General features: G+C 46.8%; 2 protein-coding genes across 5 annotated transcripts; one reads left to right on the top strand and one right to left on the bottom strand.

The window, feature by feature from the left end:
• The first annotated feature begins 12,413 nt into the window (after window positions 1-12,413).
• On the top strand, window positions 12,414-17,569 carry klf5b (Kruppel like factor 5b). 2 transcript variants are annotated; one of them, XM_056430452.1, is made up of 4 exons: window positions 12,414-12,992; window positions 14,708-15,554; window positions 15,634-15,693; window positions 16,025-17,569. In XM_056430452.1, exons 2-4 carry the CDS (start codon window positions 14,720-14,722, stop codon window positions 16,201-16,203), a joined length of 1,074 nt encoding a protein of 357 aa, XP_056286427.1. In that variant the 5' UTR covers window positions 12,414-12,992; window positions 14,708-14,719; the 3' UTR covers window positions 16,204-17,569. The 2 variants fall into 2 exon arrangements, with proteins under 2 accessions (XP_056286427.1, XP_056286420.1); XM_056430445.1 differs by lacking the exon at window positions 12,414-12,992 and adding an exon at window positions 13,921-14,121.
• A 5,757-nt stretch (window positions 17,570-23,326) lies between these two features.
• On the bottom strand, window positions 23,327-69,806 carry klf12b (Kruppel like factor 12b). Of its 3 annotated transcripts, none has more exons than XM_056435132.1 (6): window positions 69,667-69,806; window positions 54,604-54,685; window positions 43,735-44,299; window positions 40,828-40,960; window positions 25,513-25,670; window positions 23,327-23,946 (listed from the first exon to the last, which is right to left on the bottom strand). In XM_056435132.1, exons 2-6 carry the CDS (start codon window positions 54,667-54,669, stop codon window positions 23,765-23,767), a joined length of 1,104 nt encoding a protein of 367 aa, XP_056291107.1. In that variant the 5' UTR covers window positions 54,670-54,685; window positions 69,667-69,806; the 3' UTR covers window positions 23,327-23,764. The 3 variants fall into 3 exon arrangements, with proteins under 3 accessions (XP_056291107.1, XP_056291098.1, XP_056291089.1); XM_056435123.1 differs by lacking the exon at window positions 69,667-69,806 and adding an exon at window positions 69,378-69,520; XM_056435114.1 differs by lacking the exon at window positions 69,667-69,806 and adding an exon at window positions 63,320-63,575.
• Window positions 69,807-72,089: the final 2,283 nt, after the last annotated feature.

Raw genomic sequence — 72,089 nt, 5'->3', positions numbered from 1 at the left:
TTTGCTTGTCATTGTTGTGAAACTATTAATAGATCTGTAATTATGGTGGGCAAATTGTTGATTTTTTCTTTCTTTTCCTCTGCGGTATTTGATACGCTCAGCACAACGAGGAGATGAATTAGGACTAATAAACAGGTCTCGTGATTCTGTCTCTAATTGGAGGATCATTATATCTCTTCCAGAGAGATGCCCACAGCTAAAGCCTTTAACAGCACAATTTCAAACAGGACACAAAAGGCCTTAATGAATACTCCTGTGACTTCGCACCGTCTCTCACAAAAGCGAAGCGCGCATTCCCCCCGCTTTTCATCTCGCACATAAGTTTCCTGTAATTGTTGGATTGAGGTGCGAGATCGACGCCGCTTCCCCCGCGGAAACCGCAATAATTACACCGAGGTCGTATTTGGGTCAAGAGCCAACGGATCATTTGAAGGTGCGTTTTTCAACTCGAGACGGCGGTGGCCTCACACCGGCTTCACTTTGGAGTGAACTCGCTGTGCGGGTGGGGGGGGGGGGGGGATATTACTGGGTATGTACTTTCAAAATGTTTTACAATTCCCGTACATATGCACAATAAGGGAACAGAAGGAGAACAAATGTAACGCGTGCTCAGTGATCGTGTTGAAGTCTCCCGGTGCCATTTGGCCCCATCAGTGCGGTTGATGGAGTCATTAGAGAGCCGCGGCGGGCTCGGCTCCGGGGGGGCCTCTCTACTGTAAATGCCCCCCCCCCCACCCCCCGTCTGACGGGTGAGCGACCTCGCTCCTCGGCCTCGGAGCACTTCACTAAAGCTAATCGGTCATAGCTGCGGAGATGGGCGACTAAAGCGCGAGTGTTAACAACGGATAATGTGAGAACGGGTTGCAGTTATCCGGCGCGGCGGCCCTCCGCCGCTCGATTCGGAGCGTTTGACATTGCCTCGAGTGAATTTCAAGTGCAAATCACGTTGTTTTTCCCTCCTCCCGCCGACTGCAGCGACAGCAAAGGTTCGGGAGTTTCTCCCACATTGCGCCGCGTGACCTCCATGCTAATGGAGGAGCCCCTTCTTTATCTATTAGCGGCTAACGTGATCACCCTCGGACGGCTGCAAAAACCAAAAGTGCTGAAATCGTGTAAACGGCGAGCCGAAGGATCCGCCTGGTTTTTGCATATCACTCCCTCCTTCCTGGCTTTAAGAAAAAGGGTGAAAGAGGTCAGCGCAATATGCATATCATTTGTGGTTACATTGGAAGTTTGGGTTTTAAGCCTCTTGATGAAAGACGGCTATGAATAAATGTAATCTTTTCTCTCACATTTGGTCATTTGCTGAGGGCGAGGAAAAAAAGTCTTTGTGTGCCTTTTCACTCTTAATATTCCTGATTACTGTTCCTTGAGGTCTATTGTCCGTCTGAAACACCTTTAATATTACAATAATGTCACTGATTTCAAATATTTATTTACAGACGTAGCTTCACCCAACGCGCCATGTTGATACTCGCGCCCTCGGTTCGTCACAGATGTGCGAACGGGGGGAATGAAAGAAGAAGTTGAGGCCGCACGTGGAGAGGAACTTATTTGCAGAGCAAGGGGGGAAAAAAACGCAGCGAGACGAGGGCAGACTGTCAAAGGACCGAAACGCCATTCATCTGCTAACCTGTTCACGGTGTGCCCGGTTGATGTCCTCCTCCTTTGGTGGGGAACATATGTCCACAGCAGCTGTGCCACCGTGAATAGGCCGTGATTGTGCGCTAGCTAACTGCATTCCTGGGAGCCAGGCCAAGTCTGAGTGGAGTGAGCTGTCCCATTTTTTTCTTCTTTTTCGAGCGTCTCCTGCATTCCACCTGATTTACATGTCTCTCTCTCTCTCTCTCTCTCTCCCTCTCCCCACAGCTTTACTCCGGCAACAACACACACCCCACTTTTTGTTTTTGGATGTTTTTTTATTGTCACAGACGCTGAAGACGTTCTCCCGAGGTACAGTTCAGATAAATGTGCGTGTTACTTGACCAGGGCTGTGACTTTGTATCTCCCCCCCCCCCCCCCCCCCACACACACACACACACTGTGATGCACACTAGATTGTGCGTAAGTCGGCGGAGGCTTTTTCTGTTTGGCACCAGTAAAAGCAGAAGACAGGATGTGGATCGCTCTGTTTTATTTATTTCAGAGCATTTCTGCAGATAATAAGTGGTAAATAGCGCACTGTAGCTTTAAGACTTAAACGATCGCATGGACAATAATCACAGGAGCTATAGGCCTGTGTTATGAGTACGACTCATAATATTAAAAATATGGCGTTCATGCTCCCGACGATAAACTCAGACACCTGTGATTGTTATCAGACACTTGCACAGGAAACCCGGAAGAGTGGGGGGGGGGGGCGGGACAGACATGAAAGAGAAAAAAAGGGGTCAGTTGCGAATTGGAAATCTCATTTCACGTTGCCGTCGCTAACAAACAATGGACGTGTTTACGATATTTTGGATATGTCCTGTCCTGTCGCCCCACCCCCTACCCGCCCACGCAAAGAACGAGGTCGACGGACAAGCTCTGAATAGGACACAGATCCCAAAATAACAACCCCCCCCCTCCCCTCCTCCACCCCATTCCCCTTCTCTCTTAAACAACACAATCACGCAATCAAATCCCGTCTCTGCCTCTCCCTCATTGTTTAATTTCTGCCGGCTATCTTAGATATCTCTGCGGCTGTTCTTATCTTTGACCTTCAGCTTGTTGCTTTGTCGTCGCCCCTCCTCTACACCCCCCCACCCCACCCTACCTGCTTCCCCCAAACCCCACCCCACCCCACGGCGGTGTACTGCGACCTTCAGAGGGGTGTCATTACTCCCTGACCCATTTGACGATCCCCTCATGTGGAATGTGCATATGCCGAATCGCCGCGGATCGGCACAGTATGGGGTTTGAGGTGAAGTACTTACAGAAATATGACTTGACACGCTTTATCAAATGGGGAAAGATGAAGACGAAACAGCTGCTGGTGCTGTCGTAAGCAATCTGGCCGTGATTGAATAAAAGTGTCAGGAAAAGGGCCGCTTGATGGTCTTTTGTTCTCCCCCATCCAGCTTGATGTTAGTTTGAGCTGTCAGGAGGGAATCACAGCTGGGTGATTTATCAATACTCGGAGTGACCTTGCAGCCACACTGCTGCGTGCACCTATGTGTGTGTGTGTGTGTGTGTGTGTGTGTGTGTGTGATGGAGAGTGAGAGTGTGTGTGTGTGTGTGTTTGTGTGTGTGGCTCTGGCAGATTAAAAAGACACAAAGTGGAATATTTTCAAAATAGTTGGCACACACAGACAAAGACTTGGCTGGACTTGGATCAGAACCCTCTCGTCTCTCAGGCGCAGTAAGTGGATTGCTCTGCCAACACGATGAGGGTATTTTTCTCAACATCAGAGCACTCAAAGTACCACCAGCTTAAAAAAAAAGAAAATGTTTGGGAGACGTGTGTGTCTGCTTTTTACCTCACGCTGCTTTTGAACAGCTTTTTTTTCCTTCTCACTGCCTAATTCTCTTTAGTAATGTATTTTATCCCCCCCCCCCCCTTACCTGTCCACGCCGACTCTTCACCCCGCCACTTTCTTTGAGATGTACTTGGACAGCCTGTTTTTCACAGCAGCCATTGACTGTCTGTGTTGTGATTAAGCAGATGTTTTATTGCGGACTGGAACAGTCATTACTGCCATAAACCCATCTGTGGAATTGCTTTTTATGCAAATTTACAAAGCATCTGCATAAATAAAGTTCTAATTAATACCTCTCTGCAAACCGGCGCGCTCTTTGATTCCTAAGTGTTGGTAATTGTGTACAAAGCAGGTAGGAATCAGCGCTCGCAGCAGGAGAGGGTTTGGGTTCCCCGTGTACAGACGTCTGCGCTGTTAGTTTTAAAACTCTTGGAGGAGAACGAGGGAATGTAAAACAACCCAACGGTGTTCGGCAATATTTTACACGTGTATAGATTTTTTTATTCAAAACCCCACCGCTCAGCCTTTATTTACAGGTGTACAAGTATATTTACACACAATTAGATTGTGACAACCCAACATGGTTAAAAATCGACGGTTCTTTGATTGGGAATGAGCGTACAGCCGTTTCAATCAGGGACAACATTTTTGAAAAGTTGCAGTGAGCGGCGTTTTTTGTTATTGTTGTTGTTGTTTCTTTTCTTTAGCTCCCGTTGTTGGTTACAAGGGAAATAAACCCCCAAAATCTGCTGCTACCGGTTGATTGGGAACTACTGAAGAGTAAAGTTTCACCCGAGAACATTAAGGCTGCTTTATAGATCCCTTTGTTGTGAGGGTGCCAATGGAAGCTCATTAATTTCCCCAGGTTTTTAATGGGGAGTGTTGAACATGTGGCAGGAGTTGTCTTGGCGGGACCCTCAGGAGTTATCCCCCCCCCCCCCCTCGCTGCTGAAGAGACGCCGTGCCTTTCTGATCGCGAAGACGTCCCTCCTGCTAAGTAATGCAGCGCATTTTATTTCATTTCATTCCAACAGTTGATTGACTGTTTCTTTTTTATAAACTCTTAATGCGCCAGTCAGGTCTTTTTTTGGCGCGTCCTCTTTTGAAACAATAATATTGTATTTCCTGCTTTCTTTCTACTTTTCAATTTCACTGAACGAAAAAGAACGCGACAAAACATTGTGAATGACGAAAAGAAAAACTTTAATATATAGAAAAGAAGAGTAAAACAATGTTATGTAATACTGATAAATAAAAAAAAGACAGACATAAGTAAAAGATCATCAATTGCTTTTTACAGTTTTTGATCAATTATTTTCCGGTCAGCTAACATTACTCTTTCCTTGTATCCAGTCGATGTTCCCCAGTGTTGTTCATGGCTCCCTGCTTTGGAAAGAGTACATTCATCCATAGAGTACATTCATCCATAGAGTACATTCATCCATAGAGTATGTTCCCTCTTCATGTCCAGCCTCTGGGGTTGGAGGGCCACTTCTCAACCAGCTCCTTGTGATGGCCTTCTTAATCTTCGATAATGAGGATTTTAAAGAGGTAGATGTCCTTCTTTTGGATTACGTCGCCAGGTATCAGTATTTCCGGCGTAACGAACAAACGCAACTCGCCGCAGCTTTGGAGCGTACAGTAGATGTAAATGCAACCCCGCATTTAGAGTGTACTTGAACTTCCATTACCTCTGGAATCAGGAGAAGAAAAGACATTTTGTGGATAAAGAGAGACTTTGTTTTCGTGATTAAAAGGAGCCATCTGAGCCACGGGTGAGGGGGGAGGGGCTGCAGTCGGGGAGGTTAAGGGGGGGAGGGGGGGGGGTTAGAGAATGGCTTTGAAAAGGTGAGTTGTTTTTTGCGTTCAACTTTTTATTTTGTAGGCCGATTTTGGGAACGCCCGATGGGAATGGGTGGATGGCGGCTAGCAGTTCTCACATAATTTGCGCCTCAAGTCGCACCGTGTGGTCAACGTGCGTACTGCGCTTACACGCGGAGAGACATCTGACATTTGAAACGACCCGTCACATTGGAGGTCTTTCTTTTCTCTTTTTTCTCTTCTTCTTTTTTTAACTCGATGAAAGCTCTCACGGTAACAAGTGCAACCCGCTCCGCGAGAGAAGAGCCTGCTGTCATCGGTCCATCTCCCCCCCCCCCCCCTCGCAAACAAACACGGGGCCCCGACTCTCTCTCGTCGGCTCTCCAGATCTCGCAACTTTTAGCATAATGAATTTAGCGGGGATGCCTCCTCTGCACAGCCCATCAGGCCCGCCATCTCGGAGATTAAATTATGTCCATAGGCATTAAAGCTTTGATGTCGTATTTGAGCTGCGCGCATGCATCCATTTGCAAAATTCTATATAACAAAATTAAAAAACACGGACACCTATGGAAAATGGCTTGGCACTGAAAACCTTGAGCACTCCAAAACAGTCTGCTGACTAATGCATTTCTAATCATTTCTGTGATCAATGCTGCTGTGCAATAAGATTAATCAGCCATATGCAAAGCTAGGATCACCTTGAACAAGAGAAAGAAGAAGGAGGGGGGGGGAGATGAAAGGACTGAGAGAAAGTGTCTCAGCCATCATGTGTGTTGAGCACACTGCACAGAAATAAAGCACACCTGCATTATTCGCCCTCTTTTTTTTCTTCTTCTTCACGCCGTCGGTTCTGTGTGTGTGTGTGTGTGTGTGTGTGTGTGTGTGTGAGCGGCATTACACCGTTGTGCTCCCCTCAGCTGTGCTTTGGCATCTGCGCGCGGCCATCTCGCCGCTGAATAGCTGCCTGATTATTCCAAATCTGAGGGAATATTCAAACAAGGCCGATAATGCATTCTTCCATATGATTCTCCGGAGCTGGGACAGCTGTTCGGCAGCTTTCGACGCCATGTTTTTCGGGGACGAGGACATATTTCTCCGCTCAATTAATAGGCCCCATTAAAAATCCCGGGGAATAGAAGTTTGAGGAATGAAGCAGAGATCCAGTTTGTCTCCGACAGAAGGCTTCGGAATAACTGACATTGTAGCGACAGTGTAACAATAAAATGGATGTTTAATTTCCAAATCAATGGCTACGCGGGATTTACATGCATTAAGTCTTGCAGTGTGGGAATAACAAAACAATATTCCCACGAAGCTGTTTACGCGGCTAATGAAAATGAATATTCCACTAATCGTCTCGGGCGTATTCCGATCAACGTTGAACTCATTAAGCTAAACAGGAGGCTCGGGGGGGTAGAGCGGGTCCTCGTCCAATCAGAGGACGGGCGGTTCGATCCCCAGCTCCTCCCTTGTCGAGGTGTCCTTGGGCGAGACACTTGACCCCGAGTTGCTCACGAAAGTGAACGCGTGGCGTGACCCGACGGTCGCCCCTTGCCATCGGAGCATGAATGGGAGTAAACGGGTGAAGGACGCGCCGTGATGACGCACTTCGAGGCAGCTAGGAAGTCGCCACACGAGCAGAAGTCCATCCCGTCCGTCGGAGGAGCTCGCCGCGTCCTCCCACGTCCGCGCCGTTCTCACGAAATGTGGAACAAGAGGAACGGCAGCAACCCCTACTGAGACCTCGATTCCAGAACTGTACACTGAGGGAATGATCCTGAATCCCAGAATAATATCGACATGTCACACACGCCTCATTCAGAAAAACGCACCGTTCGGAAGTCGGTGGGTTCAGAATATGATCACATGACATTTAGCGAACGCTTTTATCCAACGCGACTTACAACCACGTGACGTCCATACGCCGTCGACACAGCGACGGGAAGCATCTCAGGGTTAAGAGTCTTGCTCAGGGACACGGATTGAACCGCCAACCTCCTGATTGAAAGACGGACCTGCTACCCACTGACCCCGATGAAGGATAACACTGGTGGTCTACGGTTACGTGCACACTAAGACGACAGCTGCTGGTGTGGATGCCTGCGCAAAAAGAAAAACCTAAATACCTTGTCGAAAGGAGAAACAACAACTTTTTAAACATTATGAAGCAGAGATAAAGAAGGTGGTTGGAGGAGGGAGGGTTTGGCCCTCCGATGAGGAGCAGCAAGGGGTCGCTTTACGAGAATTCGAGAAAAAGAACTGAATATTTGCTGCGTGTAAACATGGTGACCGGTTTATATATCGCAATCTGCTTCTGTCTGCACCTCTAGAGGACTCTGGTGTGGTGTTTCTGTTCGGGGGGGGGGGGATCTGAACGATAACTGTCGGTTAACGTCGTCGCGTACGCAGGTTTGTCCAAATCAAACAGATTACAACCAGGTCAATTTCACGAAAACCTGCCCAGCAAGATGATAAATCTCTGGAGATCAGTGTTGCCTTTGTTCGCTCCGCTTTCGGGCCACACGGCGAGACTTTTTTTTTTCTTCCTCCGAGAATGCAGAGCGGCCCGCTGCCATGTGAAGTTCTTCAACTGGCAGATGGATTCCTCCGGTACCCACCCCTCCTCCTCCTCCCTCTCCCTCTCCCTCTCTCCAGAACAACGAGGAGGTTGTCCGTCCAAGGGCACACCTGTAAGGTGCAGGCCCCTCGACAGGCTTACCTCAGTGGCCTCTCTCCTGCTGTACTCAAAAAAGGCAATTATTCCTCCCAGAAGATAGAGCACTGTCAACTTCAAACAGAGGACATTCCTCCGGCAGATTAGACTGGAAATTATGTTTTATTATTACTCCCCCGACGAATGAATCGGACTCTTATTTGGTCGCCCTTTGTGGTGAAATCCAAGACAGTTTAAATGGCGGAGGTATGTTGTTGGAGTCGGGGGCCAATACTCTGGTGTCTTTATGAAAGGGCAGCGGAGAGGATCAGATTAGGAAGGCGAACAGCGAGAGTCTTTCAGCGCCGCTATCGGCCCCGGCCTTCTTGTCCGTGCCTGTAGAGAGGTTAAATTAAATGGCTGTAATAAATGTTTTTGGTTCTCGCTGATGCGCTACGGGCCGGCCATCAAACGAAAAGCGGCGCGGACAAGAAGAAGAAGAAGAAGAAGAAGGAGGAGGAGGAAGAAAAAGAAACAGCGGGCACGGTGGAAGATCAGAGAGGAGGAACAAATGGAGGGGTGGGAGAACTATGTCAGCACATTACCAACATTACAAACTGACTTGTTTTCACTTAAACCTCAATTATAACGGTGGCTCCAGAAACGATTATATTGATGAATGCTTTTGGAAAGTTACTGTAATTAAATTATTCCATTTAATTAAGGAATTATATTGAATTTCTCCCCAGAGGGACGGTATTCGCCTCATCGGCTGTTTTACAAAACAGGAGCGCTCTAATGTTGTGTGCTATGGAAATGATTGCTAATGCCTAATGAAACCGCGTCAGATCAGATAAATGCTGCACGCCGTCAACAAGCCGCGCTCGCGACACACGGACAAACTTCGAGACGACGGGATTCCGTCCGAAGAAGAAGTTATTGATCGTAGTTTCTTTTTTGTCTTTCTTTCAAGGGCAGGCTTTGTAAAGCTGACATCAAATGAATTATAATTCCGAGAGCCCACTCCGAGGTCTAATGGGGAATATGTGAGTCAAACAAGATGTGCACCCAGCGCGGCGTCTTCAAACCACCTTCCTCCAGAGGAAACAACACGGCTTGTTTTTTTCAAGTGAACGTGTTTGTGTCATCGCGAGGGAAAGAAACACACATTCAGACGTTTAGATTAATGTTAATCGCACTAAATGAAAGTGTGAAAGTGTCAATTGATTGCGTGGTGAAAAAGAAGGAGGAGGAGAAGAAGAAGAAAGAGGGAAAAAAAGCATCCCATTGCTGTTCCCACTCACTGGAGGTAATTATAGCCGATATATAAGAGCCGTGCATTAGCAGTGTTAATTTGATGGTTCAGCAACAAAGAGACACGACGTCAACCACAATGGATGTTCCACTGCAGCTGACCATTGCCCTCTGGTGGGAGTGCCAAGCACCTGCTGGAAGGTGGATCTCTCTCTCTCTCTCTCTCTCTCTCTCTCTCTCTCTCTCTCTCTCTCTCTCTCTCTCTCTCTCTCTCTCTCTCTCTCTCTCTCTCTCTCTCTCTCTCTCTCTCTCTCTCTCTCTCTCTCTCTCTCTCTCTCTCTCTCTCTCTCTCTCTCTCTATTTTTTTTCAATTCAATAGGCTTTATTGGCATGAATGTTGCAACAACAATATTGTATCAAGACATAGCAACACAAGAAATATAGAATTCATATGGATAATAGTAAGACAGAAATAACTACATTGAAAAATCTCTCTCTCTATAAATATATATATATATACATATATATGTATATACATATATATACATGAATGAATATATATATAGGTATACATATATATGTATATTCATATATATATATACTGTATATGTATATATGTATATATTCATTCATATATATATGTATACATATATATATGAATGAATATATATACACTACCATTCAAAAGTTTGGGGTCACTTAGAAATTTCTATATTTTTCAAAGAAAAGCACTGTTTTTTCAATAAAGATAACATTAATCAAAAATACACGCTATACATTGTTAATGTGGTAAATGACTATTCTAGGTGGAAACGTCTGGTTTCTAATGAAATATCTCCAGAGGTGTATAGAGGCCCATTTCCATCAACGATCACTCCAGTGTTCTCATGGTACATTGTGTTTGCTAATCACCTTAGAAGACTAATGTCTGATTAGAAAACCATTGTGCAATTATGTTAGCACAGCTGAAAACAGTTATGCTGGTGATATAAGCTATACAACTGGCCTTCCTTTGAGCTTGAAGTTTGAAGAACAAAATTAATACTTCAAATATTAATCATTATTTCTAACCTTGTCAATGTCTTGACTATATTTTCTATTCAATTTTCAATTCATTTGATAAATAAAAGTGAGTTTTCATGGAAGACACGAAATTGTCTGGATGACCCCAAACTTTTGAACGGTAGTGTATATATGTATACATATATATTTATATATATGAATATATATATATATATAAATAAATATACATATATATATACATATACATAGAGAGAGCATGATATTATTATTATATTGGTTATTTGCAGACAACGGAGCTGTACACTATTAGTCATTAATCATCCTCACAAACAAAACACTCCAATGATCCACACACTGAAAGGTACCCCCCCCCCCCCTATCAAAATTAAAAGGATGAAAGATAATACTAAAACTACTACTACTACTACTAATAATAATAATAATAATAATAATAATAAACCCCTCGCTGTGCTCACAGTTTATTGTCCTGTACCCCCTCTTGGCCCGGCCATATTAGTCCACGGTGAGAGGAGCTGTGATGCTGTAAGCACATACCCGGCATTCCCTCTCCTCCGCTGTGCAGTTGTTGGCCATATTGTGAGGTTTTTTTATGCGTGGGGGTGGGGGTGGGGGGGGGGTGGTTATGGAGGAGGGCTCGCAGGGCTCACATTCGCCCCAGTGCGGCCAAGAATGACAATTGGATGATCAGCAGCGGTTTGAATGTGTTTCCAATTCGTCCTTTAACTGCCTCATAAAGAGAATATGAATATGAGAGCACTTTTTTTTCGTTTTCACTATGTGACGTCATCACATGGTCAAAATAAATGAAACAAAGCCGTGTGCGATAACTAGTGAGAGTATTAGCGTTGTGTATCACGTTTCATAGAACAACATCATAGTTAATTTATTGTCATTGCAAAAGATGGTTGCGCAACAATCCAGTTTGCAGTCCAGTTTTACTTTATAAGAAAACACACACGTTAAACAAAAGAAAAAGTATATTTAATGACTCACAGCCAGTGGAAAGAAACTGCTCGGAAGTCTGGCAACGCTAGAATAACACAGCAAGAGAAAGGGAAAAGAAAAGAAAAGTCAGATTACAGTGAAAGGAAGTGGGATTAATGTGCAACACATGACGCTGAGTTACATGCAGCAGAAGGTCAACACATAAAAATGTTGTTATGAGGAGGGATAAGATCCTCTTCACAGCTGAGAGGCCTGGACAGGCCTGTCCCTCAGAGCAGTGTGTGTGTGTGTGTGTGTGTGTGTGTGTGTGTGTGTGTGTGTGTGTGTGTGTGTGTGTGTGTGTGTGTGTGGCTCGGGAGGAGAGAACACATAAACATATGCATCGTTTAATAAAATACACGTTTAATGTTGAGTGGCTGAGTCAATCTGCATTCTGATGTTGAACAAGATGTATTCAGGGACCCGACGTTACACCCAGACCACAACGAGCCACTGAGATGGTGAATGGCTGTGTGTGTGTGTGTGCACGTGTGTGCTTTCACACAATTCTGTTCACACACACGGTCGAATATCGCTGTAAAACACGAGTTTGGCTCTTGCCGCACGATAAAGTTAAGTTGGCTTATAATTACCTTTGCATTGAAAATGCGGAAGGTTATGTTTTGATCGCCGTGTATTTATTACCTTCGCATTGAAAATGCTGGAAGGTTATGTTTTGATCGCCGTGTATTTATTTATTTATTTATTTGTATGCGTGTTATTCGCAAAACTCAAAAAGTATTGAACCGAATCGCATGAAATTTGGTGGGATGATTGTTTATTATCCGGGGACCAGTTGATTCGATTTTGGGATCGATCGGGTCAAAGGTCAAGGTCAAAGGTCATGAACAGGTCAAAATGTTCTTGAATCGCATGAAATTTGGTGGGATGATTGGTTATTATCCGGGGACCATTTGATTAGATTTTGGGATCGATCGGGTCAAAGGTCAAGGTCAAGCTCATGAAAAGGTAAACATCTTCTTGAATCGCATGAAATTTGGTGGAATGATTGGTTATTATCCAGGGGCCATTTGATTAGATTTTGGGATCAATCGGGTCAAAGGTCAAGGTCATGGATAGGTCAAAATCTTCTTTTTACCATAGCATGGTCAATTTTTATCCAATTGGCATGCAACTAATGCCAACATTTTCATAATTCAATGCCCAATCTTGTGATATGCGAAGGTATGCGCTCTACCGAGTGCCCGTTCTAGTTGCAAATGTATTAATTGTTGTACACGTAAATAAATACAAATATTCGTCTTGAATAATCCGGTGCAAGCGGAGCTCTCTCGGGTGTTTTAGGCCCAGCGTTTAGCACAACGTGTTCAGTCAGGCCTGCAGTGGGTGCAGCAGCCACAACCTTTTTTAATAAGAGGACAGAAAGTGCCTGGAGAAAAAATAATAACATGGATGGGAGTGGCAGTAAATGTCACAATAAAAAAAAAGAAGAAGAAGATATCTTCTCATAATGAATGCTGCACAGCCTCGTCGCGGCTGCATACTTGTTTCCTGTCCGAGCACGTTGCCCTGGCACTGTCACCGGCGTGGGCTCATACTTTGACTTCATACACCTGCGCGAAAAAGAAGAAAGAAGAAAACCGACTCCAACAAGTCAGTTCTGTTCTGCTAAGCCGAGGTACAAAGCGGCTGTCGGGAGCTCGGATTACTCATTCTTTTTCATCGCCGAGCCACATATCCACAGCAAATATCCCAGGATGTAAAGAGCAGAAAGCTTTACTTCAAAGCTCCCACAAGGTCACCACGGAAAGGTATGTCAAGAGCACCTGAATGCAGCATTCGGGTTTTATTATAGGCTTTATTATAATGGTGGGTGGGGAGGGGGGGGGGGGTGAATGCAGGTCATGACAGTGTGCTTAGTGTGTGTGACACACACACACACACAGAGTGTATTTGAGTGAAATGCTGAGCTATTTTGATGGAAACATCCACTGGGCGTGCGTGTGTGTGCGCGCGCGTGCGCGTGTGCAGGCTTCGCTGTCGGCTCGGGAATGCTGGGCATCAAGTATGCGCAGTCCTGACAGACAGCTGCAACATGCCAGACCAGGACTGGGGAGGGGGGGGGAGAGAGAGAGAGAGAAGGGGGGGGCGGTAAAAGTGCTGATCAAAAACTTGATTCAGTTGGACAGAATTAAAATGGATCCACATTGTAGTTGTGAATCAACAAGGCAACAACAACAACAACAACAACAACAGCAGCAGCACAATCAGAGCGGTTGAACCCGTTGGTGACGTCACGCCGCGGAGCGCCGCTCGCGCTGCCCCTCGGCCACGTGAGTCACACGCGGCGGTTGAAGAAGCCGCTCGGCCTGTTCGACGTGCTCCGCGAGGACGGCAGCCAATCACGGCCCGACTCAGCCGCTCTCTGCCAGGCGGCTGGTCTTCTCGAGGCGCTTCCTCAAATGCACCTTCACACCCCCCCCTCCCCCTCCTCTCTCCCTTTCATCCATTACTACCACCGGTCCTGTTGATGTCGGACCCATTCGGCCCCGCCCCTGCAGACGCGGCCAACATCACGCAGATGCGTAATGTGACGAAGCCACGGGGAGAATCAGCGTTTGACAGTCGGCTCTGTTCTTGTTTGCTCCCGCCGATCGGGGTCGAAACAAAAAGAACAAGGGGTGGGGCGGGGGAGAAAGAAAAAAGAAAAGAACAAATGCTTGATTTATTTACGTGAGAGATCCGGGACAGCCGCTCCGCGTCCTAATGGCCGCCGCCGCCGCCGTGAGGAATCCCGTGTGGGTCGCTCCGGGGCAGGACGCGCAGTTCCTCCACCGGAGCGCCGCCGCCGCACCGCCTCCAGCCGACGAGCCCGGACAAGTGCTCTGTCGCACCGGGGATGCCGTCCCGGGAACTTCCTCCTTCCACGACTATAACCTGGTAGGGCTCGTGTCTGCTCTGTGAACGTGTACTCCTGCTCCCGCCACGTTGCTGTTGCTCCGCGCTCTGCTTTTTGACGCAGAAACACTGTTTTCACTCAATTATGCGCGATCGGCTGTGACATCGGAGACAGCCCCCCCCCCCCCGCGCTTGAGCGTTTATTAGAACGCGTTGTAATATCCACATCTGAGCGTCCCAGCACGTGACTGCAATTTATTTTGTAACATTTTTCATTGTATTTCTGCACCGAGTGGGTCGCGAACACACGCGGGACACGCGCACGGTGCGCCCCGCGCCCGGGACGAGATGCTCGCGGGATGCTGCGCTCGTCTGCCGCGTACTTCTTCTTCTTGAAAACAGCGTTTTCAAAAGGGCGTCTGCCCCGCTGCTTATTAAAAAATAAGTTTTTGATGTGTGTGTGTGTACTCAAGGGCCCTGAATGCATCCCCACATAGATTCACACCAGTTATGTTTTGTTGTTCTGTCATCCACCAGCAGGTTTTTCTGGTTACGGTTCTGTTGTTGTTGTTGTTGATTTCTTTGCATGTGTTTTTACACAGCTTTACAAATGTCTCTTGTTTCCCAGTTTAAATCGGAGATGGACAGCTACCTGTCTCCTCACCAGCAGTACGCAGCCAACTCCAAAATGCTGTGCAGGGACCCCGGGGCCCTGGTGCCGGAGCCGGCGCTCACCGAGGGCTTTGGCCCCCCGTACAGCGTCAACATGAGCCTGCTGCTCCCGCCCGACGTCCCGTACCCGCACCCGGGTCTCAACCGGGCCGCCGCGAGACAGATAAAAACGGAGCCGTCGCACACTCTGATGCCGCCCAGCTGTCAGGGCCACAGAGCGCCAGCGCCGCCGCCGCTCCACGAGTACCCGGGTGGCTTCGGTGCAGCCGGCAGCAGGTTTTTCATCAAACAGGAAGTGCCAGATTACCAGGATGTGCCCCTGTATCAGCTTCTGAACTCCGACTTGGAGCAGCTTGTTCACGGGTCCCAGCTGAGCTCCGCCCCCACGGCCCCTTCAGGCCTTCCAAGCGGTCGCCCGGGACCCGCACAGAGTTCCGCCAAACCCACCGGCGGCCCCCGGTGTGACAGTTTGCCCTTTAACCCGCACCGGGGCCCTCAGCGGAGGCCGACCTATCTGCCGCCCTCCCCGCCGAACTCCGACCCCCCGAGTCCGAGCGGGAGGAAGGAGCTCCTTCACAATCTGTCCCCGCCTCCCTCCTACAAAACCAGCGTCGCCTCCAAGTCGACTTTTCAGGTCCGCCGAAATCCCGCCGACCCGGGACGCGCGCCCGGCACGGCACCGGTCCAAAACCCGGACCAGAACTCCAGCATCAGATCAGTCCAAAGCCCGGGTTCCGCTAAGTACAACAGAAGGAATAATCCGGATCTGGAGAGACGGCGGATTCACCACTGCGACGTTCCAGGTGAGGCCTTCAGGGCCCGTTGACAACGCCGAGACTCAAAGACTCAGTCCAGTGATCTTTTGTTCTTCCTGTATTTTAGGATGCAGGAAAGTGTACACCAAGTCCTCTCATCTGAAAGCCCATCTGCGGACCCACACAGGTAAAATGTTCAGAGTTGCACTCTTTATTTTGAAGGTGTGTGTGTGTGTGTGTGTGTGTGTGTTGCCGGGCAGAAAGCGCTGCCCTTGGCATGCAGACACGCATCCCGGCCCACGTCCCACTGCTGGCACGCCGTGATTCATGACTCACAGTTTGACGCACACGGAGGAGGGGGGAAAAAAAGTCTCTGCCCCTTTTACGTCACAGAGAAACTCATTTCGGCGAATGTTCCGTGTTTTTATTTCTTTCTTTCTTCCCCAAGTGCTTTTCATTTCTTGACGCGTATGTGAATCCGACGTCGCTTCATGCTGCTTCTCGTCTCCGTCCCGCAGGAGAGAAACCGTACCAGTGCTCCTGGGAGGGATGCGAGTGGCGCTTCGCCCGCTCCGACGAGCTGACTCGCCACTTCAGGAAGCACACCGGGGTGAAGCCCTTCCAGTGCGCCGCCTGCAGCCGCTGCTTCTCCCGCTCCGATCACCTGGCCCTGCACATGAAGAGACACCAGAGCTGAAGAGAAACAAACAACAACAACAACAAAAACAAAAACCTTTTCCTGCCAAAAGCACTACCGAGATTTTTTTTTTGTCTTCTTCTTTTTTCTCAAGAACAGGCACTTCAATATCAACAATTACAAACTGTGGATTCATTTTTTTTCTCTCTCTCTCTCTCTCTTTCTTCCAGCGGAGCGACACATTGGTAGCGGTGCCGGCCCACACCGAATATGTTTTCCTTTTATTGTGAAAAGATCAAAAACATGTCACCGTCGCCTTATTTTGGTTTCCACGTGTGTGTGACCCCGATACCGGGTCAGGTCCCATCACTGGTCAGGTGTCACGGTGGATTCATGTTCATGCGCCGCGGAGCACGCCGACAAGTTCAAGTTTGACTATACAGATCATATCAACGCGGTGTCAATTATTTAATTAACGGGAAAAAAAGAATATATGGCAAAGTGGATGTGGGGTCACTGGAAGGTCAGAGAATGTGTGGTTTTAGCCAGCTTGGTCAAAGGTGGGTGTGTGTGTGTGTTATCGGAAGAACAGCAGCTACGTGTGGATTTATTTAAAGACCCCGTAGGAGAGATAAATAGTGGGAGGAGCCGCGTGGCACTGCCAGGTTTATGGGTTCACTTTTGCCACCGAGGACAACGATCCACATTTTCTCAAAAGCAGTCAAATGACAGTGTGATGACGGGTTTGATGTTTTTGTGTTTTGGCGGTGTGAATGTCCCGTAGCTACGGCGATGCGTCTTCACACAACCTGTTGAATCTCCTCCAGGCACAGGCGCACAAGTGAATCTTAAATGGTGCATTTTGGGGATTTCAGGATTTTTTTTTCTTCTTCTTCTTCAACTTATTCACTTTTGTCTAAGAGGTTTTTTTTGTAACTTATTTGGACGGGGCTTGTTTGTTGACTGCACGCTGAAAGGTGGAGGAGGAGCAGCTCCAAGTGCAGCCTGACATGCCGGCAGCAGCTGCCATGACAGACTTCAAACTTTTATAACAGGATCCTCATATGACTGATATGTCTTCATGAATGCTTCCACAGGGATGTCTTTTCTCTTTCCTTTTTTAGAGACGCAGACTGAGCACCTGCCAGCCTGAACATCTGTGTGTAGCTTTTGGTTTCTTTGACTGCTCCACGTATCCAAAACAGCCTTTTAAGTGCCTTTAACAGTTTGTTTTCTGGTTTTTTTTAATTAAGGGTGGGGGGATATAATACCCAGCGGCCCCATTGGGACGACGTGCTTTTATCAGGTACTCTGCTTAAATTAATTGTGTGTGTTGACTGCCCCCCTTCCCCCTCTCATTACCCACATATAGCAATCTCTATTTATGACCAACTTTCTTTAAAATCTGATTCAGGTCGAACAAAATATACATATATATATACATATATGTATGTTTATATATACACATATGTATATGTGTATATACATATGTGTATGTACATATATATATATATACACGTACATTTTTACATATGTGTATTTATAGACATATCTTTATATATATATATATGTGTGTGTATATATATATATGTATGTGTATATACACATATATATATATATGCATCTAATCTATATGTATACATGTGTGTGTGTGTATATATATATATATATGTATTAATAGCAGGGACTGTTTAATGTTATAATTATTAATATTTTTTCAAATGCTAAGAAGGATCAAATGTTAGAATATTGTTACACTCCAGCGCAGCAGGAGTGTGTGACGGAGAATTGTTGCAATACTTTTAAAACATATATATATATATATGTATATGGACACACAAACATTTTGGCATGACAATAACGTTTAGTCATTGCTTCATAAAAAATGTAGCGTAAATTGATCAAAATGTGCTATGACGCCAATGCGACCCTCAAAGTACAAATAAAAGTTTTGTGTTGAATATTGCTTTTTGAATGTCTGTTTTTTAAAATATATGTATATATATATTTATGTACATATAAATATGTAAATAATGTAAAAAAAAGTTGTTGGTCCATATTATCACTGAGTTACCGTATTGAATCTGCTCTTTTAGATTGTAGATTCTCTTCTGTTTGTATTGTTTGCAGCATTGTGTTATTGTCAAAGCTCAACCTTTAGCTATCAGTATACGGAGAATAGATTTGGCAATGTTCTTCTTGGATGAATGCATTATGCTCTTAGTTTTTTGAAGGTCCAGGTTAAAGTGACATGTAAATAGACTTATTAAATACTTTACTGAAGGCTGACTGCTAGAAAACTCGATGGGAATGCGCGAATGATCTCTGAATGAAGTGAATAAGACGGGGATTGGACTCGTCGGCTCCCGTCCACCCACTGGGGGCCAAACGTCTGCTCTTTGTAAATGTACGGAAGCTCATTGTTCTGTTATTGTTTGCGACTTGTAACAAAATGTCCCACTAAAGTTATTCTCCTGCTTCCCATTGGCCAGAGTCGGCTCGAGTTCTTCTTCTGGGTCTTTGTGGAACACGTGACCCCTTCTATTAGAACACGGCTCGCGAGCACGCGTCTTCCTCGTCATCGAACACTTCCGCGCAATCCACAACAAAACGCCGCGACTTTCTTCTTCTTCTGTGGCGGAGGAAAGTAGTCCCGTGCAGACGGGTCCAGTAGCACCGTGGCCCACTAGCGCACGGCGCGAAGCTCCCGCGGCAGCACAGCACGACGCGGCGCTCCGCTCCCGCGGCAGCACGGCACGACGCGGCGCTCACCGAAGCGCGCTGAGCGGGGTGTGAACTGAAACCTGGTTCTTGTAATCGTCCGAACTCTTTTCTTGCCGGCTGCCAGAGACATTGGTCCGGATCCAGTTGTTGTCACGGCACGCTGAGGACACCCCGGCTCCTAAAATACCGCTCTGCGCAGACGACAACAACGCAACGCGATACCGCTCACATTGTTCATATGTGGATGGTGTGATGTGAGCCAGGGAGGATTTTCATCCTCAGCATACAACCGTAGAATTAAAAAAGGAGCAGTGACGGGATGTACTGTACTATGTCGCCTATAACTCTCCCCTAATACCAAGATTAGGTTCCCGGATGCCGGGCGAACTGAGCGCAGGACTCGGATGTCATCCGCGACACGGAACCCGCATGCCATCCATCCCAGTCACAGACAGCAGCCAGCTCCCACGCCAGTGTGTTACATACAAAATGCAACTTTATTAACCTTCATGCCTCCATTCATATTAATATACATGTATATGTTTTGAACTTATTTTAATTTCACAGCTCCATCCATATGAAAAAATACAAAGAGAGAAAAAGGCAAAACACTGACTGATACTTCAACAACTCCTGGAGAGAAAATAAAAATAAGAAAGAAAAAAAAAATAAGGACACCTGTTTTTTTTAAGTTTTGGAAAATATCAGGATTACAAATTTATTTTACAGATGTGGAAAATCCTTTTTGACGCGACGCTGACCATTTATCACATTTGGGGTTTTTTTATTGAATTTTTTTTATTTATTTTTCCGGTAAGAATGAAAAGATCTGAATATATTTACACTACACTCAACTTTACATAAATACAGGAACAACGATTACTGTACGTAATTATCAGCAAACTTGGAAAGAAAACAGGCTCCACTACTTTAAAAAAAAACTGCAAATCAGAAGCAGATGTAACAACAGAAAGTCAAAAACTAGATATTGAACCCATAGATAAGTGTGTGTGTGTGTGTGTGTGCCGCTCTGCCATCCTTCATGTTGAATTCATGGGATGGAGGCCTTCGCCACTCGTCCCCTAAGAGGAAGTGACTTATTGCGAGCAAAGCAATAACGGGAGGATGCTGCTGAAGGAGAAAGTCCAACATTAAAGGTCCCACTTGCATAATGTCGTCTGTGCTTTTAGTTTCTTTCGTCCTTTTTTTTTTTTTTTTTACCTTCCCCCATTGGATGTTTATTAATTTAAGCACGCGCGTTGAAAAAAATAAAAATAAAGAACAAAATAAAAAAAACTCTCGGCCAGAGCAGCTGATATTACAAGTGTTGCAATATGAGGCACTATTCATTATTATTGCATAACTTTGACCCTGGTTACCGTTACAAAATTATGCTTTGAAATGAGGAGAGAGAGAGAGAGATGGCTGGAGGGAAATATATATATGTCACACACACACCCTGTCCAATCAAATCGGGCGAAAGAAAGCGGCGCGTGTCTTTAAGGCATGCAACGTCGCTGAATGCCAGCGAGTCGTTGATATGTGCTTCATCAACATCGTCTCCTGTCCGGGGATTTACAGCAAAATGTCAACCACGGGGGGGGAATAGAGTACCTTAAAATACGGTCAATGTGTATATAAATAATGTGTTATTGATTATAGCAAACACTGGTTCAGCCTTCTGGGAGTACAAATGATTTGATCGTGAACTTATTGAACCACAAGCCAAAAGCTAAAGCAAACTGCTCTGTGACGTCACGCGTGATCCTCTTACCAGACACCCTTAGCCCCATTTCACTGGGCTTCAAATTAGATTAAATTACCGTCTCTGGAAAAGAAAAGAAGAAGAAAAGAACAAAGACTTTACACGTATAAATGTATTTCCTGCGTCTACTAATCAAAAGCCCTATTTTTCCAACGTATATATATATACAGGCTGCAGAACTTTGTAATAAGTTTCATCTTCACCGTCACATATATTACAACATTTCAAAAAGATCCTTTTTACAGAAGAGAAAAACCCAAAAAAAGAAGAGTTATATGCAAAAAGATGAAGTGCCCCTCTAATAAAATGTCCTTATACATCATATGGAGGATACAATACGACGAAGATTATTTTCGTTTATAAATTGAACATCTGAAATAAAATAATAATAATTTTAAAATCAAACTAAAGAGACAAACAAGGTGCTGATATGCTTTTGCCAAAATGATAATACAACCGGGCATAATGACATGCGCAAACAATGTGCATAAATTATGATACCACACATTACCATTCTGTTACATCGAAGAGTGGGTGTCCCATACGCTGGGCGAGACATCCTGACTTTGGCTACTTCACTGAGAAGTGAGGATGTGTGTGTGTGTGTGTGTGTGTGTGTGTGTGTGTGTGTGTGTGTGTGTGTGTGTGGTTTTCAGGGTTGCCGTTTGTTTTTACTGGCTTCGGTCCAATAAATGCATTTAGCAGCACTATCGAATATTATGGTACGGCCTGATGCTCTGCGTTTATGTTGCAGGTCTCACGGCCGCGCAGAGTATCGGAAATACCGTCAAAAATATCTGTTACTACGACGATAAAAATGCACTTTTTAATTACATTTCCTGATTAAGGTCAAGAGGTGTTCTCTCAGAGCGATGGTGCCAGTGACAGCATCTAAAATGTCATGTATTCCCGTGGGTGCATTTTATATCTATATATTTGTACGTATGTATATATATATATATATATATATATATATATATATATGTACTATGCATGTATTATTTGATGATACTATTTCAGCATTTTCCGTAGGCAAATCTCAGGTCACCCAGATGACACACATCTGGTCTGAGGTGAGAAAATTTTTCAAGTGACTTTCTGTGTTTGAGACAAAACAAAATAAAAAAGAGAAAATCAAAACATGGTGATGAGATCAGAAATGGAGCCTCGTGCCGGAGCGGCGAAACCAGCCGGGGAGAGAGAGAGGCGGTCGAGTTGGAAAACATCCCTCGCCATATTGACATCGGCAAGCGTAGCCGAGTCCCTTTGCCCAGGTGTGTATTGCTCTTTGTATCGTACAGCAGGCAGAGGGCGCCGTGACGCCGCCGCCGATTAGCGGTTCTGGATTTCTTTTTCCCGCATTTCCGCTGTGCAAAAAAATACCAAACGCCAAGTTCCTCTCGCTGTGGAAGCTGAATAATCAAATAGATGTAGCCATTTTAAAAAAAAGGAAAAAAAAGAAAAAAAGTGGGGACAGAATGACGATGTGATGTGCCTCGTTTGTCTTTTTTCACATCCTGTGAATCTCCTCTGATTGTTTTCTTCACTGTACATGAGGGGTTGTGTTTTCCTTCAGAGGCCAAAATACAAGCAACAAGCAGGCATACAAATGGTTAAAAAAGCAAGATTCAATAAACAGAACGTTGTCATACTGAAAGTATATTCATCTTTTAAGATTGCACTTAACTGATTGCTAATCACAGCACAAATTCAACAAACGATTCTTTTTTGGGGGGGGGGGGGGGGGATTATTTTTGTTTGTCGAAGGCTCAACGTAAAAACACTGATGAGATTTTGGGGGGTTGCCCGGCAACCTGTCGGTGGAGATCATTGCTGGTGTGACGATACGAGTCTCAGGGGTTTCCATCGTTTTGGAAATACAGCAACGAATGTCTGTAAAAGTGGTGGATGACGTCGTCCATTCAGATTGATGACGTCATCCATTCAGATTGATGACGTCGTCCATTCAGATTGATGACGTCATCCATTCAGATTGCGTAACGGTCCTGTTGGCTGGCGATGAGACGGATGACAGTCCGGTCCTCATTGAGCTTCCATACTTTAAGGGGATGGGGGTGGGTGGGTTGGTTGGGTGGGGGGGGTGACAGCAGACTCCGGCAGGCAAAAGGAAACCATCTGTGGTGAAATGGCGCCCTCTGCTGGTCACGACAATACAGCCTGTAACTCCAACTGGGCCTAAACTTCTTCTTTGTGCTCACACAGGAAATCCATTCCGCAGCCCGGGGTCGGGGGTCGTTCACATTACGAGTGCTGGAATAAGCAGCAATAAAGAAAAGAAGGATACCAACAACAACAAAAATAAGAAAAAAAGGAGACTGTTGCCCTTGTATGTATATATATATATATATCAACTGAAATATTGCAAGCCTTTTATTCTTTTAATATTGCTGATTTCCTATCTCATAAAATTTTAATATTTCCTCAGACCAAGTAAAAAAAGATTTATAACAGCTGAGTGTTTGTTAATTAGACAATTCAAGTGATTTGTTTAATACCCTACTAGTATACTTTTCATGATATTCTAATATTTAGAGATAGGATATTTGAGTTTAAACCATAATCAGCAATAAATCAGAATAAAAGGCTTGCAATATTTCAGTTGATTTGTAATGAATCCAGAATGATGATTTTTTTTTTTTTAATTTTATTTACAGAAAATAAAGAACGTATATAGATATATATATATATTTTGCTTTTTTGTCCGAATAAAGAGTGCGAGTTCTTCTTTAAAAGTCAAAGTGAAACATGTACACGCAGTGCTGTGAAGACAGTTCCCTGTTGTTCTCCAAAGAATAACAACAACAGATCCTGCCGCCGTCCGTTCCTTCCAACCCAAAGGGGTTCCAGAAGTGACCCTGTTTAGTGCTCCACCCGTGCACCCTGCCGCCTCCTTTCCTGGTGACGGATGATAGTGCGTGTGTGTGCGTGCATGCGTGTGTGTGTGCATGTGTGTGTGTGTGTGTGCGTCCAGGCCAGCTGAAAAGCATTCGTAGGGAGATCCCGCTCCCACGACTGCCTCTGTCTGCGTGTGTGTGAGTGAGAGTGTGTGTGTGTGTGTATTCATGTGTGTCTGTTCCATTGATCTCTCTCTCTCTCTCTCCGTGTACCGAGTCACACCAGCATGTGTCTCCGCCGGTGCAGGGCCAGGTGGTCGGACCTGGAGAAGCTGCGGTCGCAGTCTGCGCACTTGAAGGGCTTCACCCCCGTGTGCTTCCTGTAGTGCCGCGTCAGCTCGTCGGAGCGGGCGAACTTCCACGTGCAGCCGTCCCAGGTGCATTTGTATGGCTTCTCCCCTGCAGAGGGAGGAAGGAGAAGGACTCAGGACGCTGGCTAATCACACGCTCATCGGAAAAAGAAAAAAAATTGTAGCTTATATATGCTTTAATACACTTAATTATTACCTTGTATGTACTTTTATTCTGTCTGTATATTTAATATTGCTATTGGATTTTTCTTACTCTTTTTTAAAACTTTTTATTTGTATAACTGCTCACTACTGTGCACCTGCTGCTATGATCCTGCAATTTCCCCACTGAGGGACTAATGAAGGAATATCTTTTTTTTTTTAAACAATCAGAAGGCATCGCAATAAATCATAAATAATTACAATTGCTTGCACATGAAATCTTTTGATGGGTGAATATTTTGGGGCTTTATTGCTGACTAACCACGGTCGTTAAGCTCAAACGCCTTAAAGTCTTATTAAAGTATACGCAACTGCCCCCCCCCCCCCCCCCCGCGAAATTTCTTTAATGCATGCCACAGATAATTAAAAAATAATAATGTTTAATGCCATTTTCAAACGTTTTTTGTTTTTGTTTTTGACCATGACTGTCCAGCTCATTATAGGATAGAATAGGCCAGAGGTTCTCAAATGGGGGTCAACATGTGTCCCTAGGGGTACGTGTATTACATTACATTACATTATACGTGTATAGGCACTCCAGGGGGTAGGTGAGATTTTTCCAAAATATATTTACAATTATTATCCATTAAAAAAAATCCTCTAAAAACATTTATTTAATACATATTTATTTAATACATATTTAATGCTCATTAAATATAAATGTAAGTTCATAAACTTAATTTTATATATTTTATTCTAAATATTGCTCTGGTTAGGGTGTATTACATATTTCACATGGGGGGTACATCACTGGACATTCTTTGAGAACCACTGGAATAAGCAATCCTCTAAGGTTGTGAATGTGGGCGTGAGCGTGTTCTGTTCCGTGTTGTGTGTTTGGCGACATCTAGCGGTGAGTATGCACACTGCAGCCGACAGACATTAAAAAGGAAGCCTAGTGTGTATGTCAGTGGTATTCAATTCAAATTCAACGAGGTCCAGTTAGAGAGAATTTCCTCATGTAAAGGTCTGGAATAACCCAATAATAATGTAAAGAGTTGTAATAACGTCTGTATGAAGTCAACTATGTCATTTAAAATATAGAAAGTTTAATTGAATAATAGCTGAATATGTATTGTCAGTTGAACTAGATCAATTATAAATAATATATACAGTCTTATACTAAATCAATGCTATTTACTTATTTAAAATAAAATAAGTGCTGCAATAAAAAGATTTAATATAGAGTAGAAATCTTTATTTAAAAAAAAAAAGTATTTATCTGAACTATACATACCCTACAGATTTATATTCATTTAATTCAAGTGTGATGTCAATTTTAAAAAAAGCCAAGATATCCATATTATTCTCATATTGATTTGCGTGCAGGGACTTTATCTGAGGAGGCTATATAAACCACTGCTTTAAGCTCTATTCTCTTAATTTCCCTTGATTTGTCACGCCCCCTTTGACATGATCCGCCAAGGCTCCGGCGCCGTGTTGACCTACTGACCTGTATGTGTCCTCCGGTGGGCTTTTAAATGGGAGCTTTTTGTGTACACCTTATTGCAGCCCTCGAAGTCACATCTGTGAATTCTCCTCTTTTTGGAATCGGGTGACTCTGACCTCCGGGGGCGCCGGATGCTATCGATATTGAACGGAGACATGGAGCTGCAATGGGAGACAAGGAGACAAGGAGACAAGGAGAAGTGAGACAGAGAGGGGATGGAAGCCCCATAGGGTTCATACACATAACGACCTTTTCAGGACTTTAAACCACATTTCCATGACCAAACATTGTGTAATCTCTGTGTATATACGAGTATAAACCTTAAATGAATTAGACACAAGTTTGATTTAAATAATAAATATTTATATAAATGTTTATTCTTTTAATCAAACTGTGTAAATGAACATGTATTTATGACACATATCCATGACTTTTTCCCAAAACTTTTGGGATAATATTTTTTTCAAGGACTTTTCCAGGCCTGGAAACAACCATTTTTAAAATTCCATGACTTTTCCAGGTTTTCCATGACCGTATGAACCCTGTATACCCAAAGCATGACGTGAATGTGCTGATGGCGGACACTGCTCTCTTACACGCTGCAGGAACAACAACAGTGAGGGTGAGATGGAGCAGCTCAGACAGGAAGTGACTGTTAATATGTGTTTAGTCAAAACAATTATTAAAAAGCCCGGTTGACGTAAGTTTAGGACAACAAAGCTGACGGAAACACGTGTGTGTCACAAACTGCATCACAATGCAGAAATATGCAAACTATACTTCAAATGGTGCGCTCACACCTAGATCCCTCACGCAAAGTCAACAGACAGACGTGAGTGGTTGACATAGACGCGAATCTTCGCCGGGGCGCGTTTGAGGCAAATTGGGAAAACATTCGCCTCAACTTGAAGTATTTCAACTTTGCCGAATATTCGCAACTCGAAAACCAATCAGAGTTGAGCTGCTCCGCCGTTGGTGAATCTAACTGCTGCTGCTCTAGTGGAGCTGGAAGAGGAAGTCATTCAGACGTAGAGGTGAAAGTCACCGAGTTGTTTGAGCCTACGGGGGATGTTATGTATAAAAAATAAAAAATATATTATTCTTATATATATATATATTATTATTATTATTATATATTATATATATATATATTATTATAATTATTATTATATATATCTTTTTTTATTTAAAAAAATGTATACACAACATCACCCGTAGGCACACACAACTATATATATATATATATATATCTCGTGTTTGGGTTCATAACATTAATATATATTAGGGCTGTCAGCGTTAACGCGTTAATCTATGCGATTAATTTGGCCGCGTTAACGCACTAAAATATTTTAACGCAATTAACGCAACTTTGTTTACTTCCGGTGTGCCTTGAAGTTTTTACACTCCTCTGAGTGTCAAACCGCGGCAGTACGGTTTAACACTGTTTCCGTTTTTAAAACAATTATTTCTCCGCGAAAATAAGGAGCAGAAATCAGTTTAACTCGTGGATGAATCAGTCGGGTTTCCTCCTGCTCCTCCTTCCTCCCGTCTCCCCCTCTGATACACAGAGGAACGGAGGGGCGACGTGTCGGGTGACGCGGCGCGGAAAGAACTCGACACACGAAACCTTCAACGTGATTTGTCAATCCGTTTGTCTGTCAACATTTTGCGAAAAAAACAACCAATGAACACTCAGTAAATCACAAAGGACCTCCCACCTCACAGGGGAGGCTCTATAGCAGCCTGTCAGTCAGAGGACAGAGAACACGGCGCGAGGACAATGTGCCTCATATAGAGAGCTGAGATTGTTCTGGAATGTTTGATGGATAACACGTGGGGGTGTGTCACATGCAAACGCCTTTAAAAGGTGAATTTACATTTTTTTGTAGAATGGAGAACATGAGCCCAGCCTCCAGAGGGTGAACAGGACATATGTGAATGTCAGTCAGTTTATCAAGGCCACTGGTTCTGGTGCTGTCCAATGTTAAAGATGACAGGACCAATGGGGTCTCAAATGTACTTCTTTTTTTTTACTAATCTGGATGTTTCACTGAAGAAACAATTTATCATCCACAATATTAAATACCTCGCTGGCACTTTATAGGTAGGAGCCTCTTTGAAACACAGCTCTGTGTGAAGTTTTGTCTTTAAAAAGAAGAAGAAAAAAACTTTTAATCACGATTAATCGCGATTAATGAATTTCAAAATGTGCGATTAATTAGTGAATTTTTTTAAATCGATTGACAGCCCTAATATATATATATATATTAATGTTATGAACCCAAACACGAGGGCGTTAGATGTTCAGACGTTTGTAAGTATAAAGTGTATAAAGTGGTTTGTCCTTCCGTGGTGGATGAAGGAAATGATAGTTTTTTACGGAGACAAGCCACGGAGATAAGCCCCGCCCCTCTAAGCCCCGCCCCTCGCGAAGATTCGCAACGCTTTTGGTGTGAACGCAGCAAACGGTCAAGCGAGTAAACTTTCACGCGAGTAAAGTTGTTGGTGTGAACGCGGCTGAGGACAATAGTGATACTGCATTTATTGTAAACATAATAATGAATAAGTTCAGAACTATAAGAACAAAAAAGGGGTTCTTTTTTTGGGTCGGAAGACAAGCGCGTTCGTCGTTCCCTGTGGTACATACACTCCGCCACGAGGTGGCAGTGCAGCACCGCCTGACCCGCAGGGAGCCGACGGGGTAAGGAGGCTAGCGTCCTGCGTCTTCATCAACCATGACCGGAAGAGGTGAAGAGGTGTTTTTATGATCTCAACGCGGGTAATGACGGAGTTATTCCTGTCATCGATACGTCTCCTCTCCATTAACCGGTCGATATCTCCGTGGGTTGTGCAAACGAGTCGCTTCCAACTGTGAACACCCCTCTCGTAGAAAAGTGTGCGCGCGCGTGCACTTTTTTTTTGCACGCCAGACTTGCACTTTATGAGTCCATATTTGCAGTGTAGCGCACGTGTGTGTGCGTCATATCTGAGGCGCATCTTAAATGTGTCGCCTCACTCCTCTGAATATAACGTTGAACACGCGCGCGCGCACCCACACACACACACAAGCGGAAGGAAGCAACAACAAAAAAGAAGACGGTATAGATAGGGTTGTGGTAGATGGTGTTGTCCTTTCACACGCCGATAAACGCGCACGCACCAAAGGAGAAAGAGCAGCGGCGCAGAGACTTCCGGGAGGAGTGACGTGGTGTCACAGTCTGGCGTTGGGCTTGAGAGAAGAAGTAGGAGGCTGCAGGGGGGCGGGGCTACGGCTCCGGTTTGAAAGAGGGGGGGGGCAGACAGGCCTTCAGTGAACCGTCCGTCCCCACACATACACACACACACGCACACAACCCACTTCTTCTCCCACCGAAACGATTCGTCAAAATGCCGACTCAGAATGTGCACGCACGCGATCGAGATGCGCGCTCATGCACGCGCGGGCCTCCACAAATACACAGAATTAGAGAAAAGAAAACTCTCACACACACACACACATACAGATCACCTGTTGCTCTTGGCGTACTGCCAATCTGTACTGCGTACTGCCAGTCTAGCATATGGGAAAATGTCTTCGGTATGTATATATCAGATGTGAGTCATCATGACAGAGAAATATATGTATGAAATATATAGCAGATTCCATTCATATGGATACAACAACAATAACGTTTGCCGGTTGAAATATTTTTTTTTTTTATTACAAATTTACAAAATTTTATATTAAATGCCAACAAAAGTCTCAAGACAGACAAAGGTCTCAAGACCATAGGCCGGTTTGGTTAGGAGGAGTTAAAAAAAGGTAAAAAACAAAAAAAAAACAAAAAAAAAAAAAAAAAAATTGAAAAGGATTAAAGCTAAATATCAAACGTATAAAGGTTAAAAAAAACGTAGAAAAAAATTAAGTGGGTTAAAAATGTAGTGTGAGGATAGTGAGGATAGTCCAAGGATAGTAGTTTATTATTGGTCTGTTCTTTGTGTCACCCCATTGGTGTTCATTCATTTCATACTTATCTATATCTTAACAACATATCATCAATCAACAATCTGATTCAATGAACGATGGATAATTGTGATAATGAGCAGTTGTGTATGATTTATGAGAAAGTAAAAAAAGTTAAACAAAAAAAAAAAAAAATTAAAAAAAAAAATTCAAGGCGGAGAAGGGGGCTGGAGAGGCTTTTTGTAGAGCAGGTTTTTTAGAGCAGGTCAATTCTGACCTGTGGACAATCAATCATCGGACTATCGGAAAGAAAAAAAAAAAAAAAAAAAAAGTTTTATTGGGGCATTTTTTGACACATTTTTTTTACACACAAAACTCAATAATAAAAAAAAAAAATTTCACCATGTGCATGTGGAAATTTCAATCTGCTGGCGCTGGGTGCGGGCGGGCAGACGACTTTGAACACACACAAAAAAAAAATAATAATAATCCTTACAATAACAATAGGTTCCTCTACGACTGCGTACTGCCAATCTGTACTGCCAATCTGAAGCTCTATAATATGTTTTATTATCTGATGAATGTGATGGTGTGTGTTGGTTTTGTTGTTTTCGTTGTTTTTTTTGTTTTTTTTTTGTTTCTCTGCTTCATTCTGGATTTCAGAGGAAGAAGAAGAAGAAGAGCTCAGGAATTTCAGGGAAACGATTTTAATTTTTTTCTTTTTTTTTTAACTTCTGTATACATGTTTTGGTGTGTTCACACCAAAGGTGAACTCACGTGACGGGAAGGGTGGACGGGGGCGGTTCGGGAGCGCTGAAACACGATCTCGTCTGCGGCCCCAAGGCTCGTCATCTCCAACAAACTGGTTTCACTGTGCAACAACTCACTGAAACTGCTGCTGGTGGGGAGACAGAGACTTCTCCTCATCCTCCTTCTCCTCATTCGAATTCTGGCTTAGTGGCTCGAGTGGCTCTCTGCCAGCTTACCGCTGCTCGCTGGCTTCCAGTTGTTCGCGCCGGGCTGCTCTCCGTAAAAAAAGAAAAAAAAGGTGGGAGGAATCGCTTTTACCTCAACAACTGGTGCAAACTACAGTGCTGTGATGATGACCAGCACTGGATGCCGATCTGGAAATCTTAATCCCTTCCCAAACCCTTCCGTTCTTCGTTTCACGTTTTCATCGGAGTTTACATGCGAGTTTACATGCCGCGAACAGGCACAACAGACAAACGCAGAACAGACACGGTGGAAGCGAGCGCTCCGGAGCGGTCCTCCGGTTATTTTTAGTTTTTTTTAAAAATTTTAACCAGCCACTCTACGAACTCCTAAATATTAAGTAAATATTAAACCAGAGACCAGAGAGAAGATCCTGACTGCTACACAACAATCAACAGGGGCCTATCACGCGTCCGTCCCTCGCACTGCACTGGACTGACCTGACGACCATGGTTCATTCTGATCCTCATACAGGCAGAGACTAAAGCTGCAAACCTGTGGTGTGGAAGAAGTTCAAGTGGATCAGTGCTCTGGAGGAGGAGGATCGGGCTTTGCTTTTTGTACTGGACTGGGATGTCTTCAGGACTGCAACCAACAGCCTGGATGAGTACACAGAGGCTGTACTTTCCATCATCAGCTGTGAGGACAGCTGTGTTCATCCAGCTCCCAGGGTGAGTTATAATAACACAAACCCCTGGTCACAGCGGAGCTCAGGAAGCTAAGACTGCAGGAGGGCCAGGGACAGGAAGGGGACAGGACCCTGTACACAGAGTCCAAATACAGGAAACTGCACAAGGAGAGAGATGCAAAGAGACTGGTACTCAGAGAAACAGCAAGCACAGCTCTCAGCAACTGGACTCTGAGGGGCTGCCAGAGTCACAGAGCACCAACATCAAGCCCATGATGAATGTGCTTTCCCCAGCAGAGTTCCATGAGTTGACTGGCAGACCATGAACAACAATGAGACCAGGAAATGAGCCCCAGACAAATGCCACCCCCTCCCCCCCCCCAGCTCCCCACCATCCCCCCACCATCCCCCAGCCCCTCCAACAAGCACCTCACCACTCCCCCATCTCATCACATCCATCAGACTCAGCACCGGAGAGCAGCAGCGCAGAGCAGTCAACAGGCCAGCCCCCCCTCCCCCTCCAACACCAGGGCCACTAACCGCGACAGCTCTTCCCAGCACCCCACCTGACCAGACATCCCCCTGAGCCAGACTGCACATTCAGCCTCCCTGTGTTCGCCCACCCCTTCATCCCCTCCCAGGCCTCCCCCATCCCAATCAGCCAACCCCCCTGACTCCACAAGATCTCTGGTGACCTCTGACCCCAGGACTGTGGTCATGGAGTCTCACCCACTCCTGTCCACCCCATCTGACCTGACCCCTGCAGCCCGCCCCCTCCCCCAAGTCGCCTACAGTGCAGCAGTCCCCCACAGAGCCAGTCCAGCATCTCCAGCATGCATCTCAACATCTGGAGATCTCCTGTTTGTGGACCCACCCTGCCTTCAATTCCATCATCCTGCCCATCATTCCATCATCTTTCCTCTGCCAGTTGCAGGACAAGCCAGCTGCACTCCTCCAGACGACCTGAAGCAGCACAGACTTCCTGACCGACTGGGGAAACACGTCTCAGGCTCCCGGCCACGGGACAGACAGCCCCACCCCCCCGGTTCTCCCCCCCTCCTTGTTCTCCCCCCTCCTCTCTCCTCTCCCCAAACAGCTCCACACCTCCACCAAGCACCAAGCCTCCAAGTTCATGATGACACATCTCCACTCCCTCATCTCTTCATGACACCCACCAGGACTGAGAGACTCATGGGAGTGGAGACCACCTGGTGGGTGAGCTCTCAACCACCAGACCACAGACAGGACAGTGAGAAGACAGTGGAGATCAGGCCCCACCCGCCCTCCCAGCCTGTGTGACTCTCCTGTGTGCTGGGTGGAGTCCTCCCTCATCCGGCTGTGCCATCCCCTCCCATCTCCTCAAGTCTCATTGGGAGCTCTCCATCTCTCCAGCCCAGCAGAAGATCTCCATCAGCAGAGAGGCGAAAGAGGAAATTAACTGGCCAGGGAAGAGGGAAGATGATGGTACAGTTCTACATCCATCATCTACAGTCCATGCACTCCATCATCCGCTGCTCCCTCCAGCCAACTGCCCTGCAGCCAAGACAAGCGCAAGCGCAGGAGGCTGCAGAGCATCCGGCCGCTGATGCGCCTCGCCTCTCCAGGTCCTTCCAGGTCCTGTTCTGTTCAGGTCAGAAAGATCGGCAGACCCCCACCCACCCCACCCACCCTGACACCCTCCCTCCTGACCGAGGAGGAGGAGGAGGAGGACCTCCCACCATCCGACCACGACCAACACCATTTCCCGGCTTTTTTTCCGCCCGGGACTGGGTCACGATCGACCCCCCTGTCACCCCAGGACTACTCACCCTTTACTCTTCCTCTCTCTTCCTCCTTCCTCCTCTCTTCCTTCCTCCTCCTTCTCCTCCTCCTCCCTCCCTCCCTCCCCTCCTCCTTTTTGCTGTTGTTTGTTTTGTGTCTTCACCAAAAAAATCACCTTCCAAAAAAAAATTTGTTGCTGACATTCATTCTTCTAATAAACCTGTTTCTGATTCTGATTCTGATTCTGATTCTGATACAGGAAATGAGCACACGGGTCAGATATGAAGTGGACTCTCTCTCTCTCTCTCTCTCTCTGAATCTCTCTCTAAATATCTGTTAAGCGGAAGCTAAACTGCAAGTAAAAAAATATATATATAAATATTTGACGAGTTTATCCCGATGTCCTGATCCGAACACGCAGGACGGGCATCGAACGCCAACACGTTCTCGGACTAACGCTGACTAGGGACGCACCGATCGGACTTCCCGGTCCCCATGGAGATACATTTGCTTTGGGTACGGGTTGATAGCGAGGATGGGTTTGGGTTTGGATGGGTTCCCAGTGTTTCATGAAGAACCTGTTTGTCTCACCGTGTGGCGGTGACTCTTCTAGACGTGTGGACACAAACATCCGGCATGTCAAACTACATGCAACACATTGAGACGCAGAGAGACGTGCACAGAAATCATGGTACCCGATACCAAATGAGAGGATAGTCAGCGGGGCCCGATTCCAGTTATTTTGGGCCCGTGTGGACGAAATGTTGGTATCAGAGCGTCTTCTAAACAGAACGAAACACCGGCCTCCTGAGTGAAAGTCCTGCGTTTGTTTGACACACGAGCCAAGAGGTTGGTTTTTTTTCCAGTCTTAATACGACACATCATTACACTCTAGAAGCATTTCTTCTGAAGCTGCATTCACGCCAACAATGTGCCTCTTTCGCCTCAAGTAGAAATATTTAAACTTTGCTGAAAAATTCGCCCGACGCCGAGGTGCGAAAGCCAATCAGCGTTGAGCTGCTCCGCCATTGGTGAATCTAACTGCTGCTCTAATGGAGCTGGATGAGGAAGTCATTCAGACGTATAGGTGAAAGTCACCGAGCTGCGTGAGCCTACGGGTGATGTCATGTATAAATAAATATATATATACACGACCGTTCAAAAGTTTGGGGTCACCCAGACAATTTTGTGTCTTCAATGAAAAATCACACTTTTATTTATCAAATGAATTTAAAATGTAGTCAAGACATTGACAAGGTTAGAAATAATGATTAATATTTGAAGTATTAATTTTGTTCTTCAAACTTCAAGCTCAAAGGAAGGCCAGTTGTATAGCTTATATCGCCAGCATAACTGTTTTCAGCTGTGCTAACATAATTGCACGGGTTTTCTAATCAGATATTAGTCTTCTAAGGCGATTATCAAACACAATGTACCATTAGAACACTGGAGTGATAGTTGATGGAAATGGGCCTCTATACACCTATGGAGATATTTCATTAGAAACCAGACGTTTCCACCTAGAATAGTCATTTACCACATTAACAATGTATAGAGTGTATTTTTGATTAATTAGTTATCTTTATTGAAAAAACAGTGCTTTTCTTTGAAAAATAAAGACATTTCTAAGTGACCCCAAACTTTTGAACGGTAGTGTATGTGTATATATTAGGGCTGTGAAACGATTACAATTTTTAATCAAATTAATCACAGGTTGCTGTGGATTAATCATGATTAATCACATGTTACCGATATTCTCGGTATATTTTTGTGAGAACTTAAAGATTTATGACAAAAGACGGATATATACATTTATACATTCTTTTTTTATTCATAAAAAAAACAATGGTGCTGCAATTCAGCAGTTATTTAGCAGTTCTCTTCCATATGGAACATTAATATATCTTCATCCTAAACAGAATGTTTAAACAGAACATGTTTCTCTTTTTTGTCAACCATTAACTCCACCATGATACTGGGGCCATGATTAAAGGGACGGCCGGGGACATTCGGATTGTTAACGCATTATTTTTCACAGCACAAATATATATACACAAAAAGTTTGGGGACAATTTTCCAACAACACAATTTGGTTTAACATGAATTCTTTCATTTTTTAAATTGTCAGGAAATAGAAAAACAATATTAAAAAATATTAGAAATATAATAATAATTTTTTTTTTAATTTGAAATATTTCTTCAATTTTCAAGCTCAAAAAAAGGCAGCAAAGGAAGGCTAGTTTTATAGCTTCTGTTTTTTTAAACTGTTTTCTACTTTTCTAATTTCTAAAAGTTTTCTCCGTTCTTTTAGTTAGTCTTCTATAACAACACACAATACAATAAGAACACACAACCAACACACACCACCACACTCCATATTTCTATAAAACCAGACATTTCCACCAGAATAGTCATTTACCATTAACACACATACACAAGTGTTTTGTATTAATTTTAATTTATCTATATCTTCATTGGATAAAAATACTACTTTACTTTGACAAATAAGAAAATTTCGAGAAAACTTTTTTTTGGTAGTGTATATACATATATATATATTAATGTTATGAACCTAAACACGAGGGCGTTAGATGTTCAGACGTTTGCAAGTATAAAGCAGAACTAGTGGTTAGTCCTTCCGTGGTGGATGAAGGAAATGATAATGTTTTTTACGGAGACAAGCCATGGAGATAAGCCCCGCCCCCTATAAGCCCCGCCCCTCACGAAGATTCGCAAATATATATATGATATTAATTTTATGAACCCAAACACGAGGGCGTTACATGTTCCGATGTTTTTGGGATGTCCTCAACAAGTTCCTCCGTGATGAATGGAGGAAATGATAACTGTTTCAACGGAGTAAAGCCACTGAGATAAGCCCCGCCCCATCTAAGCCCCGCCCCCTATAAGGCACGAATGAAGCGAATCACGCAAAAAAGCCACAAATAGTCAAGCGAGTAAACTCACGCAAGTAAAGCGTTGATAATATCCGGAGCACGAGCGACTGATAACGACGCGGGTGGGTTTACATTGTAGTTTCCTAGAGGCCCGGTTCGACTCATACAGATGCAACGGGCTGGAATTTTTGGTAGTGTGTGTGTGTGTGTGTGTGGAGACAGGATGCACAGTGGAAGCACTCTGCACTCAGACATCGAGCAGATGAGGCAGATGTTTACATTCTGACTTCATCCATGAAGTGACCGCTGGATTCTGATATCATTTTGGGAAGTCCAACAGGTTCCAGAACAAAAGAAACAAAGCGATGACTCATCGGTAATTAATCTGACGCGCAAAAACAACTATTCCTCCGCCGCCGGTGATCATTCCCGTCGCCATCGCCGCTCCATCCTCTGAGCTCGGTGACAGATTTCTGGTCCAATCCATTTTGGGCGCTTGTAGAAAGTCCCCACTGCGACACATGCAACTGATCAACGGTCCTCATTACTCACGGGAACACGCCGGTACCAGCGCTCGCCAACAAAACCGAAAGGTAATCAAAGTGCAGAATCCGCTTCAGCGTGAGAGGAAATCAATCCGGTCACGGCAGAGAAGTACCGGAATCCAGTGAGAGAAAATATAACAGAATCAAATGGGAGATTTATTCAAGTGTATCCGGGTAAACTGGAATTCTGTGATTTCACAGACTGGATATAAGAAGGCGGCGTCCATTGATTTGTGGACCGCCGCTCTCAGTTGTTGCCATCTTGGTTTTTTGCAGTCAGAAGTGACAGGAGAGGGTGGACCTAAGTACCTGTGAATAGAATTTTTTGGCGACCCAAAACTAACACGAGGGCAGTGACCTGTCAATCAAAAGGTAGCCACGCCCCTTTATGGTCTGTTTTACTCTAAATGACCATAATGTACTAAATGATGACATCATGCTGTATAGAAGAAGACTTGAAACTAGAGACTGAGACATAAACTCATGTTTACAATGTTTACTGAGGGAATACATCAAGAGAGAAGAAGAGTCACTAACTAGACTTCTATACAACCAGAGGAGTCGCCCCCTGGTGGTCAGGAGATAGAATGCAGGTTTAAGGGACTTTCACTGGCTTCCCTTTTCAGTTCAATCGTTGTTCAGATAAAATTAGAAATTTGAAGACATTGTTTTGTGATTCTGGGAAACTGTTTTTTCAACCAAACTATCACTATTTCTTCGCCAATAGAAATAATGTTTTGTTGCAGCCTTGAATGCAAGCGTCAATTCCTAATGTCACGTGTTGCTCTGCAGTTGAAGGTTTTTCATGCTTCTCTGTGTGTTGAGAAGTTGCACCTCGATGCTATCCTGCTTCTGAACAATGCTGCTGTGCTGTTGACTTGCTATGTTTTTCCCAGCAGGCTGACTGTGTGTGTAAGGATATAGCAGAAATCAATGTGCTCACGCTGGTTCAACTGCGGCGTTTAAAAGCGGCGGCGAGGGGTTTTGTTCTCAACGTGGAGGAGAAGTTATGCTAAGAGGTCGTCTTTTAATCTGTTTGGGCTGAATGACTTAACGAGAAGAAACGTAGAGAACTAGAAGCACCAGAGCAGCGAGCGGGGTGCGTTTATTTTACGGAACGAGACGTCTTTATGTCTTCGGCAGCACATTTTTCTGGCTAAAGGCGTCACCGTGGTGCTTTGTGAAAGAAATCGATTGGTTGCATCTTCTCATGTGAGCGCGTGGAGGGGGGAGGGGGGGGGGGAGTTCACCGCCCTGAACTCTGTGTGGCATCACGGCCACGTGAGTGCGTCACCTTGTGTCTCCCCGAGCGAAACAGGAAGTACAGCTGAGAACGATCTGGAACAGAGCCGACTTGTGTCTTCAACCCCCCCCCCCCCCCCTTGTCTTTATCCGCTGTGTGTGTCCCCTGTAACGGGGTTTCCCACAAAAAGCAAACACAATACACAGGTTTTCTTCTTATTCTTTTTTTTCCAAACTTCTCACAGGAAACAAGGTCACGACAACGGTTCTACAGGCCAGAGAGAGTGAGAGTGAGTGTGTGTGTGTGTGTGTGTGTGTGTGTGCTCACTGGAAGACTGCCCACTGGGCATTCCTGTACCTGTCCGAGGATACAACCCCTCTGCCTCCACCCCTCCCCCTCTCCTCCCTCCACCTGCTGTGCTCCGTGGCCCCCAGGTCCTCAGGGACCAGCAGAGACAACCCCTTCCTACACAAGCCCCTAAACCACAACACACACACACACACACACATACACACACACCCCGTCTCTCCCTCTCCTCTCTAACTGTCTTTGTCTCTTTCACTCTCGCTCTCCCACAATAGCCTATCTGCCCGTCCCCAGGGAGACGCATGAATATGGAGGAGGCTGCCCAAGAAGCACATGACACACACACACACACACGCACACACACACACACTCCATATCTCACTCTCCCCTTTCACTCATTTATTTATACATGGATACCTGGATCGGAGGCTGCAGGCACTCCCATCCTCATGCCCCCCCCCCTTCTCCACGTCTCTCCTCCGGTGACTGCTTGTGCAAATGTGGACACCAAATTACGCAAAGCAAATCTCGCCGCGGCGTTGGAGAGCAAAAGAAGAAGAACAAAAAGGGAGAGAGGATAAAATAAGATGGAGCGATGCGTTTCGGAGGAGCGCGGCCGCCGGCTGCAGATGTCCCCACGGAGCGGCGCGTTGTGCCAATACCGAACGCACATTCTTCCTCCCGACGCGGCCAAGAAAACCGGCGTGGAACTCAATAAGACTACAGACCGCCTTTGTTTTTCACGGACAAACATGCAAAGTCTGTGTCGCTGTTGACGATGGCAGCGCGCCTTCTCTCCTGGAAACAGCTGTTCTGTCCCCGGTGCAAGTCAGAGAAAAAAGAAACATGTGTGTGCGGCGGGGGCTTTTGCGGTTTTCTTGTTCGCGCGATAGGGCTGAGGGGATGAGGGGATGAGGGCTGAGGGGATGAGGGATGAGGGGCCGAGGGGCCGCTCATGTTTACAGTCTGATAAGATAGACGGGAGTTGAGAGACGACGTGTAGCACAAGTAGCCAGTTTAAAGAATATTTTGTCTCATATTTGATCAAAATCATCATCAGATTATCCAGATTGCGTTCCACCGCGTTAGCTTTCCCATGCTGAAGTTCTGCGATGTGCAATTTGTCAGTATTTAGCGTCTTTCTAACGAGTGTCTTAAGATGCGTTCACACCTAAAGCAAAGTCAACGTACAGACGCGAGTGGTTGAGATAGATGCAACATATTATATATATAACTTTTGGCGAATATTCGCAACTCGAAAGCCAATCAGCGTTGAGCTGCTCCGCCGTTGGCGAATCTAACTGCTGTCACTGAGCTGCGTGAGCCTACGGGTGATGTCATGAATATATATATATATATATATATATATATATTAATGTTATCAACCCAAACACGAGGGCGTTAGATGTTCAGACGTTTGTGTGATGTCCTCAACAAGTATGAAGCAGAACTAGTGGTTAGTTCTTCCGTGGTGGATGAAGGAAATGACAACGTTTTTTACGGTGACAAGCCACAGAGATAAGCCCCGCCCCTCGCAAAGATTCGCAACGCTTTTGGTGTGAACGCGGCTTCACCGCCTTCGCCATAAGGGTATTTGTTTGAAGCTTTTTGACTTCTGACTGTTGCATCCATGCTTCAAAAAACATAGATAATTGTGTGTCATAAATGTTTGTTCGCCATACAGTCTCTGCGATAATCCAAAATACGATGGGAACAAAAGTTTCCACACCGAGCGGAGAGTCGAGCGCGCCGGGCCTCGCCGGAGCGCCGGCCGGTGATCTCTCTCCGTAGTGAAAGCTCGGCAGAGGAAGGTTGGGGGCTGCCAACCTCTGTTCTCCTCTGACCACCCGGATGCCCACATGTGGCACTCAGGGCCATGCCTGTCCCTTTCAATAAGCTGCACTGAAACCCGAGACCTCCTCTGAGTCTCTGTGTGTGTGTGTGTGTGTCTTCCCTGGAACATGGCGACCTCTACTCGTACTTCCACTGAAACCAGCGAAGCCCTGAGACCAGAGAAAACCCCACAAGAGCCGCTTTAGTCTCATCGCTGTCGCCGTTCACACGGTCAGCGACGCACAAACAAACAATGCAGCGGCGCCCTGTACACAATGTGGGCCGGGTCGGGGGGGGGGGGGGGGCTTAATGTCACTGCATCATTATAGCGGGATCCTCCGGGGAGTCCTGGAATACTTTCCTCGCGGTTAGTCTAAATAAGAGTCCTGCGGGCATTAACTTGAGTCTGGCCAGGGACTGTTCTGGGTTTTATGGGCGGGGGGGGGGGGGATTATGGGGGTGGAGTTTACTGGCATAAGTGGAATAAAAGGAATCCATAACTTTCTTTTCATTGGTGTGTAATCACCTGAAACTAAGAATCGTTATGTTTTCGGTTGCTTCACATCTACATCGACTTGTTATCGTTTCTACGGTGGCCCAGAAGGGACAAACCACCCGCTGGCTCCTCAGAGAGCCTGATGGGGGGAGGGCGGAGGGCTGTTCAGTTGGGTGCAATCTGCAACCTCACCTCTAGATGTCGCTAGATCCTCCACACTGGACCTTTAACTAAATGCCCATGTTCAACTCTCACCTTCTCACACAGATTTTTTACTTTAAATAGTTGTTTTATTTTTTTATTAGACATTTTCTTTATATTATGAGACCCAGAATCACTAATGCAAAGGGGACTAGACATGTACTCCGAGAATATGTTTCCCCTAATAACTATGACTGTCTGAGCAGTGACACTTTACCCTCTCTTATCGTAGGTCTTCTATACGCGGTTGGTGAGTAACCACAAGATGCCATGTTTTATTTTAAATAAATAACTATATAAGGTATGTAACTGTGTGAGCGTTAGCGTGGAGGAAAGTATGCAACAACGTTAGCCGTAACGGTAGACCAAACTGAAACTCCCATTTCGCCAACCGGCTGCCAACAGTACGGAGCGTTAGGATCAAGACCGTACACACACACACACACACACACACACACACTCTGATACTCACTCCTGTACGGCGCGGGCTATAGACAGCGCCGTGGAGCCGGTCTCATTAACGCTGTCCAAGGTCACGTTTGGCAGGTCGTCGTCGCTGTCGCTCTTGATCCGCCTCGGCGACAGGCCCCTGTGGTTCGTGTGTGCTGCGAGGACGAAGGACACGGGAGTCAGCGGGCACACCTGTACATGTGTTTTTGAGTGTGTGTGTGTGTGTGTGTGAGTTTAAAAGCAGGCGTGCACGAAGGCCACTTCACATGTGCGACTGACAGAGACGGCTAATATTCGCAGGAATGAAAAACTCTCATATGAAACACGCAAAGTCTGAATCTCCCCATTCGCTGCCTCGTCTTCTTCACAAAACATCCTGCTGATTAGATATTCTCCTCTTTAGCACGGAGACCAAAAAATTTTTTTGAAAAAAATGAAATCGAATATAGAAATGCCCCATTTGAGCGTGCTCTGAACCGCCTCGGAGCCGCTGACTGACGAAGTAGCATCGACTCTGCAAGTTGTGTCGACTTCTCCCCTGAACTACTCGTCGGGTTTACTGCCAGAGCCCGCGGGCCGTTCTGTCCTCCCCCGTCTCCATGGACACAGGCCTCGCACGTCCTGGAGAACTCAAGACACGGATGTCAGAAAATAAAATAAAAAAATGTCGGAGACTCCTAAATTAGCTGGAAATCCACTGGATTATATTTGGGAACTGCGACTGCATGGCTATAAGATGCTACGAAGAACTGTTCTTGTCGTTTTCCACACAAATGGAAAATGTGCAGGCGTCCATTTTCTCCTGCGACAGCCCCGCTTCACTGTAAGCTTTTATAAAAGCTATCAGGACTTCACCTCCTCTGCCCTCTCAGCCGGGACCGGGGCCATAATGGCCCATAATGAGGGTCTGGAGTTGGGTGCAGACACAGTGTTATTACTGGAGGTGTGTGTGTGTGTGTGTGTGTGTGTGTGTGTGTGTGTGTGTGTGTGTGTGTGTGTGTGTGTGTGTGTGTGTGTGTGTGTGTGTGTGTGTGGGAGTGGGGGGTTCTAACTGTTGTCGAGTAAGACGCGCAGAGTGGTCACCGCAGGCTCGCCTGCCCTATAGAAAACCTGTAATTAGTCAGAAATGCATCGTGTGATGGGAAGAAGAAAAAAAAGGAGGAGGGGGTGGGTGGCGGGGGGGGGGTGTAATTTTTGAGCGAGGGACACAAAGGAGGAGAGCTGGAGAGGTGGGCAGAGCACCGGATTTCTTTCTTTCTATCCTGTTGTATCCAGTCAGGCCCTGTTTCCATGGCAACCTCCTGCCGGAGACAGGGAGACAGCAGTGAAAGGAAAGGAAGGGTACCCGCCCTCTCTTCAAGAGGATGGCCAAACCTGTGTGTGCATGTGGGCGAGTGGGAGTGTGTGTGTGTGTGAGTGTGTGTGTGAGAGTGTTTTTGTATCCGTGTTGGAAGCTCCATGATCCAGCCTTGCCTCGGCGGACACGTGATTGTTCTGTTTGTATCGAGGCGAACGCGACGGGCTCTTGACCCTCACGTTAAACCTCACATGGCGCGGGGGCGGGCTTTAGATAACCTCTCCTTCCTTTTTGTATTCCCCCCCCCCCCCCAACTCTTATTTTTTCATTTGATTTTGACTGTGAGGAATTCCTCTGCAAACCGATCTCATTAAGTCCCATTAAGTGCGATAAATATCTGCATGTTCTGTGAGTCTGCTGGTTGCGACCTCATTAAAGATGGCCGTGTCCACCACCGCCACCCAGCACTCAAACACGCCGCTCCGCCCTCACCGCTCTGAGCTCACAGAGGCGGGCAGCGCCGAAGTCGGACTGTGAATGTGTGTGTTTGTGAGAGCGCGTGTGTTTGCGTAGGTGCCACCCATCTTCAATATCCATCCACGCCCTCTTATGCAAGGCTTGTTTTTCCTGTCCGTCCTTTCTCTCTCTCTCTTTTACTCTCATCGGGAGCAGACTCGAACGCCCCAAGGGGACCATCCCACCCAGGCCGACCCGGTGTCTCGCCGACTTCACGCTCAGATGACACGTGTTCTCTGCTTGTATGTACAGTACACACACACACACACACACACACACACACACACACACACACACACGGGTTCTGAGTGTGTCTGTCCTGCAGGGAGTGACTTTATTAAATTTTTTTATACATCTAACAGTTGGCCTGTGTACTCAGAGTCGGGACAGAAACACCTACTGTGGGCTCGCTCCCAGTGGTTGGCAGTAAAAACCACACCCAGAGAGAAAAACCAATAACACGGTCAAGGCCGGGCCGGCGCGGGTCGACAGTAACGCTCGATGCTGTGTCGGATGTTTGCGTTTCGAAGAGAGGGAAAGAAAAAAGAGAGTCCAACGACCGGTGTTGCCCTGGTTACCTGCACCAGAGGCTATTTAAGAGAAGAAGAAAAGAAAAAACCTGTCGGATAAAGATGGGAGAGTCTTTTCAACCTGTAAACCTCATCTTTACCTCCTTGAAAAGAAAACACACACACACACACACGCACACGCACACCGAGGACGTCTGGGCAGACAAATATAAAACTCTTCACATTACGGCTTCTTTACAAGCCCGGGTGCACAGCCCTAGTTTTTGAGCTGGAATATATTTTTTTCCATCCCTGAAAAAGGTTTTTTAATGTATTTTCGGGGGCGTTTCATAGCAAGAATGCAGCTGAACTGTATTGCAAAAGGTTGACAAACGTGTCCATAAAGCTGGAGATCACTCAGAGAGCTGGACTCATGATGTAAAACTCATATTAAACCAATATAATCCCGCGTCTCTGTCGTAATGCATCGTTTCCCTGCGGTTGCTGGAGCACCTCTGACATTATGGCGTTCAACCGAATGATTAAAGAGGTTTCATAGAAATCCCCAGAAGGCCCGAGCGTGACTCCGGGGCGCGGCCTCCCTCACCTTTGCCCTGGCTCTTCACCTCGTCCAGCAGAGGTAGCATGATGGCGTTGTTGAGGCTGGACGGCGATCGCATGGCGGCGGTGTACATGAGGGGCAGCGACTGCACCACCACCGGGATGCGGTGCACGTGGACGCCCAGCTTGCCCGCCGCCCCGTGCAGGCTCAGGGGGCCGGACGGGGGCGGGGCCACGGAGTGCAGGATGTGCAAATACGGCTGACCCCTCATCCCGCCGCCCCCGGGGGCCGCCGGGGGGCCCGGCGTGAGCACCGCCGCCGCCGAGGTGATGACCGACGGCGAGGACGAGGAGGACGAAGAGGAGGAGGAGGACGACGACGATAAGGACGACGGCGAGAAGGCGTAGCGGAGCGGGGAGGACGCCGAGGCGGCGCTCGGGGTGGTGGACAGAGAGGAGGGGCGGGGCTTGTTGATGGACAGGTCCACGGGCTCCGTCTGCGCGTGGAAGTGAAGGTCGTGGGCGAGCAGGTCCTCCGGGGGCTCCGCCTTGACTCTGCTCAGGAAGAAGGGCACGCCGTCCATCGCAGAGTACGGCCGCACTTTGGGTGACTGCGGGAGCACAGGAAGCACGGGCGTTAGTTCCACACACACACACACACACACACACTCACAAACAGCAAGAAGGGAATCTGGACAACCCTCCGTCAACGATTAACGCACTCGTGGCGTGACACTGACCACCTCCCTCTCCGATCGGTTCGGGCCAGAACTCGTGGAGGAATTCGGCGGCAGCGGAGACGGAGAGCGTCGCCGCGGTGACAGGTACTGGGAGCAGGAGCAGCTCACTTCCTCCTGCTCACTCAAGCGTTCGGCTCCTCGCTGGTGAGCATGATGTCAGACACGGATGAACCGCAGGAGCAGATAGTGTCTCTCACATTTGCCTCCTCTTCTCTCGGCGTGGGCCCTCTCTCTCTCTCTCTCTTTCACTTTCTTCCCCCTGTTTTCCATCACTCCCACAGAAAAGCAGCTCTCTTGCCCCCCCCCCCCCTCCCCATATCTCTCCTAAATCTCCTTTGTGACGGTGGAAAAACATTCATATGGGCTCAATTTCCTGACCGTCGTTACCCCCCCCCCCCCTCTCTCTCTCTCTCTCTCTCTCTCTCAGTGATGGGCCTTCTAAGGCCAAACGCTGGTGGCTCAGCGAATCCCTCGACACATCTTTCACTTAATACCGGAGCAGACTGTAACTCAAGCGCACCGCCGGCCCGCACAACTTCCAGGGAACCTGTTTACTTGGGGTGAGCTGGTGAGGGGATTTACTCAAACTTTTACTCAAACATTTACTCAAACTTTTATTTCAAACTCAAGGTCCAGATAGTACAAAACATTAAATAGAATCAAATACATACATAATCACAAGTAAAATACATAGACCTATGAAGGCTTTATGACTAGACAGTGCAGCTGGGTCCGGTAGCGCCGAGAACTAAACTTTATGTTTGATGAAACCAGGATGACTTCATTTTCTGAGTCATTAACCCGGCAGACAAATTTATACATACGATTTCTGAAAACAGCTTGGAAAGTCTTAACTCAGCACACACTCCATCTCGGTCTCATGGCATCATTACGAGCTACTTGAAGTCTCTGTAGGCCTTTTTTGTAATTAAACCACCAGTGTGCACAGAGAGGTGTGCAGCACGCTCTAAACAGAGACGTCTCCACTCACTTCTCTGCTCGACACGTGTTCCTCGTTCTGCGTTGCGTCGTAATCTCGCTGCGCTCGACTATTTGGTGTTGATCCTCGCGCCGGGGCCTTTCAGAGGGCTGAGTCACATTTGGCCCAACGGGGAGCGAGTACATCCCAGATTTTCTTTTTACGAATCATACAGGGGGGGGAAAGCTCATTAGAGCAGAGGGGAAACTTAAAAAAACTCGTGCTCCAGTCGCAGCTGCCGCAGATATAAAAAAAACATCTGTACTGTGGATTCTCATCCTCACTTTTGTTTTGGAGACTGACATTTCTTTCCCCTGATGTAATGCTGGCTGAGAGTGGATGTGTGGTGAATTACGGATTCTTCTCAGTGGTGTGTGTGTGTGTGTGTGTGTTCTTTTATGTAGTAGCCTGCTATTTTTACTCCAGACTTGTATACTTGTTTTCGGCCTACAGTCCGTGTTATGACCCCATGAATCAAGAAGTGCTTCTCCTCAGTTGTAAAACAAACCCGACCACATGACATGTGGCCTGTAGGGTTCAGCTCAGGGCCAGTGGAGTCAAGGTCAGGGGTCACAGCCCATTATGGACTGCTTCATAATACCACCCACCAAGCAATTTACTTTGTTCTTACGTCACTTTGTGTTCGATATATTTTTTTCTTTATTTAGGGGAATGCATGGGGTGGGGGGGTCATTCTAATTGGGATATATATATATATATAATGTATGACTTTTTTTACGTACTAAAAGTGAATCCTTATTTTTCTCGTGTTATCCTACGAAAGACTCGTACTTCAGCTCGTTAAAGTGCATACGGCCTTTTCAAAATAAACTCCGTCTTCCATCTTCACTGGAAACAAATCACCTGGGTTTTGGCAACAGTTAGGTTTAGGAAAAGATCGTGAACTACTTAGTTAGGTTTAGGAAAAGATTGTGAACTACTTAGTTAGGTTTAGGAAAAGATTGTGAACTCCTCAGTTAGGTTTAGGAAAAGATCGTGAACTACTTCGTTAGGTTCAGGAAAAGATCGTGAACTACTTAGTTAGGTTTAGGAAAAGATTATGAACTACTTAGTTAAGTTTAGGTAAAGATCGTGAACTACTTAGTTAAGTTTAGGTAAAGATCGTGAACTACTTAGTTAGGTTTAGGAAAAGATCGTGAACTACTCAGTTAGGTTTAGAAAAAGATCGTGAACTATTAGTTAAGTTTAGGAAAAGATCGTGAACTACTGAGTTAGGTTTAGGAAAAGATCGTGAACTACTTACTTAGGTTCAGGAAAAGACGGTGAACTACTTCGTGAACTACTTAGTTAGGTTTAGGAAAAGATTGTGAAATACTTACTATTTCTGTGTAATATCTACATATTTTTTAAAGGTATTTCTAAAAACACTGGATGGCACAAGCCTGACAAATGGGACTAGCTGAAATCATCATGCTTCTTTTGTAGAAACCGTTCGTAGTACAATTCCTTCAAAATACTTTACTATTCATAGTTCAATAGTTATTGTTGACGTAAACATTTTTTATGATAATTATTCTGGGAGACCTAACCTCTTTTTATAAAGCCACATACATGATTAGATGGCAAGGTCAACAATATAGAATTCGTAGTAATTTTATCCTAAAAGCTTTGCAGGCAGAGGTGGAGGAGGCTGCTGGAGCCGTGGAGCTAATGAACGAGCCACGGATGGTGAAGCAGGGAGGAAGTAGATGATGCCAATCAGCTGATGCAAGCTCTTCTTTATTATACTCAATATTCGAGTTGCAAATTTCGGCTGTGGAGTTGTTTCGCCCACTCATAATGCTAATATACTCCTGAGGTGATTGTTACGTTATCACTCTGATGGGTGGAGAATCATGTGACTCTGAGTTTGCGGAGAAATAATGAGTTGTGCTCATTGTTGCTGTATGTATGTAATATTCACAAGCTCAGCAATACACGCATTTCAGTCTCAGCTGACCCTCGTCAGCATGAGTTTTGAACACTTAACTTATGCTCCTCTCTTTTGCATTTTTGAGAAGCGTACCAGCATTTAAAGGAACTGTGTAAAGCATTATGGGGAAACTATTGGCTGAAAATAAAGAGTGTTGTGTTTTCGTGACCTTAGAGAGAGCTGTTTACATCTGCATTCGAAGCAGATCCTCTTCACAGAGCCGTGTTTCTACAATAGCCCAAAACAGACAAGCCTAACACTGCTTTAGAAAGGGTCTTTCACGTCTAGTTTAGTCGAGTCTCTCTCTCTCTTTTTTTGGTATTTTCTCTCTTATTTGGGGGAAGACAATGTAGAAATGGGAGGGGGGGGGGAGCAGCATGACGCGCTAGAAAGGTCCCATGGACAGAATCAAACCCTGGACACTGCGGTTATATAACATGTACTGTAAAGATTCGGCTAACAAGGCACTCACTTTCGTCTCTTTCGACCAAAAGACCCCTCCCTTGGGCTATCTAAGTTTTTATCCGAGCATATGAATATCCCATTTGATTATCTTGCTGCTCCACGGCTTTACCTTTCAAATGAAAAATCACTTGATTTGTAATCTGCATGTTTGTGTTGTCAGATGTCCTCAGTGCTTCTCTTGCATCAACTCCCACATCAACTCCATGCAGCCCTACTTGACAGACCCTCAGGCTATCACCCAGCTGCCTTTGCACGGGATCGCTCTGTGTTTGCATCTCTGTGTAGGATGTGAGTGTCACGGACCGCCTGGAGCAATACTGCCTCGAGGCTTTGAAGTCATTAGATCCATTGAGGCTGATCTCTGTGTAAAGTCTTGTCTTTCTCAGTAAGCGCTCTCAGAGTGTGTCTAGTTCTGCAGTATCGCCGGCTCAGCCTACGTCTGAAAGAAGTCACAGGAAAGAGAGGAAGCTGAAGATAATGTATTGGTGCCGACCACAAGTGAAATCTGAATGCTGTTCGGTAATGTTTTGTGATTATTAAAAACAGATGTGTTCTGATTGGCTGAGCCGTGTTCAAAGTTAAAGGCAATTGAATTCTGAATGAGGACAATATTAATGTATTGCATATATGCATCAGTTATTTTAGGCCATATGTCCGTCAATGAGTGACAAGAAAGATCAGAAACTTTTAAAGATATGTGAGGATATTTAGAAATTAGAAGTTTGCCCACCAGCGAGCGCGGACAGATGTACAATCATTTTACTTTAAAAGACTAATTCAAAGGTTCCTAAATGTTTAAAAAAATCTATATATATAGTCCGAGAGCTATCTCAACTATCTGAGAAGGCTATCATGTGTAGTCTACATGTGGCTAGCATGATACAACATGATAATTAGAACCGTTTACACATCAATATCTATGGTTTTCTGAATGTATAGATATCTTTTTTTTCTATTGTGCCTTCATAAAAGCTTTTATGTCTCTCTGTGATTTGATTACAGGTTTAGCACAAGAGGACTCCGAAGATAACTCGGATACAGCTGTTCTGTTAGCTAACGCAAATGAAACTCCCTTACAGTAAAGTTAGCTTGTGGAGCAGTGTAGATAGAACAAATGTCTTTCAGTAAATGTCAAACAACGTGTGTTCAAATGAATTTGATCAATATGTTGGTTCATGTGTGTTATTTATTCAAAGTGGAAACCCTAATATCTGACTGAGTATGTGCTATCGTGGCGTTAGCACCTGAGAGAGCAGGAGACGGATGAATTCCAACTTGAATTTTATTTAAAGCTATCTCTTTCATTGCATGGCCTCTGTTATTGAGTGGAGGAGTGATTGAAGACAGTTGGGAATACAGTCTGTTACTGACAACCGGTTGGAAAAAAAAAAATGGCCAATCCATTTTGCGGCTCCTGTGCAAAAAGGAGAACACTCGTGCGGAAAAAGATCGAAACAACAAAGAGCTAGAGTTACACAAAAGTGAAAACAGGTTCGGTTCTCAGACGCATCTCAACCAGCACAAATGGAACAAACAAAAAAACGCCCACTGCTCTCGTTTTGACAGATACAATCACATATATGAGCCGAAAAGCCTACACTCACACACACACACACACATATGTGTTCATATGATGGCGTTCATATGATGGCGCCGCGAAAGGTCGCCTCGGTGTGTTGGTGCGCGATGTTTTTTATTGTTTTCGTTTTAAATACTGTTTTCTGCTGGGATTCCCAGAGCTCTTTCACCAGAGAAGAGCTCTTGAATATCAGGGGAACAACTCCAGCGGATTTACTTCCAACGTTTTTAACTTCTGTGGAGTTACTGGACATTTTGTAAAGGTGCTCACCGCCACGTGGTGAAACGCCGCGGAGAGGAAACGTTGAGCGCTTATACGGCTACGGAAACGGGATCTCGTACAGCGCTACCGGGCATATTTCTCCAACGTCCGCTCACTGTGCAACAAACTGGACGAACTCCAGCTGCTGGTGGGGAGACAGAGACTTCTCCTCATCCTCCGTTCTGTGTTTCACGGAATCATGGCTTAGTGGCTCGATACCAGACTCTGCGCTCCAGCTCGCTGGCTTCCAGCTGTTCCGAGCGGACCGGGTCTCGGAGCTCTCCGGTAAAAAAGGGTGGAGGAATCTGCTTTACCTCAACAACGGCTGGTGCAACGACGTAACGGTGATTCTACAGCACTGTTCGCCGGACCTGGAATCTTTATCATCCACTGCAAACCCTTCTACTCCCACGTGAGTTCGCTTCATTCATCCTGGCCGGAGTTTACATGCCGCGCAGGGGGAACGTGAACGAGGCACAACAGACACTCGCTGAACAGATACGGCGTGTGGAGCGGACCTTCCCGGACTCTTTAGTTATTGTACTGGGATTTTAACAAAGGAAACCTCAGCCACGAACTCCTAAATATAGACAGTTAATTAAATGCCCTACCAGAGAGAAGAGCATTCTGGACCACTGCTACACAACAATCAGCAGGGCCTATCACGCCGTCCTCGAGCTGCACTGGGAAACTCTGACCACGTCATGGTTCATCTGATTCCCTCATACAGGCAGAGACTAAAGCTCTGCAAACCTGTGGTGAGGAAGTTCAAGAAGTGGACCAGTGAGGCTCTGGAGGATCTACGGGCGTGCTTTGACTGTACTGACTGGGATGTCTTCAGGACTGCTACCAACAGCCTGGATGAGTACACAGAGGCTGTAACTTCCTACATCAGCTTCTGTGAGGACAGCTGTATTCCATCCAGCTCCAGGGTGAGTTATAACAACGACAAACCCTGGTTCACAGCGGAGCTCAGGAAGCTAAGACTGCAGAAGGACCAGGCATTCAGGAGTGGGGACAAGGACCTGTACACAGAGTCCAAATACAGGTTTAGCAAGGCGGTGAGAGATGCTAAACGACTGTACTCTGAGAAACTGCAACAGCAGCTCTCAGCAAACGACTCTGCTTCTGTCTGGAGAGGGCTCAGGCAGATCACCAACTACAAGCCCAAATCACCCCACTCCATGAACAATGTGCTTCTGGCAGACGAGCTAAATGAGTTCTACTGCCGCTTTGAAAGACAATGGAGCAGTCCTGAGACCATCCCCACAGCCCCACCAACAAGCCACAGACCATCAGCCCACCCTCCCCAGCCCATCAGGGGCTCACACCTCTGGAGCACCCTCCATCAACTCAGCGACGCCTCGTCATCCTGGAGAGAGCAGTCAACAGGCTGTTTAAAAGCAGAACCCCGCAGCAGCGGGCCCGGACTCCGTCTCCCCTCCACCCTGAAGCACTGTGCGGACCAGCTGTCTCCGGTGTTCACCGACATCTTCAACACCTCCTGGAGACATGCCACGTTCCAGCCTGCTTCAAGGCCTCCACCATCATCCCGTCCCCAAAACCCAAGATCACAGGACTCAATGACTACAGGCCCGTCGCCCTGACCTCTGTGGTCATGAAGTCCTTTGAACGCTTGGTCCTGTCACACCTCAAGACCATCACCGACCCACTCCTGGACCCCTGCAGTTCGCCTACAGAGCCAACAGGTCTGCAGACGATGCAGTCAACATGGCCCTTCACTACATCCTCCAGCATCTGGACTCCCGAGGAACCTACGCCAGGATCCTGTTTGTGGACTTCAGCTCTGCCTTCAATTACATCATCCCGTCCCTGTTGCAGGACAAGCTCTCCCAGCTGCACGTGCCCGACTCCACCTGCAGGTGGATCACAGACTTCCTGACCGACAGGAAGCAGCACGTGAGGCTGGGGAAACACGTCTCAGGCTCCCGGACCACCAGCACGGGTTCCCCAAGGCTGTGTTCTCTCCCTCTGCTGTTCTCCCTGTACACCAACAGCTGCACCTCCAGTCACCAGTCCGTCAAGCTCCTAAAGTTCGCGGATGACACCACCCTCATTGGACTCATCTCTGGCGGGACGAGACCGCCTACAGGTGGGAGACTGACCACCTGGTGACCTGGTGCAGCCAGAACAACCTGGAGCTCAACGCCTGAAGACAGTGGAGATGGTTGTGGATTTCAGGAGGAATGCAGCCCCACCCCCCCTCTCATCCTGTGTGACTCCCCCGTCGACGCTGTGGAGTCCTACCGCTTCCTGGGCTCCATCATCTCCCAGGACCTCAAGTGGGAGCTGAACATCGGCTCCATCTCCAAGAAGGCCCAGCAGAGGATGTTCTTCCTGAGGCAGCTGAGGAAATTCAACCTGCCAGGGAAGATGATGGTACAGTTCTACACGGCCATCGTTGAGTCCATCATCTGCTCCTCCATCACCGTCTGGCACCCTGCAGCCACAGCCAAAGACAAGCGCAGGCTGCAGAGCATCATCCGCCCGGCCGAGAGGGTTATCGGCTGCAATCTGCCTTCCCTCCAGGTCCTGTTCACTTCCAGGCCACTGAAGCGGGCCAGAAAGATTGTCGCCGACTCCTCCCACCCTGGACACTCCTGTTCGAGTCCCTCCCTCGGGAGGAGGCTGCGTCCATCATGACCACGACCTCCCGCCACACCAATAGCTTTTTCCCGACGGCGGTCGGGCTCATCAATGGACCCCGGGACTGACTGACTGTCACCCCCAGGACTACCACCTCTTCTTCCACCTTCCTCTCTCCTCCTTCTTCCCGCTCCTTCCTCTTCCTCCTCCTCCCTCTTCCTCCCACTCCTCCTCCCTCCTTGCGTTGATTGTTGTTTGTCATGTCCAAATGTTGCACCTTCCACCAAAAAAAATTCCTCGTTTGTTTGTGAAAACATTCATTCTTTGGCAATAAACCTGTTTCTGATTCTGATTCTGATTCTGATATATACATAACGACACGCTCGACCCGCCTGCCTGCCTCTGTCCTCATGCCATTGTCTTTATTAGGGGATACTGGTTAGCGGGGCAGATTTTCCAGGCCCCTTGCGGGCGAATCGTCTAACAAGGCAGACCATTTCCAGCAAGCCCTTGGCCCTCCGCCACCCAAATGAAGACCACATTTCTGCAGCAGCGCTAAACTGTCTGTCTGCCGTCTGCCGTCTAGAAAATGAAGCACGCTCTTTTAGGGCGGCTGAAGATTTGGATCTCGTTGCGCTCGGACGAAAGAAGCAAAGAAAAAAAGAGCATTGGCGTGGGCCGCGGCGCTCGCATCCTGTCTGTGACGTGTGGAGGACGACTTCAAACCTCCGGCTAACGGTAGCGCGGCTCTCAGGCCCTTGAGCCTCAGCTGAGCGCGAGGACACCCAGAAAGGCGGTCCACCTGCTGCCTCTCTGTCAAGCCCTTGGATGCGGAGAGACACATTTGATTCCTATCAATAATCAGCACCTATACGCGGCCGAGGCTCGCCATCCATCACGGACTCATGCTCTCGTTTTGTTCCCCACGTCTCGACGGACAACTATTTAGCTCGTCTCCCACGGAGTGCTCTGCGTGATGTCTTAGGGGCCAGGATATTATTGATATGTTATGAATGGAAATCAATAACAACCGAACACTAATTCATCATGATTACAGATATGAAGTGGCCTGCAGCCGCTGCACCCGCAACTGTGGCAGCCACACAAAAAGCCCTCGTAGCCTAGCAACAGCTTCTCCATAACAAGACCATTTTATTTCTAGGTGTATGGGGCCAGAGAGCACTGAGACTATATGTGGGCCGCGAAAAGAAGAAAAAAACACCTCGCATGAGGTACCTGCATTACTCCTCACATGGTCAATACAAGCGCAGTCCATCTGGGCATGGAACGCAACAACGAGATGGAATTGTGCGTTTTGAAAATAGATGAAAAATCACTCAGAACTCCTGTGGGGATAATTAACGTATTCTGTAAAATGAGTTTGTATGAAGTGATAGACCCAACACACAGGTGACGGAGAGAGAGAGACACGGCGGAGGAAGAGATGGAGCCGTGCTCGGTGTGTTTGTGGAGGAGGAAGCACCGTCGCTTCCCTCTGTGCGCAAGAGAAGGGGAGATTCCTCGTGTGTGTTTGTGGTGAAGAAGGAGAAAGAGGAAGGAGGTGGAGGAGGAGGAAGACAAAGGAGGAGGAAGAGGAAAAAGAAGAGGAAGAAGAAGGAGGAGGAAGAGGAAAAAGACGAAGAAGAGGAAAAAGTAGAGGAAAGAGGAGTGGGAGGAAGTGGAAAAAGAAGAGGATCGAGGAGGAAGAGGAAGAAGAAGAAGGAGGAAGACGAAGAAGGATGATGAAGAAGACAAAGAAGAGGGAGAAAACCGAAGAGGAAGAAGGAGAAAGAAGGCAAAGTAGAGGAATAAGGAGGAAGAAGAAGAAGAGGAAGGAGGAGGAAGAAGAAGAGGAAAAAGGAGGAGGAAGTGGAGGAAAAGGAAGAAGAAGAAGGAGAAAGAGAAAGAAGGCAAAGTAGAGGTAGAGGAAGAAGAAGAAGAAGAAGGGCGTAGGGGGGATGAAGGGAAGTTGAGGGGCGTAAAGGGGCGGAGACGGACCGAGATAGATAAGATTTTCCCGTGTGACCCTCCTCCCCGGAGCAGCTACATCTGTGCAATCATCCCCCAGCCAGAGCAGAGTCCCCCCCCCCCCCCCGACCCCGATGCATTCCTGCTCCAGCTGTGGCTCTCCTCCTCCTCCTCCTCCTGCTCCTGCTCCTCCTCTTCCTGCTTACTACCATGCTCTTCGATCACTCCTCTCAGCTCCCCCCCCCCCAACACTCACTCTCTCGCTCACTTGCTCAGGCCTGGGAGTAATTACGAAGGCCATTGCCAGGAGGAGGAAAAGGCAGAAAGGAAAGGAAGAAAAAAAGAAAAGGGGAGAATAGTCTGGAAAACAACTGCTCTCTTACCCCTTGTTCCGATTCCAGGGGCTCAGCTTTGACTCGGACTGCAGGCATCCCGTCCAGCATCAACATCCTGTTTCTGAGGCTGCTGCGGAAAAGAGAGGAAGCAGAGGAGGCGTAAGACGGGTGTTTTATCATGACTCAGCAGGCGGCGCACACACACGGACTCACGGCGCTCTGCAACCCTCCGGCAGACAAAAACACAACTTAATGAGACACAAATGTATGTTTTTTAAAAGGCTCCAGAAGATGCAAACTGCGTCAACCTCTCCTCCGCCACGAGGACCGCCAGTCGCCTGGTGGGCTCCCGGGGGCCACGAGGCCTCTCACGGCTTCAATGGAATACAAATACTGGCTTTGATACACCGTTACTCAACAGCCACGCAACCTGTCCCCTCCGGACACTGAGCGTCATATTTGATACGTGGAATATTAATGTCACATTAATGCCCCCCCCCTTTACCTAACCCCCAGTGTGCCTCTGAGTGGGCACCGGTACCCCGGCTCCTCAGCTCCGCGCTGTGACTTTAAGAGGGGATATTCAAACGGAGCCAATGACAACAATGCCTGTGTCGCCCCCCCCCCCCCCCTCCCCCGTCGGGCCGACCTTAGGTAACCCTTCCTCTTATTATTTTAGCAGCGGTACACGGAGGAATGCAAGAGAGGCAAATCGACTCTAAACGGCTCCGTTGCTCCGAGGCCGACGCAGGCAGCAGGATGTATGTGTGTGTGTGTGGGAGGGGGGGGCGGCTATCGTTCCGGCTGCTCTCAGACGCTCAGTCAAAAGTTTCATCGTCCCAACTGTGTGTGAGGGAGGCAGAGAGAGGGGGGGAGGATTTGAGCTCTCTCAATCCCCCCCCCCCCCCCCCCCCAGATCTCTCCTCTCAGGTCTGAGTCCCTCAGGTACCCTGGCTCTATACGCTGCTATTGTATTGTTGTCCAGGATGTCCTTCGGCTTCAGGTCTTGGTAGGGCCAAGATAGCGTTACCACGGTAACGGCTGGGCGGTCCAGCCTCGAGCCGTGTGAGGAGAGAGGAGGAGAGAGGAGGAGAGAGGAGGAAAGAGGAGGAAAGAGGAGGAGAGAGGAGGCACGAGAGAGTTTTTGTTTCCCTCCAAGATGACCACCATTGTGGCAGAGGCCTTCTTATCTCCTTCTCGGAGGAGGGGGGACAAAAAACGATATAATTTTATAAAAACATTATAATTTTTAAAATATTAAGACTACATCAACAAAACAAATTTAACAATCATTGAAGCAAACAATATTAACAATATGGTCTATATAAAACATAGCAAGCATAATAAATATTACCCAAAAACAAAAATCTAAACTCAAAGTAAACAGAGTGAACTATTTGGTTTACGATGTTTGGAACGAGGTCATTAATCACTGATCTGAAGAGCTGTCCATCAGTGTGAGAGCGAGACACTTCTTCCACGACTTTAAACCAAATCTCCATGACCAAACATTTGGTGGAATCACAATAGTTTGATTAAAAGAAGAAATATCGATAGAAATGTTTATTCTTTTTAATCAAACTCTGTAAATGAACACGTGAATAATGGTACATTGTGTTTGCTAATCGCCTTAGAAGACTAATGTCTGATTAGAAAACCCTTGTGCAATTATGTTAGCACAGCTGAAAACAGTTATGCTGGTGATATAAGCTATACAACTGGCCTTCCTTTGAGCTTGAAGTTTGAAGAACAAAATTAATACTTCAAATATTAATCATTATTTCTAACCTTGTCAATGTCTTGACTACATTTTATATTCAATTTTCAATTCATTTGATAAATAAAAGTGAGTTTTCATGGAAGACACAAAATTGTCTGGATGACCTCAAACTTTTTAATGGTAGTGTATATATATATTTAATGTTTGTTATGCTTTTAATGGTTTTTATTACTTACTTTTAATGTGTTGTATTGTAGCTTCGCATTGTGTGTATTGTGTGTTCTTCTTACCACAAACACTGCTGTAGTGCGTCTTATCCTGTACTGTTTGTTATTGTTGTATGTGTATTATTGTTTTATGTTTGTTATTGTTTTATGTTTGTTATTGTTTTATTTTTATTATGGTCTCTCAAGGGACTACCGATGCACATTATCTGAGCCTACAATCTGGTCCAGTGCATCAAATGGTGACATTTATGTTTTAACTGTCCATGGTGCCTTTTAAATAAAGATAATAATTATTATTTATTTATTTTAAAGTAATGATTGAGCTTGAAATGTGGAGAATCTGTTCACGGTAATAAACTGACGCCGAGTGTCACTGCATTTGGTCCGCAGGCTTCTGCAACCAGCAGCGTGCTGTCCATCAGCGGTATGAGGCTCCGTGTGTGGGAGAGAGGGAGAGAGGGAGAGAGAGAGAGAGAGAGAGAGAGAGAGAGAAACAGGCGAGATTAAGATCACCTTTCCATTTGCTGCACTCTGAAATGAAATGGCCATCCCAGGTGTGTGGGGGAGTTGGATGGAAAGGGGGAGGGCAGTGGAGTGTTGAGGCATCTCATTTCTCTCTCGCTACTATACTCGCCCTCCCGTCCCCCCACCCCGAAATCCCTCGAATGAAAACATTTTTGAAAAAATAACAGGAGAAAAGGGAAGCAGGTGAAGATTGAGGCCAGTCCGAGAAAAATAAATATATATATATATATATAAATGTGTCAGCGTCTGCTACCTCTCTTTGCTTTTTTTTTCCTGGCTGTGCTTTATTTGTAATGCATTTCAAAGTGCGGGCTGAGACTCCCACCGCACAGCCGGCGCACCCATGACCTCAGGTCCGCCGTATCTCCACGCCGGCTGATGGCCTCGCGCCGATGGAGGCGATAGCTGGAGTGGAAGGATAAAGGCCGACCCTGAACCCGAGCAGCCGGATCAATGAGAGGTGGCAAACCGACTCAAAACTCGGAGACCAAAAAAACGTTGACCTCGTACACCGGTGACATCATCCGCGCCAGCTGTCCGCACGCCGTATGAATGCAACATATTTCACAAGGGAAACGTACAGTATGTATAAAAACATTTTTTTTAAAGAATTCCAACAGAACTAGTTGTTGCGAGCGGGTTTGAGCTTTTATCACGCCTGAGCTGTGACTTCTCGTTCTCTCAGCGAGTCGTGAAGACGGATCCCGCTTAACGCCGTCTCCGGGCGTTCAGCTCGCCCGGCGCCGAGGGGGGGAAAGACATGTTCTGCGAGCGCGTGAGAGTTAAGCTGAAGCAAAAACTTGTGAAAGAACCCGATTTAGTATCCGGCTGCGTGTACCGTCTCCGCCTCGCCTCTCGCACGCCGACACACGCCCACAAACAGCCAACACTGAGACAGACGGACGACGCTTTGTTCCCGATGTCGAGCGCCCGGAGCCGCCGGGGGCATCTGTGTCACGGAGGCCGGACCCGCCGCCGCCGCGCGGGCGGGGGGGGGGGGGACCACGACGGGAGAGGAGGCGATGGAAAGAGGAAAGGGGGGCAGTGCATTATGGGAGAAACATGAGGGAGTGTCGAGGAAGGTGACAGCAAAAGAGAAGTGGATGAGGGGTGGCAGGTGAGAGGGCTGGCTGGAGCCGTAGTTAGGGAAGCAAGGGGAGTTGAAGAGGTTGGTTTGGGGGGGAGGGGGGAGCAGGGAGGAGGGGCGAGAGAGAGAGAGAGAGAGAGAGAGGGTAGAGAGGGGATATGGAGCCGAGCCAAGGCGGCCCGGTGGAGCGCAAAGCACACGGTGCCAGAATGCCAACAGACCCCCGGCCCCCACCCGGTCCTCCGGAAGAGAGGAGAGGAAGAAAAGAAGAAAAAAGGGTGCGCATAGGAAGAAAAGCAGGGAGAGCAATATAAATAAAAAAACTTAGAATTATTGCAAATCATATAACAAAATATTATGAAATGGTTATCGAGCGCTTGAAGTGCAAACGCACCAAAAGGGGCGGAGCTGTGAGGTTTTCCTGTGTCGTGTGAGCCGCTGGCCTCTTTGCTCACTTCCCTCTTCTGTGCCCCTAGACCCCCCCCCCCTCCCCCCCCCTCTCTCTCTCTCTCTCTCCCTCGCCCTCCCCCCAACGTGACACAGTGGCCTGATAAGCAGCCCTCCGGCCGCTGGCTTCACTCCTCCTCTTCCTCCCTTCCGTGCACAGAAACTTGTACACACCATGTTCACGACCACGCGAGGAGAACGTTTGCCTGAATAAAGGAGAAAAAAAAGATAAAAGAAGAATTGTTTGGAAAATGAAGGGGTCTAATATATATATATTTATGTGTGTGTGTGTGTGTGTTTGGGGAGTGAAACATTCCTGCCTGTTGTAGACACAATAGAGCCACAGCTGAATCACAGCTGATTCTCTAACCTCAAGTCTGCTTCACGTTAAGCTGCGTCTGCTCATGACCTCATCTCGTTGGCCTCATTCCGGTCCCGGGAGCCCATTCACACGGTTCCCTGCAGAGCTAACGCTTAAAGAGTGACTGCGCCCAGGCACGTAACGCCGGTTCCGAGTGGTCGAAACGATTTCGAGGAGACTTGGAACCTGGAAACCTTGAAACCCCCCCAGAGTTCAGCGCTGAAGCCAGAGCGCATAAACAACCCATTCAGATTCAGACGTTTTGACATCTGGTTCATTGTGTGGTTGACATGATGTCATAGAAATGTGTCGTACGAATACAAAAGACACCAACACAATTAGCTCGCCTGGCAAAAGCTAATATAACTATTGTTGAACTGTTTCGTGCAGTATAATAATAATAAAAAACCTATTTTGATAATCAAACATTCAAAATTGTTTTGTAGGTTTTTTTGTAACACGGCATGAATAAGGTCGAGGCTGAATGTAGTCATAAAAAAAGAAACAAAAATTAAAAGATACATGTCTTAGATGCTACTTGGATCATCATCATCCTCATCATCATCACAACACCTTCAAACTTCAAACCCTTTCTTCCAGATGCGCTGCTTTCCCTTCGCGTGAGATCTGATGCGGAGTCCCTCCTCGAGATGAGCAAGTGGAAAACTCAGAGTGGAGAAGCTCCCACCCTGTGCTCCCTTCTCTGGTCAGACCCGAGCTCAGATTACCTAAATGGGAGGGCTCATTTGCAAACAAGCCATAATATTATGCTCTGTGTGGAACAGCGATGTAGTACTGCACATAGAGTTGTGCTCGCAAAATAGACGGATCAAAGGATCTTGAAACCAAAACTACATTTCCCATAATGCAACAAATGCCCTTTTTTTCATTAGACTGTGCCTAGACGGATAAACGTCCACATGACGGCCCACATTTGTAACACAGACATATCATTTACGCATAACTCCCTCCAGAGGAAGACGTCATCTCTGTGAACTCTGCGGATTCATGTAGAATCTGTCGACAACTGGACAAGATTTGGGCATCGTCAGCGTTCTGGATTCCGCCGGTTCGTCCGTGTGGTATTGACCAATCACGTAGGAGCAGGCTTTGGTTGAATGCAGGTAAACCGTCCTGTAGGGGAGCAGAAGAGGCGGGAACACATTGGCCGATGCGTCGTCTCTCACCTATAAAACTTAAATGCCGCATCTCAAGTTGCTCAATCGGACCGTAGAGGAGGAGCAGGAAGTCTGGCCTCCGGAACTCCGGGAAAATAAATCCTCTGTTATCTGTCGTCGTACCACTAGCTGATGGGTCCTGAGCTGCCAGAAGAGTCATAACTGAGTAGAGCCCCCTACGACAAGTTAACTGACCTTCATGTTCCCCTTTAAAGACGTCCTAACCCCAACACCAGCTACACGGCGACGTCGCCCTTCAGCTTCCTGTGTGTGAGCAAGGTGTGTGTTTCGTCCCTCAGACTCCTGGATGTGCAGCGATGGACACGGTCTGTTTTATTTCTTCTTCTTCTTCTTCTGGTCGTTCTTGGCACACTGTGAATGGCCTCAGAATTTCCATTTCATAAGCCGTGTTTTACTTGGCAGGAGCAGCGAGCGGAGTCTTTCGGATGCTGCTGGGACATTGCTGAACGCCGCTAAAGAGAGCAGAGCGCTGCTATACCTCCGAAGCCGACGTCACTAAACCCCCCGACAAGCACACAATGCCACCAAACTGCAGTTTACATGCACAACCCCTTTAGGGTTAAAAACCCCTCCGAGATGCACTCAGACGATATGCACTTTACCTCAAAACACCCTGCCCTTGATTCCCCAGGGAACAGCTTCCTTCATGAAAACAGTTTTTGTTATACAGAGCACACTGCTCGTGCACTGGATGTTTTCATCTCTCGGACATACTGACAAACTGGGGGGGGGGGGGGGGGAGGGGTTATCAGGTTACATCAAATTTACACTGAATGTCGTCCTCTATCTGCCTGACCCTTGTAGTTTGGATTTGATGTGGCGCACATGAACGACCGCACTCATGGCAATTAAAGACAATTAAAGACAACTCAAGACAACCGAAGAGTTATCTCACAGTTCCGTCTCTTTACGTCACAAAAAAAACTGGAAAGCACAATAAAACACTTAAATGAGGGTGATTTTATTGAAAGAGCCCATCCACGAAGGATGCTAAGACTTGGCAAAAAAAACGGTGTTAACCATGCTCAGATTAAATAAATGTAAAAAGGGTGACGGACTGAGACTCAGAGATGCACTTTAAACCATTGTGCACATGCGGGCTGAACGGAGAAGGCAAATGGGGAGTATTGATCGTATTGATCCGACTGTCAGAATACAAATCAAGCTCTCATTGTGGTGAAAACTAGCTTTGAGGAAAAAAACGTTTCATTAAAAAAACGCACATTTGTGACCCAGATAAGAAAAAAAGACCAGTGTGGAAGTCTCCGAGAAATCCATGTGTGGAAACGGGCTCATTAGCGATGACGAAGAGCGCCACGTTATTTCTTCTTATCCCCGCGCAATGACCTCATGATGCGAGATCCCGTAACGCGTCTCATCCAATGTAAAAAGTAAATGTACTGTTTGATTAAAAAGCAGCAAACACACGTTCCTGAGCTCGGCAAATGGAAGAGAACCAGCAGCATTTAAAAGAGAGTTGATAACCATATAATCACACACACACACAAACACACACATATACTCAAACGCCACACATTTGCACACCAGTAAGGCCTCGCGGAAGTTCCCATATTCTGGTGGATTGCCCTTGGGTCCTTGCTATTTCTGCCAGGGGCAGGAGGATCCTGTGTCAGTAATCCTGTCGGGATGAGGGGGATGAGGTTGCCGGATGCAGCTCAAGTCCACTGCTTTCACTACCACACACACACACACACACACACACGTATACACATGGACATACATTTGAGTGTGCACACTACAGCCCCTCAGCTGTGTCAGTATGTTTACAGCGGTTTTCTTTCATAAAAAAGAGCTCAAACATTTGACAGACACACAGCTAAACATGCTGAACAACAATCACACGTATCATATATATATGATATATGACATACAGGTGTGGTTTATTTTGTGGACACAACATGTATGTATCGTGTGACTAAAAACAGAAGAGGTGGTTGGAGTAGATGAGTGTCCACGAAGACTGAGAGGACATTTTAAAATCCCGTAACACACACACATATATATATATATATATATATATAATATATATATATATATGTATATATATTTATATGTACTGTATATATATATATATATTGTCACTGGCACACACATTTTCGAAATCATCCCTAACACACTTAGCAGATGACAGTTCAATAAAAGCTGTGTCATTAATAGCCAGATATGTCTCTATTGTCTAATGTCAAATGCTCAGATAAAAAAATTTTAGATGTCAATTTTTCAATTAGCCTGTGTAAAATATTGTTTTTTCACAATAGATCAAAGAGGAAAAACATGTTGTAATTTTTTTCTAATCCTTTTTGCGAAAGCTCCTCCACCTCCGCTAATACCACCTCCGACCTTCTTTTCTAAAGCCTTGTGAAACTGTGGGAAATGAAGAAGCCGCTGATTCTGAGAGGAAACACTCAAAGTGAAAAAGAAGTCAGACGCTGTCTGGTTCGTCTGTCTGCGTCTGTGTGTCAAACCGACTCGTTACAGAGCTGACTTCCTGAGTCTCTGCTACACACCACACAAACACACACACACACACACAAGAACCGTGTGACCTCCGCCTTCAACCGCAGTGAACCATACTCGTCTTCGATTAAGGAACACAAACACACAACTCTGTCTCTGAATGTTTCAGCCCTGCTGGTGAAAGAAGAATATAGATGCCCATTCAACACAAACAGCCACCCACACACACACCTACAGTGAGCGCACACACGCTACCAAGACACACACACACACCCTCCACCCCCAGTGCTCCAGAGAGAGGTAAACAGAAGAGTCTGACATCCTCTTGCATCATGTTGCCTCAAATGCGGCAGAGAAACAGCGAAACAAGCTGTGACCGTGACGGCTCTAAAGAGAGGTGGCATTACCCGAGTAAGCTTTCCACTTAGAAGTCAAAGCAATTTGTGACACAATCGCACACTGGTTTATGACCAATTGAAGATGATTTTTCATGTCATCTAATCAGAAGGAGCGACTTAAATAGGATTCGGTTCGGCGATGATACAGAAACCGCGAAGAAATGCCACAAAACGCCTCCTCAGAGAGCCGATAACGCCACGAGGTCACCTCGCTTCCACCTAAATTGGGTGACTTCTCTAGAAAACACACACACACACTTCTGTATATGCAGTATGGTCAGTGGCTGTGCGTCTAAAATAGCCTCTGACACAAAAACCTCACTTGGACCAAAGGGGGGCGGGGTGGAGCCGAGCGACGCGGGATAATGGTGCGTCGGTCGATGCGATGCGTTCAGGGAGACGCCGTGATATTCTCTGCATGTTTATGGCAAAGTGTACAGAACGACCTGGAGGGAGACAGAGAGAGAAAGAGGCGGACTCCGGTGAATCGATAATAAAAAGAAGAAGAAAAGAAATGCGCTCTGTGAATCGGCTCGAGTCCCCGTATTTACTCTCAGTGGACAGGTCCCCGGTCTCAGTTCGAGTCCCCTTTAATACTTTCAGTACACAGGCCCCCGGTCTCTGCTCGAGTCCCCTTATTTACTCTCAGTGCACAGGTCCCCGGTCTCAGTTCGAGTCCCCATATCTACTCTCAGTGTACCGGTTCCAGGTCTCGGTGACCACCGCCACAGCACTCGATGATCGTCTGAAACTGACAGAGGTGCATTGTGGGCACGGTCTTCAGAAAAAGAATTCAAAGGGAATAATATAATAATCCAATATGGTTGAATACTTTCTTTTCTAAGGAAACCACACACAAAAAGACGTTTTGTTCGCCCACGTTAAGAATAAAACACACACGGAAGGTGAAGGTGTAACGAGGTGGAGGCTGGTCGCTGCCATTCAGTGAGCAGCAGAGGGTCAGAGGGCAACCCTGCTATCATCTTTGGTCCTAACTGAGCAGAGGCGGGATGCATTAGATTTGCAGTCCTCACAATAACCTGCATCCTTCCAACCCACCCACTGATACTCTCTCTCTCTCTTCCTCTGTTGCCCAAGGGGAGACCAGTACACTCCTGCCCTAATGGGGGGTTCTTGGGAGGAGGATACTGCCTTTTATCCCCCTGGGCTCTGACAGTGTGTGTATGCGTGTGTTACAATATGTATGTTTCAGTGTGTGTGTGTGTGTGTGTGTGTGTTTGTGAGTGATCCTCCACCCCCCTAACCCCCCCACCACATATGCACTGTGTACGTACCGCTCCCAATGGCCCAATCCTAGTCTGCTGAATGCATCGCGGCACATGTGAGTGCACATGTGAGTGCACACTCACATGTGCACTCACATGCACACTCAAAGCTCGACCTAGATGTGTTACAATAGCGACGCTACTGACTCATCTACGATCCACACCGTGTGCAAGTTGCACAGAAACAATATCAGCTCAGGCACTTAAACAAACTTTAAACACACGCTCTTTCCTTCTTCTTCTTTTGCCTTTCTTCCTGTGCCCTTTTTTTCTCACTTGTTATCTTCTGCGAGCGAAAAAAAAGGCCATATGCATACGCACACACACACACACACGTGCGTTGGACTTTAAGCGCCCTTGCAGAGGTCTTCTTGGGGCAGGGACGCGATGTGCCCACCCTAACCCACCCTGATGCTTTTTCTTTTCTTTTCTTCTTCTTTTTTTTCCCCGTTGTACCCGCTCACCGACTTTTTCCACCCTCAGTTTGACCCAACGCAGCTCTCCAGCTCTCACTCAATAAAAGTTGCCAGCTGTGTTTACCTCCATTACTCATGCGCTCACGCCCTCACCTCCATCATTTTTACCCTCCCCTTGTTCAACCGATATCCGCTAATTGAGAGGAGTTATGGTCCACAGCTCGGACAGACATTTCTACGGACAAAAGAAACTGTGGAATGCCACGCCCCCCCCCCCCCCCTGCCAAAAATGGATTCCACATGTTGTCTGCGTAATGTCCTTGATGTGCGGCCCAACTGGGAACCAAGTGCTCTGCAGCATCCGTCTGCTGAAACCATCCGCGCTGAGGCTGCAGAGGTTGCGGGGGTGGGGGTGGGGGGGGAGGGGACTCTTCATGTAAAACCAGCTTTGAATGCTCTTCCATCCTCTTCTCTTGGCTTCCTTCCATTTCTACTTCCTGCTGTCCACCAAGGGGGGAAACTTCCATTGACATACCTTTCGTTCCTCGCCCTGTCTCGGTTTGTGGGGGCTCTGATAAATTAGTCACTTCCAGTAAGCACTGAGTGTGCTGCTCTAGAGATGTTGTCATAAGAACTTGGATCATCTTGTTCCCTCCCTTTGTTGGCGAGCTTGGGTTCTCCCTGTGGAAGGAACTCAACAGAGCAACGGGGAAGAAATTCTGAATACTCACGGTGATGTTTGACAAGTGGAAATCGGCCGTTCCCTCTGTCTGGGTTTACTTTTTGGACTATCAGCCCGAGATGATTTCACAATACTTTCCGTATTGTCTCTCTTTCTCAGTCACAAAACACACACACGCTCACGCACACTGCGGCACTCCATGTACAACCTCAACTGGGATTTTGGTAAACAAACGTGGGCCGGACACCGGAGGGTCGAAGGTTGAATCCACAAGAGAGATAGCGGAGGGGGAGAACATTTTGTCATCTTCTGACATGGTGAAATAACCCCCGGGGGGGGAGGCCGGCGAGCAGCCGGCGCCTTTGAATGCAGGACGTCCAACGTATGGAACGAATACCGACGCACGTCTCGGCGTTCAGAAGGGGAGCGGCGAAACTTATCCCTTTAAAACTTTTCGATGTTCGATCGTATTGAGCAGGCATACATCCATCCGCCAACGAAGTGGGCCGTCTCTTTGGGAGCCGCCTGCCTCACGCATTGCATACGCCTGCCCTTGACACGCTAGTCTATTGTGAGAGCTGTGCGGGGGAGGAGAGGGGAGGGGGGGGGGTCTTTGTACACGGAAGTCTACCGTGGCTGACTATTGCAGCTCGAGCGCAACCGACCTCCGTGACCCCGCCTCGCCGCAGACGCCCCGGATGAGTCCAGGTGCACTGCAGATCCATCTGGCAACCAATGACGACACACTCCACAGCACCCACATGGATCCGTGGGACAGCGGTCCGTCAATACGGCATCGGTTAAGCCGGACCATTAGGGAGGTTGGGGAGGGGGGGGGGCAATAGCGGGACCGTCACATCTCCCCCCGGATGACACGGGACTGCACATTCTAGAGCACGGCGCTGATCCACCCTGAAAGACGCCGTCTGTCAACGCGCGTCCAATCTGTGCGTCGGGTATCTGTGGCGGGCAGATGATGCCTTTAGTAGAGCGGGGGATCCCACCACACAATTAAGTGTGCCGGGCGCAGGCGATGATGGACAGATAGAGTCTATCTGTTGGTGATTGGCTTTTTAATTGAGTCCCCCCACACCCTCCCACCTGCACCGATCTCTTAAGCTCTTGGACCGTAGAGATGGGGTGGGGGGGTTGAGCCGTAGAAGGAATCAGAGTGACAGTGGAGCAGCTTGATGCTGTCTGTGTGTGTGTGTGTGTGTCTGTGTGTGTGTGTGTGTGTCTGTGTGTGTGGTGCGGGGACGACGAGGTACCATGTCTTACTGTTTGTGGTAATACCCGTGCAGTTCGATTTTCGATTTCTACGAGCGTGTGTACGGCATGAACAAGCAGACGTTGGACGTCGTCATCTCAAGGTGAAGCTCCTGGTCGGAGAGCGTGTGTGTGGAGAGAGAGAGAGAGAGAGCGGCAGACACACAACATGCATCGCTGCATCCTAACAAGGAAAGCAACAGCATCCGTCGGCAAATACTCGAGAACTTTCTCCAATCCCGACAGTGGCTCCACCTAACCTAATCTCTATCACGGCGTTACCATCGTCTCGATGTCGACGTGCCGATCAGGCGATCCGACCCAAACGCGATGCCAACCACAACATTTGAAAAGAACAACAGCAACAAGACGGCAGCTCGGAGTGGAAATGAACAAATGGCTGATTCTAAGCTAACCAATTAAGTAAATATTTGGCAGAGTTTTTCGAAAAACATGCGGTACGTGAACGCATCACAGCTCATGCCGCTGCAGCTTTCAAGCTCACTGATACAGAAACAGTCTGCTGCTAGTTCAAGCCACGCACGTCTAAAAACTGAAGGCAATGAGGAAGCCTCATAAAACCTGCATTCTCTTGAATGGCCAGCAGGGGAAAACTCCTCCGATTGTAAAAAGCAGTCCGGTTGTATAGAAGTCTAAAGAAAATTACTCTACTTCTCTCTTGTTTTATTCCCTATGAAACCATTGTAAACATCAGGTTATGGTCTTCTTAAATACAGCATGATGTTTATTTGGTAAATTATGCTCCATTGAGAGTTGAATAGAACTCAGAGTAGTCTGGGGGCGGGGCTACTTTGTGATTGACAGGTCGCTGCGACGCCGTTGTCCGGTTCTGGGAGTTGTCCTTGTTTTCGTCTCATAACTTGAACCCTTTGCACGGTGTGTTTTGAGTTCATGAAGGTTTAATTATGTTAATTTCTGTAAATAAATGAATCAAATTAAAATAAAAGCGTCGTTTTTAAGATTGATAATCCTCTAGCCCTGAGTCAAGACATGAACATTGTCTTTCAATACGCTCTGAACATACTGAGCGTCTTCGTTTCGTGACGATGACGGTTCATCGGAGTCCGCTAAGGATTAGTTCGTACAGGTAGGGAACGCCAAACACCGCCTAACTCTGACCGCCGCGACGCCCCAACACAGCGTCGCGGCGACGCGCCGACATGCAGAGACGCCCGGCGGGGGGGATTAGAATGAGACCACTCCGTCAGGTGATGCCGCCCGGTCTCGCCCTATTTTGGGCTCCCCGGTGCGACTGTCCCTCACGGAGTCTCCTCCGCCGTGCGCGGTAATCTCAGCCGGCTTATTCATGCACGGGGGAGAAGGGCCTTTGTGAAGGGATTTAAGTGAGAGTTTAAATGGGCTCTAATCTCACTCGCTGAACATCCGTGAGCTGCAGGGGGTCTCATCCCCCCCCCCACACACACACACACACACACACACACACACATGAGCAAACCCCCCACTGGATGAGACCCCCACTTAAATGAACACACACACACTGTCACACAGTTAAAGGCACGGTAGGGCCTCTCTGCAACGCGGGGGTAGAGTCACAGAGGTCAGTGCTCAGTTTCCACATCAAACCCAGGAGCAGAGGCCAGAGTCTCACACACACCCCCTCGCCCCCTCCTCCCTTCTCTCCTCTCTCCTGCTCCCTCCCCTCGCCACACACACCCTCCCTCCTTCCCTCCCTCCTTCACTCCCTCCCCTTGCTGGATGTACAAATGCCTTTGCTGTCAGCTCTGCCCTGGTCCCCTGTAATTGAAAATAACAGCCAAGGGCCAGCCCCCCGGCCGCTCTGCCCAACCTGGTGGCCCCCTGCCTCTCTGACAGCCACCCATCAATACCAATGACTATTATACCCGGGAAGTGAGAGCGCTGCCGATGACATCCAAGACACCACCCCTGCAACACTCCCACACACACACACACAAACACACACAGACACACTTACACACACACACACACACACAGTGTCCTTCCTCCGCTACCCGAGCCTCCTAATGTTTAACCCGTTGCTAACAGCCTCGTTTCTCTCTGTCTCTAAGCTGCTACAGTATCGGCAACGGTGGGCAAACAAGCCTCTCTCTCTCACACACACACACCACTGCTTCACACAAATACACACCCACGCACACACACACACAGCTCTCTCAAGGCATGCAAACAAAACTCTGAAAAGCAGCAAACTTTTCTTTCTTTTTAGCGAGAAGTGTTGAGAGTTTGGTGCCCCCCCCCCCCCCCCCTCACACACACTCACACACACTCACACTCACACACACACGACACACACCGCCGACACTCTGCTCGGGCTGATGAAGTTTCTCTCTCGGTGGAATAAGTGAGCCGCGCGCGCGCGAGGGCTTCGTTCTGGGGGGCAGGATGGCGCGCGCTCACGGCCGTGTCATGACAGCGTATTACACACGTTCACATTGGGTAAATGTGTGTTTCAGGTCCAGTCAGCACACCATGCCGGGGTCTCTGGTTTCCTCTCACACACACACACACACACACACACACACACACACACACACACACACTGACGGACACCCAACACAATGCCATAGGTGATCTGAGCTGTCAAGTCTGCTTTGACAGGGAAATGACAGCTGAACGAGACGCACGGAACAACGAGCACAAAGCCAGCACACAGGCAGCACACAGCCAGGCAGCCAGCAGGGGAACAGGACGGAACAGAAACGCACAGACCTTGTCAGAAGCTGCAGAGCCGGTGGAGACTGTGTGTTCCCTTCCTACAATCCTCTTGTCTCCTCTCCTCCTCTCCCTCTCCTCTTCTCTCCTCTCACTCCGCGCGCGCGCGTGTGTGCGTGCGTGTAAGTGTGTGTGTGTGTGTGTGTGTGTGTGTGTGTGACAGTGTGAGTGAGTGCATGTGAGTGAGCAGCTCCCTCCCCTTCTGCCTCTCAGCTGCTCGGCTCGGGCAGTTCTCAGGAAATGAATGGGAGCGCACAGAGAACTGTTGTACTTGCAAACGACTTACCCAGAGTCATATGATCCGCTAACTGTAGGGTGGGCCGGTGGGTGGAGGCTTCATGCGCGGCGGCGGCGGCGGAGGGGAAGACAATATACTCTAAGCTTTAACAGCGTGCATCGAATTACACGGGGGCCACTCCGGGGAGGTTTCCGACGCGTCCGCTCCTCTGGCAGCGCGCTGCTCCGGACTCTGTGTGTGTGTGTGTGTGTGTGTGCGGGAGCGCGCCGGAGAGCCTCGGGTGGGGTTGGGTGGGGTTGGGTGGGGGGGTACGGCACCTCCCCGTTTAAAGGGGACGGTGAGTTAGGTGGAGGCGAAGGAAAGGAGCGGGGCGGTGGAGACAAGTTCATTATTGTAACTGTTTAGTTTAGAAGTTGAGCCTTTTCTTTTTGTGACTTTTTTTTCCGTAAATAAAATCCATCCAATATTTTCCTGAACGTATTTTTGATTGACTTTGATCGGCCGGTCTCATTGTCGATGAGAAAGTTAATCTGATTATAGTTATGCCATAAATGAGTCACGTGATCGTCAAACGGATGTGTCGACGTGTTGGACTGTTACTGCTGATCAATCGATTATGAAAGCAGCCTTTTAGTTCATTGTGGCCATATTTTAAATGTGTATAGTTCAGATATTCACCAAAGAAATATGTTTTGAATGCATGGAGAACATTTTTAAAATATCTATCTTGTATTCATTAAAGCTAAAGGTTTGTTTTTTACACCTGTGTTTCCATATTTCACAAGCTTTGACCTTGAAAATAAATACAATTGATCACAAATAATACACTATCAATTATTTAATGATCTCATTAATTATCTATATAAATTACGGGATTAATTAATTAATGGCATTTGTAAACGTCCCTACTGCGGGACTAATAAATAAATAAATAAATTATCTTATCTTATCAATAAAATGTGCAAAAAAAATGTCAGATATTGTTGGTTTATTCAATTGGCTTGATATTGATAGTGATGATTCTTCAGTCAGCTCAAAAAAGATAGCTATTTACATTCAGATATTCAATTCACTTTCAGGTCTGTGAAGTGTTTGAAAAGCAGCAAATATCTACTTTTTAGAAACTCGAGCAGTGGATTCTGGCAATTTGTGCGATACGAAAATGAGCCAAACAATTGAATTTATGATAGTAATGGCAGCAAAAATATTTTTTTGCTCATCAACCAATCAGTTTATCGACTAATCGTAACACAACTGGCTGACCTACAACAATTATCACCAGATATTTCTATGTCCACATCTGCATTAATACGTCGCCATATGGTTTCTCTCCTCTCGGCTGCATGTTTTGCCACAGTGGTGCCCGCTGGTTAAACGAGCATCCTTAAATAACACGCTGGAACATTTCCCAATAATGACTGCCTTTAAAAAAAGCTCTTTTGTGTGCTGCCTGAGCCGCTGTGCCCGTGCTGGATATTCCTCCCGGTGCTCTGCGGCTTAATGAAAGGTATATCTCTTGCTCGGCGCCCACAGCCAATCCCCCGGGAGCTCTCATTAAGGTAAAGGAAGCGGCCATCATCTGCATGGCTGATGGAGCTCGTACCACTTTATACATGGTGCTTCCTCGGTGGAGCCGGAGAAGCCAGAGATGATAGAGAGAGAGAGAGAGAGAGAGAGGAGGGAGTGGGGGGGGGGAAATACTATACAGTGAGCCTGGTGCCACCCACTTAATATTCATCCTGTTTCACTTCAGATAATGTATGTCTTCTGTTCGCAATGAATAGAGGATAAAATGGTTGGGTGGAGACGAGGGGATGCAGCGAGAGGGATGGAGGACGAGATTAATGTGGCTGGATGGGCAGGATGGAGGGATGGCTGAATGGTGAGTGTGCGACGGAGAATTGAGAAGTGTATTTTGTCGCTGCCTGGAGGGCCCCAGGGCTCCAGGTGTCACAGTCGGCCTTGCATGCTTCAGACTTTGAGTGGAGACTAACTGAGTCTTTAAGAGACGGGTTCACAGGCGTTAGGTCTGTTGTTGTCATTCCCAACTCGTCCAATAGCGACGTCTGGTCAGGGCTCCTGGATCTCGGCATCAGGCGGCCGGGGTGACCGACGCATACATACGGGGTCAGATCACTCTCAATATTTGCAAATGCACACAGAGAGACTCACACACACGAATAAATGACGTTGTGTTTGTTTGTGGATCGCTACATCCGAGACGGCACCGAACTTTCGTTGTTCAAACCACAAATCAAAACCCACCTGTTCAAAACTGCTTTTAATGTGTGATTGTGTGCTCTCTACGCTCTTACTTGCTTTTATCGTTTGTTTTTATTGTAATTTTAGTTATTTTTATTGCATAGCTTTTAGGATATTTTAACTATGTGTTGTAAAGCGTCTGAGTATTTTGAAAAGCGCTATAGAAATGTAATGTATTATTATTTATCATTATTATTATTATTATTATT

Source organism: Pseudoliparis swirei, chromosome 2 (genome assembly GCF_029220125.1).
Source record: "Pseudoliparis swirei isolate HS2019 ecotype Mariana Trench chromosome 2, NWPU_hadal_v1, whole genome shotgun sequence".
Taxonomy (NCBI): domain Eukaryota; kingdom Metazoa; phylum Chordata; class Actinopteri; order Perciformes; family Liparidae; genus Pseudoliparis; species Pseudoliparis swirei.
This window is presented reverse-complemented; position numbering and strand designations above follow the sequence as displayed.

Coding starts and splice junctions, on each gene's coding strand:
- klf5b (XM_056430445.1), top strand. CDS start 13,948: ATGGCCGCCGCCGCCGCCGTGAGGAATCCCGTGTGGGTCGCTCCGGGG. Junction 15,555..15,633: donor TCACCACTGCGACGTTCCAG/GTGAGGCCTTCA, acceptor CCTGTATTTTAG/GATGCAGGAAAGTGTACACC. Junction 15,694..16,024: donor CCATCTGCGGACCCACACAG/GTAAAATGTTCA, acceptor TCCGTCCCGCAG/GAGAGAAACCGTACCAGTGC.
- klf12b (XM_056435114.1), bottom strand. CDS start 63,417: ATGCAGAGAATATCACGGCGTCTCCCTGAACGCATCGCATCGACCGAC. Junction 54,686..63,319: donor CCCGCCCCCCTTTGGTCCAA/GTGAGGTTTTTG, acceptor TCTTTTCCGCAG/CAGCCTCAGAAACAGGATGT. Junction 44,300..54,603: donor CCCTGGAATCGGAACAAGGG/GTAAGAGAGCAG, acceptor GTGCTCCCGCAG/TCACCCAAAGTGCGGCCGTA.